Genomic DNA, 57,188 nt, shown 5'->3' on the forward strand with positions numbered 1-57,188 from the left:
GAGACACATAAGACCCACAGAACTCTATCATCAAAACATCCAGGTCATGTTATGCAAAACAACCTGATACAGTCTTAGGGAGCACAGGAACAGGCATTAAAATTTGAAATCATTAACACCACTGCAGCATCTCATTAACACAATATAATGAGAACATAATAAGATTTTAAAGCGCTGGACCAATCTCACCTGATGATTATACAAACCTTTTGTTCCAGGTAGCAGCGTGAGGCAAACACCTCGGACACCATATGTTGCTTTTAAGGCTTTAATCATCCAGGAGCAGGTGGGCAGATTGTGGGCAACATTACCGTCTGCTGCGATGCCAGGAGGAGAGATGATGGCGGTGGGAGTGCCAGTTTCTAGTCAATACTAGTCAGCAGCAGCTTTATATCACAACATAGGAAGTTTGTGGCATTTGGTTTCTATGTAGCAGCCATCAGCACACAAAGCAGGTCTGACCCTGAGCATAATATAGATTTTAAACCACTCAATGCTTGTGCTTATTGAATACAGCATAGTTTATAACAGTTAAGCAAAATAACCGTTCCCCAACACTCAAGCGGATTGATTTTGCTTCACCTTCACACCTCATTCATTACAGAGATATTCACAAAGATACTGTAAAGGAAGCCAAACTCTCTCTTGCAGCTGATTAATGAGCATGAATGTTGAACTAAGGTCAAAAGGCTTCAAGATCACAAAGACTGGAATCCAAATTCTTCAAGGACTGTATGGCAAATCCAAACCAACCAGCATACTGCTAGTCCTCTAACAAAAAAAAAAAGCTTTTGGAAATCTCTGTAGGATGCAGACTATGAGGGTATTTTTCTATCTTTAATCAAGAGCGTAATTGTTTGCTTTGAGAGCAAGATTTCTGGTTTTCACGTTCAAATATCATCAGAGCAGAAGTTTTGAGAGCAGAGAAAGTGTCTGAGTGTGAGGAAAAGAGAACAAGTCTGAGCGCAGAGTTTTGAAAGGAAGAACGATATATTTGAAAGCATGAGGGGACTTTCTGAGTGTGAGAGCAGAGTTTTGAGAGAGAGCAAGATGATATTTGAGTGTGAAAACCAGAAATCTTGCTCTCAAAGCAAACAATTATGCTCTTGATTAAAGACAGAAAAATACCCCCATAGCAGACAAGTAAGACTCTTCATGGGTTAAAGGCTTTAAATTAAAATATTTCATCTACCAGTTTCAGGGATTTTGCTGCTCGCCCTGAGTCTGCTGTACTCAGTAAAGACAACTGTACATTACTTTCAAAATCATGTTTATTAAATTTAAAAAACACCATTTTGTTAACAGTTTCATACCAATAGCAGGAAAGAACTGAAACTTCAAGAGAGATGCAGATGGGGCCTGGGCCAACCCCTGAGTTAAAAACCATCTGTTTTGAAGCTCCCTATGCTTCTTCTCTCTGGGGTCACCTGCATTAAACCTGGCATAGACAGAAGAGTCGTATGGTAGTCAACATCTCAAGGTAAAACGCCAGAGGAAACGAGACATAAGAAAACTTTGTAGACATCAGGTAGAAAAGTTGATTTGCAAAGTCATGTTTCAAGTCAAGGTATTTCCTGCTAAAAGATACCAAGTATGCAACATTAACATGTAATTAGGTTGCCAACCATGTTGCTATGTAGTGTAATCACTCAGGGAGGGGTTTCTGCACAGCTTTAAGGGATGGAGACAGGGGGGTTTCTCAGGGATGCAGTACAGACGTCCAAAGAGGAAGTGCAAACAATGTCTATAAGGTGTGTCTGTTGAGGAGGTTGTAGGGGTTGGGGGTTAAGGGGGTATAAGCGAAATAGGGCCACCCCCTCTTTACTCATCAAGGTGCCGACAGGGGTGACTCTCTGGAAGGTGAGCCCGAGATATCCTCAGGGGGAAAAACTGTGAGGGTGCAGGCTCTGATTCCACCCAGCGACTCGGGCAAGTCAAATACTTTGTGCCATTCGTCCTTCTCAGGGTCATACTTCTGTACTATTTCCACCATGCAGCGATTGTTCCATGAGTAGCCCCCCACCACATAGATCTTATTCTCAAACACGGCCACACCAACGTCGCTCTGACCTCGCAACATGGCAGCGATAGGTGTCCACAAGTCAAGGGCGGGGGAGTAATATTCGCAGCTGAGCACGTCGTCGTAGTCGCTGGTGCCACGGAAATGATTTCCCCCAATCACATACAGACGGTCGCCCACTGTGCACATGCAGTGAAGGCCACGGACTGTAGTCATAGGTGCTTTCTGAGTCCATTTATCTGCATCCGGGTCAAAGCACATCAGTTCCTTCTGAAAAGTGTCATGAGTGATTCCTCCTGCAGCAAGAAGGAAAGAAGAGCAGGAAAATTAGCCTAAACATTGATCAGTTTGGGGGAGGAAAGCACTTTGTGGACTTATCAGATCATTAAGTCATTCATCCATGTGGACATTTTCCATTTATCTAGGCCATGCAGAGCAGCAGCCATAACACTGGAATGGTCTCATTTATTTTTGTAGCCGTATTAGGAACAAGAATGTACAGAAGGCTTGACATTTTTAAACAAATTTTCCATGATCCCCATATCTGAAACAAATTCAACCACCAATACGCAGATTAGACCCATTTTATACAAACCAGACTGACATCAGTAGATGTTCAGCCTCCGTCCCTACAGAGTGAAATAATGCTGATTATGAGCATGCGGTACAAAGCGGAACATCATTACAAAGCCTCTGTTAGCATATGCACAAACAGACTGTAGACGGCAGGACACAAAAAGGCTGAGGAAAGGTGGGGAGAGAGAAAATAAAAAAAATAAAAAAAATAAAAAAGAGAAATATATATATATATATATATATATATATATATATATATATATATATATATATATATATATATATATATACAGGACAGGTCTACAGGGAAGGCTTAAAATAAAGAGGAACACAATCCCAGCATGCATTTGGGTGGAAGCCAGCCCACCCCTCCCCCCGAGGCAAAGTGACTGGGAGCAAATGCAGTGAAGATTTGCAGAGCACGTCGTTTACAGGCAGAATCCCTCTTTTGCTGCTGCCCAGTGATCGTGTGCTTGGTTCATTGTTGAGACCTAAGCTGTGTATTCAGCTGCCACCGCTCAGATCTGTGATGTTTGCTCCTCTTTAAGTAAGCACATGCAAAGATAGTCCAACAACTCATTTACTTTATCAAAAAATTACACGGAGCAAGTCTTTATTTAAACCATGACAAGAGAACAAGTGCTGGAGTCAAAGTGGGGTCCCTGTGATTCTTCCCAAGGGGCCCTGCTGCTCCGATTTAGTTCAAGAGCTTTGCCCTTTTCCTGAGACAATGATGTCTGATCAGCAACCCAGTGTCTCAATGTCTAATCAGTGCCATTAGTGGGGCACGATGAGCACACAGGTTTTAACCAAACTGGTCTTTGAGAAAGGCAGAAAGTCTCTGCCCTTCAGCTGACAGCACAGGACATACTGTTACTGTTTGTATTTTATTCCACAAGTACCCATATGTTTCCATTTCAAAACATTTCCCTGTGTAGCCATGTGGATACAAAAGAAATGCAGTCGCTCTGTACGACCAGTGACCTGGTTGAATCAGTGCAGTCACACATAGGATTGAAAGAGATGATGACGAATAGACACGGAGGTCAGACATAACAAGGAAGCTCAGCACTCTTTACAAATATCCAATAATGATCTAAAGTGTTTGGAGTTGAGGATTCTGTGTAAATATCACTCACTAATGATCAGTGTTCATCTCTGGTGTTAAATCCCACAAGGACACACAACCAAGCTACAGAATTGATCAGTTTTACTATAGGGAACATATGGATCGACATTAACATACGGGAAGCTGTGCATGGATGATGAAAGCAACTGTAAAGACTTGGATTTGATTTTCACACATGCACCACCACAGCAGCAGAATCTGGGTGTAAGATGAGTCCTTTCTACTGGAAGTACTACACTGTGACGCCTCAGGAGATGGCACAGGAGGCAGGCCATGACAGGAAAACCATGGTGGAGAAATCACAAAGCTCTGTTTACATCACCGCACAGATAAGGATTTTTGCTTATCTGTGATGACGGCCATTTTTGTTTCAGTATCTATACGTACATACATGGACAGTATCTATGTGAGTAAATAATACCAGTAAGCACACTCGTCACACTCCTACAGATCATTTTTAAACAACAGATAATTGATTTAAAAAAGTGATTACAAATAACATTAGATATTCAAACTTTTTGCTATGACACTTGAATTTATCTCAGATGAAATTTTTCTTGATTTTCTCTGTGATGCTTCTACAACCTGATCAGTCTGCCTGTGCAAAATTATTTAAATATGTGGACATGATTTGGCATAAGCTCTAAAACACCAAAATCAAACACACAAACTGAAAAGGCAGAAGTAGTTCTATAAGTTTCACACACCACAATTTCAAAACAAAACCATAATGCTCAAGAACATACCAACAGTAAAGCATAACAGTGGCATCATCATGCTGTGGGCTGTCCTTCAATGGTAGTGCTGACAGTAGTATAGAGATATACATAATTAAATCTGCCTCAGAAGACTCAGGACCTGAGATGGTTCACTTTCCAGCAGAACAGTGTCTTCATGAGAGCCAAGCAGAACGCCACCTTGAAGCCAGCTGAACATGAATTAGAAACCTGAAAATTACTGTTAACTAACGGCCCCAATCCAATCCCAACTAACAAAGCTCAAGTGGAACTGCAGCGAACAAGGGCAGAAGGTTCCCCAAATCCAGGTGTGCTAAGCTTATGTGGCGTCATGCCTAGGAAGGCCAGAAGCTGTAATTGTTGCCAGCTCAGTAAAGGTCTGAATTCTTATGTCAATTACAGATTCTATGGATTAATTTCAACGTTGAAGAAATGATCAGAACTGTCAAGTGCTCAGAAGTTCAGTATAAGTAGTTATAATAATAAGGCTGCTTAAGTGGTCTTTATTTCTTGGATAAGGCTACTGGCCAGAGGCAGTGTGGCTCTCCACTGGTCCAGTACTTGTGTCTGAACTCTGCCACCTCACTTCAGCTGTGATGGTCTGTGGGCTGAGTGCATTAGTCAGGTTCATCCAGCTGACAGAATACCTTCAGACAGCACAGCAGCGCAACCAGAGAAACTGACCTGATGTGCTGTGACAGACAGACACAGAACTGCACTCTAGCATGGGTCACCTTGCACAGCAAGACTGTAACCCCTGAGACTGTGAGCAGTACAGTGAGGTCTCACAGCAACAAAACTCCTTTAATGGGTAATGCTTGTTTGACTGTGCCATCTCTAAGCTGGGTTTTTATACAAGCTGTATGATTCTTATAGGATAGTTTTCTGTGCTCAAGAAACTGCTTGTCCAGCGCTACTCTGCAAAAACAACAGTTTATTTTCCCTCATAGATATTTTTAGATGGTACAGGTGCAAAACCATCTGTAAAAAAGCTCCATTATACCAGGCGATTGCGCTGCATGACTGAAACTCATAACCCTATTTCCAGCAGGACGGAAATTCAAATATCAAAAATGAGCAATGAATAGAAGAAACTGCAAAGTGCAGCTGCAGGCAAAAATATCCAGACAGAGGATTCCTGGCAGCTTAGGTCAGTCTGTCACTAAAATGTTATTCATCATTTCAGCTTAGTTAATAAGTGAAAATATATTTTTATCTCCGCTTTGATAAATGTCAGTCTGTGTGGTCCCAAATATCCCTACATTCTTGTAATGCAAAGTACAATTTAATTAAAACTGTTTACATAAACAATAATGACAAAGATGTGTTAAGATAGCTTTTGGCCTTTTTCCAGCAAGTCAGAGTTAGTTAATATAAAAGCAAATTAAGTGCTATGTGGACTGCTAATTCAGCTTTTGTGGCAAAGACCTAAATAATAATTAAAAAAAAAGAAAATCTGATAGCTGAAACACTAATATCCTGTTAGTTCCAGACATCATTAATGTAACCTTACAGTGCAAAAAGAAGTAATAGTACGCTTCAGCAAAGGAAACACTGGAACATCTTTAATGAAAGGAAAGGAGATAATGTCTATAAGAAGACACAAAGGTGAGTGTGAGCGGCCGTTCTCAGTAAATATATCATTTCTTGTGAGACTTTTGTTTCCCTTTATTTTAACCTAAATTACACACCTTAGCAATACATTAATATTGGTTAAATCATCTCATCGTTGAGAGTAAAACAAGTCAGATTATCAAAACAATTCCCTTTTTTTAAACTAACTCCCATCTTTCTTTGCTCTTAAGACATTTTGAGCCATTATATATTTATTTACAGCTTGACTGCATCTCACATGTACCCACTTTTTCAGAGCAAGTTGGTACAGTGGTGTAGAAATGAGAAATAATAGGACAGAATGTACGATAGCCAGTGCTACAAAGCTTGCATTTCTTAGTTATTTGACAGTTTATAAAAGGAAACATACACAACTATATTATTTTGTTGTTATTACTCCTCTGCGTCCTCGCTGTATCTGTGGGATGTAGCTGGGATTAACCGTTCTTATTGGCTTCTTCGGCTGCGCCTGATGTGGTGTACAGACAGATCTCCTCTCATGCTGTTGGCTGCTTTTCATTTCGATAGTTACCATAGATTAGTTTGTTTTAAATAAGAAACCATATTATATTTGTAAAGCTTTGTGTTCAGCCTTTATTTTCTGTCGTAACTTACAACAATCTGGGTTGTAAGTGAATGTGATGAGTATGACCTCTTTATTCATTTCTAAACTGGATCAATTTCACAGTGTGATTTAAAATGCGATCTGTATACAAAAAGTGCACCATTGTTTTGTTATTAAAGATCCTTCATGTGTTTAGAGATAACCCAGTTGTATAAAAAAAAACTGTCACACAGTTCTGACATTCAGAGTTACAAGTGACAATAAGCTATCTTTCTTGCTTCCTCTCTCCTCTGACGGAGAATCTTATTTTTTAGTGTTTTTGAGCAACACTGTTTATTGTCCATGTGCTGCAGAAGGATGATTGTGCCCATGGCCAGAAGGGATTAAAAGTGTCTGTTCTGCGCTACACCTCCTACACAGGCTTCAGCCCTCTACTTTGCTCAATCCTTCCAAATTCCCCCCCCCCCCACCACCAACCTTCCCCTCTTTTGTAGCATCGCTCTGGATTAGTCACAGTGAGAAACTAGAGCTCATCTCCATACCGCAGGATTTGTTTTCAATCGTAGGAAGTGAACAAGTGCTGATGCGACGCCTCAAGAACAAGTAGTGACTGCCCAAAGGTACAAGCTGGTGTCTTACTGCATGTCCCAAAGCATTGGACCCTCAAATACTTCAAAAGCATATTCAGTACAGAAGAATGAGGAGTGTGAGGAGTGATTTGCCAAAGTGTAAGAGTAAAGGGCACTCTTTCTATATATTGTAGCAAATTCAGCAGATATAAACACCTACTGCTAGCAGGATGTAAGGACCCTAGCCTTACTGAAAACTGGAATGTACTCCGCATATCCAGTCATAACACATGCAATACAAAAATGTCTTCGTATGAATTTTATGTTATAGTTTAACCCTAACTGCTGCTCTCCAGGAGGATAATTAATTCTATTTCAACTTCAAGTTATGCCATCAACTTTAAAACCTGCTATGTATTCACAAAACATAAAACATCCCTTTTACTTCAGTGTATTAAAAACCCATTAAGACTCCCTCGAGCCACTTACCTGAAATATACATATAACCACCGTACACCGTCCCAGCATGCCCATAATGTGGCTCATTCATTTTGGCGACATATGTCCATTCATTTGTCCTTGGGTTGTAACACTCCACAGTAGCTTGAAGAAAAAGATAAAGAAAAAAAAAGACTGTATTAGTAGAAAGTAGGTCAAGACAACTAAGGAGGACAAACAGCAGCAAATGAGGCCTTGGAGGGTCTCAGCGTGGGAGCTAAAACAGAGATTTAAATACAGAGTACACATCCACAAAACCCCACCAGTGCTGGATACAGTGACTGCACAGGAAAAGGGAGATTGTTAGATCCTTTATCTCTTTAGGTGCCCAAGGACGGTTTCGCAAAAATCTGAAATAACCAAGAACAGGGACCCTGTGATTCATGAGGGATGATCACAGATGGGTGATTGGTGACTAAGAGACCCCCATAATGAGCTGTCAGGGTACACAAGCTCATTGTAGGCTTTGAATAAAGATGTGATTGGGCTCAAAACAAGCTGGACAGAGACATCAGTAGCTCTTCATCTCAAAGAAAAGACTTCAAACACAGTGGTTCGATGGAAGGAGAGGCACAATTGTGCATTTTAACTGGAACATTGTGGTGCATGCAACCGATAATTAACAGGATTAAAAGCACTTTACTTTCAGATAACACAAGCAGGTTATGAGCTAATGCACGAAATATCTTGTTTTCATACAAAGCAGACAGTTGTAAAAGGAAACAATTAAGATCGCTCAAAGACAATGAGGCATGCCAGGTGATCTAAATGAATGAGATAGAGCATTTTGAAACTGTGGTTAAAGTTATGATTTGAGAAATAAAAGATGATAGAGGATTCTACTGCATATTACATATTGTTTACCAGTGATAAACGACTAAAGCTAAAGAAAAAAAAATTAAGCTTTTTAATCAACAGTTTTTTTTTCTCCTGTGCATCTTTGTTTTATCATTTTGAACAGCTTAATGAGCCAAAAGGGGAACAGAGATTACGTAGCTGAAAAGATGCAATGTGAGCTCGTAAAGACGCTTTCCATTATAAATATGCGTCTTGATGTAGTTAAGCTTTTCTTCTCAAATCTGGGGATTTCAGGCGCAACAATAAAACCACACCCGTATGACCCATCTAGAGTAAACAAACATGATGGAGGGGCAGGGCACATCCAGAAATACACGAGAACTGAACCACATTCAGTGAAAAGGCAGTGGAACGTAACGCTGAAGAAGGCAGTTGTGTAGACAGGCGAAGAACTGGGGCTGTGTCCTTTAGAGTAATTATAACCCAGAAGAGAAGACAGCTTCTTTTTTCCTGTCTGTTCAAGTTTTATGGTTGAATTTAAGTACTGGGTGGCACCTCTCTGTGGTCTACAGTTATGGGTGCAGAAATTCCACACTGGTAACTGGGCATCACTAGTCTAACTACAAAGTATACATATAAATATATAAATACATCTGTGTTTTACTAAAGGGATAAATTATGAATTCAGAAGTAGATGAACAAGATTTTAGCTATAAAAAGTATGAGATCACTGAATCTGGGTGACATGATCTGACACCTTTATAAAAACTTAAAACTGAAAACAAGCTTTCACTTGCAGTGCTTCAGTCTGTCCGTGCACTCTCCCGATCCAGCTCCAGGTGTGTACTAGGACCTACAACTCAATGTTATTTGCTCTAGCACAGCCAGCAATGTCAAATTACACTCCTGAGACAGTCACGGCTGAAATTAATTTTGCATGTGTTGAAATGTTTCTGTAATAGATTACACCAAATTGGAAGCATGTTTGTGATAATGTGGTTATCCTCTAAATTTAATTCAATAACAGATTGTGCATGCAGCACATTGAAGCAGTAAATGATGTGTAGGCTATCAGCATGCACACTCCCTTATTAAACTGCTCACAGTCCCGTTTACTCCTTGATTTTAAATGGGTAAAATATGAATATTAAAGGCTTCTGTTGTTGATTTTAAGCAAAGAAAACAAAGTGGAGGACATAAACCTACCAAGCTCTCCAGCAGCATTCCTTCCACCGACAGCATAGAGATGTCCCTTTAGTGCGCTGAGGTGGAAGAAGGTGCGCTTCTCATTAAGGCATGCCACCTGCATCCATTTGTTGTAGCGAGGGTCGTACCGGAACACTGTGTCCACTGCTGTTTTGCCTTTGGTGTCATAGTTGCTTTGGCCACCCACAACATAAAGGAAGTTGCCGATGACTGCGATGCCGTGTTGGTAGCGAGGTGCATCCATGGGCGCCAGCGCCTTCCACTCATGAGCCTTTTCATCAAAGAGACGCAGCTCTTTACTCACAACTAGCTGCTGACGCAGAACACCACCCAGAGTGACCAGGTGGGCACTATCTGAGCGGATGGCTGTCCGTTCTGACTGCATAACTGGCTGCATGTAGGGCATCATTTGGTAATTGCTAGCTTCCAGGAGAAGGTTGACACAGGTGTTGTCCGTGCGCATAAAGTCCACTGTTTGCACGTGATTGATGAGTTCCTGCGGGTTCATGAGGGGAAAGCGGATATTCTTCATGAGCTTTGGGGCATAGTCCATACGACTGTCTTCATAACGTAGCCAGCGGCAAGCAGCCTTGAACAGGTCCAACTCAGTGCAGTGTTTCAAGCTGTTACTGGACAGTACAAAAGCCAACCGTTCGAATGGGAGCTTGACAAATTCTCCCGTGCCCAGCAAAGAGGGGAAATTCTTCAGGATAAAGTTGTTGACATATTTGTCGACCTCTGTGAGGTTGTATGTGTTAGCAATACGCCCCACTTCCACGCAGTTGTCGAGAGAAACCTGCAAAAGAAATATGTTTTTAAAAAAAATCCTGGTTCTTGGGCGAAAGCTGATAATGGGGTCTTTTCAATTTCTGTTAGAGTTTAGTTCAAACAGAAGCATATTCAATTACCATAGAGAGATGTTGCAGTTAGAGACATTTACATAAAGTTTAGAAGGTTGTGCACAAAAAAATCTTTTAATTTCCACAAATATGATAAGTTAGATTTTAAGGGATCAATGTGAGCTTAGAAAAAAAGCACATAAATAGTGTGTGAGAGAAAGCTAAACGTTTTATGTTTGCCTGCTTCCATTAAGTGCTCAATTTGGACTCAATTAGCCTCAGAATAAACGGTATTCCACTTGAAATCAACTTAAATAGACGATTAACTTTGAATTATCTGAGCTAACTAGATTTAGCCATTTATAAATTTCTACTGTCTGTTTTGTTGTTTTTTGTTTCTTTTCTTTCTAATTCCTATATCCAGTTATTTTTGACAATAACTGATTTATTTATTCTTTTAAGTCCTTGATAAATAATCCTGAACTGACATTAGTCTTTTGAAGAGTACAGTGGAGCTGTGCACTGCATTTTTATGTCCAGCTGAGTCTTGTGCATTTGCATGCTTACCCCTGAAATGAGAAAGACCTTGCAAAAGTCCAGCACAGGAAGGATTTGTAAGAAACTGGCTGCCTCAAGTGTGTCTTGCAGATTTTCCATGTTAAGTGACAACTTTGCTGTGTAGATAAAGTCAATTATCTTCTTCAGGCCTATTCGGTTTACTCCATGAAGCTTGATGCACATTAAATCTTGTTCTTTCATTCCACCTGCATATAAAAAAACAAATAAAAGGATAACAAAATGATGGTTACACAGGGTCATACATCACAAGTAATACATTGATAAATAACTGATAAACAGAGTGCATGATCAATTCATGCCAGTACCCTGACAATCCCCTTGATAAGCAGTTGCCCTGGCCAGAGAGAAGTTTTATAGACTCACCTGTGAACATGGCTTTAAAGTAGTCTGAGGAGGACGCCATCATTGCACGGTGCACTGGGAAAGCTTCATCACCATCCCCCGCTACCAGTGTGACGTCACATAGTAAACCTTCTATCCTCAGCTGGTCAAATCCCTGAATTAAAAAAAAATGGAAAAGAACAGTTGAAGTTATGAGTTTTGACTTTAGCTGTAGGGATGTGAACTATGTAGTGGGGCACCCTAGCTCAAACAAAACCAGACTTAGAGTGATTAAAAAAAGCTCTTGAGAAATGAAGTGAGGATAAACTGCCTGTGAGACATGGCCTCATGGAGCCTAACAGATATGTGACAGTGCTCTTAGGTACTCGAGCTGTCTGCCTGATTGGTACCTGTGTGTTTCTTGCATGCAACTGGTTTTCTATTGAAACAACAGTTACTTAAACTGCTATTTTGCCCCTCTGTAGGCATAAAAACATAGCTGGGTGTAACTCAGCTGGAGAACTGCACAGCATTTCTAATTGTGAGATCACAGACTAATACGGTTTTTAGTCTTGTTGGGGAGGCTGTTGATATTGCATCCACTTATGTACCCTGATTGTACTTCCTATCATATTTTATGAAATAATGGTTATGCAAGTAGTATAAATAGCCCACAAGCCAAAAACCCAACACAACACTACTAATAGCAACTCGAACTGACATAACAAAAGGGGCGTGTTTTCCTTGCAAATACACCACCTAGCTGAGCCTAACAGATTCTACTGTCATGATGTAAGATCAGCTAGGCTAGAAAAATCATTATCATTCCCTCACTGTGCTGTGGCAGCAAAAAGATTAATGAGCAGCAAATGCAGTCATCGGCTGCTCATTTTCAATGAGAGCTGGTGACCAAGGACAACCACTGCCGTTGCAGCAAACAGTGCAATGCCAAGACCCTCTGCTACATTTTTAGGAGGATCCTCACTTTCCACAAATCAGTGGTGTCAAGCTTAAGCAATGATTTTAAAGTTTTGTGCCTATTCCTGAGTGCAGAAGACTTAATGAATAAAAATAAAAATGTGCAAACAGCTAGAAAACCTCTTACTGAGAAAGAAGAAGTGGTAACTTTGAGTACTATTACATCAGTACATTATAGCATTCAGGCTGTGCTCATTCCTTAAGTCAAATTACACAGGCACCAAATCCCAAATGCTTTTACTTAACTAATAAAATATTAACCAACATATTAGAAATTGTACCCAATAATTCATGCTATAGGCTCTCTGATGCTGTTACGATTTTACTCCAAGTGTGTGTGTGTGTGTGTCAAACAGCAAAGAAATTCAATAAGGACAATATCTTGATTCTAAGGCAATGAGCATAGGGCTTGATTTGATTTCTGTTTTGATGCTTAGAATTCTTGGTCAATGTCATGGCAGCTTGCAAACAAAGATCTTAAATAAAGCTCTGTGGCTTCCTCAGAGGATTTCTAAAGACACTGGGGGGGATGTGAGCACTTACTTTGTCATAAGGCACTGCTGCCATTTATCTGGACTCTCACCTGAAGAACCACTGAGCTGTGTGTGTTGCTTGTGAAAAATCGAGTGTTTCCAGTCTTTGATGCCTGAAGATGAGCAGAGATGCCCATATCACCATAGCCCAGAGCGACTTTCATGTGAGCGTCGTCGTCCTCCACGAGGGATCTGTTAGAAGGGGGGGGAGAGAGAGAAAAAGGACATACGTTTTTACTTTAAAAAGGGTCACAAGCACTTGCGTTTCCTTCTAATTTTAGCTTACAGAAAGTAGGACAAATAAGTTTTCAAAGTGAAAGTACATGGGAACATTTCGGGGATGGTTACTGTCTGTTTCCTGAAAGTTGGAGGTCAAGACTAAAAATTGTGGCTAGGGAAGCAAAAATGATATTTTCCAACCTTCCCAAAACGCCTTTGGACATTCAACACAACCAAAGGTCACACATTTAAGAAATGCACATACAATTTGAGACAATGTCTGAGATAAAGATTAAGTAGCCAGTTGAAATATGAGTAAAGAGAATGACTCAGTTATATAATTACTTGGAAGTTGAGTTTCAATGTCACAAATCTTGATATACCCCACTTATACATACAAACTAAAGAGCAAGCAGCAGAAATACAAAGTGTCTGTTCAGAACACTTGTCCCCCCCCCTGTTAACATCATATCTGTGGCCTTTATGATCCAACTTAGTTGTATTGACAGAAATGACAGGCAGCACATGTGCTGGATGAATAATCTGAAAACACTTCAGTCACGACACCAGCAGGATCATTACATCTTGATCTGCAGGTCTGCAGATTCACAGTTTCGGCCAAAATGAGACACGATGGTGAGGTCAAGACAGTTCTGAAATTCAAAATTATTAGATCCAATTTTCAGGACTCCATATGAACTTATTAAAATGCCCCGTGGCGAGACACTGAACTCAAAATTCTTCCTAATAATTGATGAACAAATCCCCCCCTTACTACTCTGCTGCCATAGTTTGAATTTAAGTCCCCTCAGAGGGCAAGGTCCCTTCAAATCGATACAAAACTGTCCTGCCTGTTCACCTCTCTGTTCTAAAATATTTCTATCATGATGGTAGTGATTTCCTCTCGGATGACAATGTCTCTATCAATGGCACACAAGGGAACAATGAATGGTTTATGTGTGAGTGATCCAACTTATTTAATATAACCTTAGCAGCCAACAGATCACAACTGAACGAAACAGCCATGAAGCAGAACCCTTTAGCGTCATTGAAGAAACAAAAATGAAGAAAAGAGGGAATATCCTCTGGCGAAATGGAGCTTCAGAGATGTGTATTGATAAACACAAGGTGCTTTTTCACACCTCTGACCGAAGCAGGTCACTAATGAGTGTGGAGGCTTTGTGTTTGAAACGACAAAATAAAAAATCTATAAAATGAGCCTCAGAAAGAAATGAAAAGATCACTCATTTGTAGAATTTGCATGACTTAAACTAAATTACATGGACTGTAATGAGTAAGTTTTGAGATCTTGGGAGATGCAGAGAGATGGATAAGAGCTAATGATAAGTGAAGCTGACAAAAGATCTTCATCCAGAGTGAGTAATTACTTTGCAATCCAGACACTGTGCTTTGTAGCAAAACTGGAAAAGTTTTTTTTTTAAACCAGTTTTCAGTTATTAAAAAGGCACACTGAACCTTTATCATCTTCATCTAAATCATATATTCATATACTCTATGACAGTATAGCGAAAACTTGTAAATGGATAAAAACTGATACAACTAGGACCTCAACATATGATGTAATACACTGCAATCTCTTTAATTGCTCCACAGAGAATGAAGGTGCAGAGATGCCAAGTGTTACTCTGTGCCCCAAGAGAAATACAGTTTAAAAATGTACATTTTGTGCAGACAAAACTGACATTGCAAAAATGAAACTCGTTTAGAGTATAAGATAACTAAGCTGTGGGTCCACAAAAATCAGCTGAACCTTTATAATTTTGTATTTAACTATATCTACCAGTTTTAACAAGAAAGCCTTGTGGACTACTTTAAATTAGATGCACCTCCTTTAAAACAAAATTGTCTCATCTGTGAAACAGAAACAGCTGACCTTGGTGTAGAGAGTATAATTTGTTAAAAGAATCTGAAACGCCTCATCTCTTGCAGTAGTTTAAGTGGAGTGTGATTAGGATAGGAAAGCCATTTCTTTTAGTAAGATGAAACAAATGTAATACCAAAAGCAATGACTAGTGAGTGATCATGGTGGTGTTCTTCTGTGCAAAGTGTCTTAAACCACTTCTTCGGAAGAGGTGATCTGGGCAGAATGTCAATGAATACTGAATGAAAACTAGGCTTCAACTATTACAACTATTCCCTGTGGAACACATAGACGACCGCACACTCAATGAATGTGCCACTGGGGGCTTAAAAAGTGTTCATTTTCATGTGAAGACTGGCCTGGTTTTGATAAAATATTCTTTTACTAAAATGTCTGGCTCAGCACAGCAGTAAATTTGTGTCTTATGAGCAGGCAGTGCTCTTCAGATGTAGAGGACTAATGGTTTTTGGATGGACTGTTTATATAATGAAGTAATCTGAAGTTCTACCGTGGCTGAACATTTGATTTTAGAGTCGTTTTACAATTTGTATGAAACAGTTTTATGCCCTATCCTTTGAAGGGATATTATTCAACATATTTTTTTTAATAAAGCAGATTTTAGCTGCAAAGCATCAGGCAAGCTACAGTCAATGCAACAATTCCCTTCTTTAGTTTATTTATTAATGTAGCAGAATGTGATCCGTCTTTCTAATCTATTTCACTTTGACAGAAGAGCAATACAAACATGGTATGTGGTGTACATCTAACTTGTCTTTCAAGCGCCGCAGGTCATAACTAAATACATTGAAGTAAAGAATATTGCTAATATAAAGAAGCTTTAATAAATGTAGATTATTTTCAACTTGACACACTTCCAAACAAGTGCGTCGGTGCAACATCTTTTTGGTCTCAACTCTTTTCCAATTTAATACCCTCTAACAGCAAACTGTAGCAGTCACTCTGTTGTAATGATTTAATTTGACAAAAAAGGGGAAAGTTATGTCAGTTGGAAAGAAAACACAGAAACATCAACTACTTTTCTTGGTAAAAAAAAGAAAAAGAGAGAAGTTTATTCTATTTAAATGCAAGTACAATAAATGTTAGATAACCAGAAACTGTGGAAATGTTCCTCTTCATTAATTTTCCTTTAAACTTAGGAGCTCCAATACACTGAAGTTATCTCCAGCTAAGTAAGACTGAACCAAAAGTTTCTGCTTCTCATCTTTGTACTTGAACACAACACAAACTTGATGTTGACAGCAGTTATTCTTCAAGACTTCAAGCATTAGGTCAAAGACATTGAGGGTTTCTGATGGACAAACATTAGGAAAAGATCTAGTTCAGGGCTACTCAATTCGGTCCTATGAGGGCTGCAATCCAGCAGGTTTTCCACGTATCCCTGTACCAACACACCTGAGTCAAATTAATGAGTCATTGTGTAGAACCTGATTGGCTGTTAGAGCCACCTAATTTAACTCAGGTGTGTTGGTGCAGGGATACATGGAAAATCTGCTGGATTGCGGCCCTCATAGGACCGAATTGAGTAGCCATGATCTAGTTGAATCTACCTCTCATTCCATTTGCATGCTGGACTAAAGAACGGTTAGGAAGACCAAAGGATTTTGAGCAAAGACAAAATAAGCACAAAAGAGGAGATTCTACCACCACAAAAGGTAAAGAAAACCAGGTAGAGCTATAAGATTTGACAACAAGTGGTTAAGTTCTGTTACGAACAAACCTTCATAATCAACACTTATATAACATTTTTTTAAATGAGGACAGGATGGGATTACTAATAAAGTCACTTTCTTTCTTAAAAAAAAAAAAACAAACAAAAAAAAAACAAGGAGATGACAATGAACTATTTCTACTGGGAGTTTGTGAACACCATTAGCACTAAACACTGATGGCTTTAACAGCATTCACAATCACACTTACACAGAGCACAGGCAATGTACTTGTACATTTACCCTGTCAGGTGGTAAGTCGGACTGGCAGTCAGGAGAGAGTGGGTTGTCCAAACCATAAAGGAGTGTTGGTGGCTGCCGGAACGAAACAAAGAAGACAAAAGCTACAGCATCCAACGTAAATGTTTATCTTTTCTTGAAGAGAAAAGACACTGTACTTCCAGTTGCATTAGAAACCAAGGAGAGCCTGAAGTTAATTATCAAAAATAGCACAGCTTAATACTAACAAATACATAAATAGTTAGAAACTTTAACAGAATGTGTCAACCTTTAAGCCAGTATAAGCTACTTATTTATTTATACTTATTTTTCTTTACTATGCCTTCATGAGTTTAGTGACACATCATAACTCATAATCTTCACCATGTTCAAACTTAACAAAATAGGGATCAGAGTGATAGAGGTCTGGGCAGAGCTAATGAGCTGAACATGTTATTCAATAGGTTCACTTCTGAACAAGGTTTACCCCCTCTCCCCCACCCCACCTCCACACACCCCACATGACCTCATAGCTTTCCTGTCACACCTCCACTGTCACCCTGCAGCTCACTCATGGACTTTGACACACCCTCATCTCCCTCATCATCAGAACAACTATGCTGAATTCTTCAGCACCTTTTCAACACCAGCCTGAGTCAGGAGAGATTCCCTGTGCTGTGGAAAACATCCCGTCTTGTTCCAGTGCTGAAAAAATCCCAAATATCTGAACCAAATGGCGACAGCCCAGCTGCCCTAACATCTCACATCATTAAAGTCTTTGAGACTATTACTGGCTCACCTCAATACGCCTTTCAGGGCCCTTACAGTTTGCTTATCGTAATGAGCTTGTGGTTGAAGACGCCATCATCTACCTGTTTCATAAAGCCCACTCATCTGGACCAATCAGGCAGCACTTTGAGGATCAGGTTCTTTGATTTATCAAGTGCTTTTAAGACAATTCAGCTGCTCTGTTTTGTATAAAGTTCCATAAATTCCAAGTGCACAAACTGTGGTTTGTTAGGTAGTCAACTGAAAGCTTGTGTGTTTGAGATGGTGGTCAACAGCACTGGAGCACAGAGGGATGTTCTCTCACCATTTCTCTGTACACTTCAGACTTTCAATACAACTGAGTCTTCTGCAGAAATACTCTGATGACTCTGCAGTTGTGGAGCACATCAATGATGGTCAAGAAGCGAAGTACAGAGAGCTGATCAATCAATTTGTGAGATGATAACAACAACACTAACAATCACCTTATCTTGAATACAAACAAAACAAGAGATGATGGACTTCAGGAGGAACAGGAGTACCTTGAAGTTCAGCAAGACAACAGATGAGACTGGAAATGCAAAACAGAACAAGTAGAAGTAGATTGTACTTCTTAAGGAAACTGATATCATGCAATATCTGCACCAAGATGTTGCATTTCGTCTATAAGTCTGTTGTGGAAAGTGCAACGAGCTTTGCAGCCATCTGTTGGGGTAGTGTTCAGTGTGAGACTTTGTCAACTCCAATGCAATACAAAAAGATACCAGAGATCATCCCTGCCAGCAGCCATTGCTCTCCGGAACAAAGAAATTTCTTCTTCTCATTATTATAATTAATATTGTTGTTATTGTTATAATTATTATTATTATGATGATTATATTTTTTATAAAAAGAAAAAAACTTACAACACTGTAATTTCCATCTGGGATAAATAAAGTATGTTTTAATTTTATTAACTAGAAGTCTGACAAAAAAAAAAAAACTCACACTAAGCAATGCATCATGTTTACAATACCTGCCTTCTAGAGGACACGCCACTATGTCAGGAGCCATAAATTAGGTTAAATCAAATTGTTAAAGGACACCCATTTCAAGTCTTTCATATTAAAACTGCTCTAGTTCAAAACATGGAACCACACGCTGGGTCTGAAGTGATAAATTATAGATTAAGCCAAATCCCTTTAATTTTTGCTGCAATCACAAGAGACCTGTACTTGAGCATATGCTTAATTAAAATATGGCTGTTTCAATTAACCTAGCAGCCTGATGGCACATTGATACCATGTCAGCTAAAGAACAATCTCTATTACCTTGGCAGGTATGGCTATGGGGCAAAGGAAAGCTTTTGTTTTCAGATTTTGAGGCCAGCAATCACTCCAAGCCAACACAATGCTTGAGATCCACTATTGATATCAGTTACAATCTGAGCAGTTACTTTAAGCCTCAGTAGTGAAGGCTTTGGGGTGAGTCTGAGACAGAAAACATAAAGAAAGCAGTAAGTTAAGTCACTTCAAGTTAGTTAGTGGAAATATTGAAAACATCCTTACCCCAATGACAGTAAAAGGAGATACAGACTACGTGTCTTTTTTATTCAAGACTTTTTATCATTTATCATTTTTATCAAACTGCATTTTATAAAAAGAAGAAACTCATCACACCTTTCCAGATGCCTTTGAATTGGACAACTAATATAACATTCTGGCTAAAAGGAGGCTCATGTATGACAGTTAAAAAAAAAAAAAACACTAATTATAGACAACAATGTGAGGCAACATTGCAATTTCCAGAGTAAAATGTTCCACAAAGGTATCAGACCAATCCTTTGTTTACTTTGTTCCTCCCCTAAAAAAAGAAAAATCTGCCAAAATATCTGTTTATCCATAAATAAAACAAATGCATTTTTGTGCATGTCTATTAAAAGTAAAAACATTAACCTTTCACTTAGAAAAGCATTTAAACCGTCCGCTGAGGTCCTTGTCGGGTGCCTAGAACTTTTATTTAAGCTGAATTAACAGGGTACAACTCTAAAAGGAACACACCTATGTTTGTAAAGATCTCACAGTGCACTTAGCATGTTCAGACAAAATCCAAATATTAACTCTAAAACTCTGCAGACCTTCCACGTGATAAACAATGACAAGTTAAAGATTAGGGAAAGAATATAAATCTTTTCTAAAAACTAGAAGTATGGAAGACAAAAGTAACTAATAAATATGAAATTAAAAAAAAAAGCTTGGATACATCTGGAAACTTACAATCAAATTAACAGATTTCTAAATCCTCTGGAGTTACACATGATATTAATAGAGGCCACTCCTGCAGGCTTCAGCAAGAGGGAAAAGGTGTACCAGTGACGGTAGATGGTACTTAAAAGATAGACATTGCTTTTGGGGTTTGAAAAGTGAAGGTGATTTACTCCAACTCCACCTCCACTTTATTTATATAGCATTTTAATAACAACACAGTTGACCAAAGTGCTTTACACCAAAATAAAAGCAATAAAGACAGTAAAAAGCATAAAAACACATGGTCAGCCAATAAAACAGTTAAAATAAGTATAAAAAGAAAATCACACCAATATCTCAACAAGTGTTAAAAGCCAAAGAAAAAAAAGTGTTTTAAGCAATGATTTAAAAACACTAAGTGAAGAGACCTCCTAAATATGTGGTGACAACTGATTCCATACTATCGGTCCAGCTACAGAAAATGTTCTAAGTCACCTCTAAGTTTCCTCTTGGTTGAAGGGACGGTTAAAAATGACCAGTATGCTGATCTAAGGGAACGTGACGGTGTGTATGGTTGGAGAGGGTCTGACAGACTGTGGAGGCACATAAAAACAAATACAATTTAAAATCAACTCTAAAATGAACGGGTAGCCATTGAAGGGAAGCCAAGATTGGAGTAATGTGCTCTTGCTTTTTAGTTGCAGCCGATGGAGGGAGGTCTGACTGAGCCCAACGTAAAGTGCGCTGCAACAGTCTAAGCGATTAAAAATAAAAGCATGGATTTAAATCTCGAGATAATGCTGAGAAAGAAATGGTTTAACTTTAGACAGTTGTCTCAGCTGAAAGAAACTAGACTTGACATCTAGAAGTGTTTAAAAACCTGGGATTAGAGCTGGGTAATAAAATGAGCTTAAAATGAATTATATCTCAATGGGATTTATGCCGATCTCAGACCATAAGCCTGCAAAATATTATTGTGATAATATTTTTTGCCATATTGTCCAGTCATACTGAGAATCTTTTTAATATCCTATGAGGCGTCTCCAGCTGTACTACTTAATATAAAAGCATTGAAATTAAAGTCCACAAACCAGTGGGTTACATTACAGGGGACAAGATCTGCTATTTCATTTTATTTGTTTTAAATTAACTCTGTTGTAGAGTTTAATTTAAATGTTTAGCAAACATCTGATTATTGTAAAGCACATGACCATAACCATCCCTCATCCCTATTTGGAAGTAAGGCTGCAACGATTAGTCGACAATAAAAATAGTCTACAACAAATTTACCCGTCGACTATTATATATATATAAAAAAAAAAACCTACAGAGTGAGACATTGTCTTCTTCCCTATCTCTGCTGAGAGTTGCACATGTGCAATAAAGCCCGCCAGAGGACAAATATGGCGGCCGACCAGGTAATAAAACAGCGGCAGAGCACGCCAAAAGTCTGAAATTAAATTCTATTCTATTTTACAGTCATTTAGCAGACGCTTTTATCCAAAGTGACTGCTATGCGATTTGAGAATAAGAACAACAGAAACAAAAATTCAAACAAGATGGGACATCATAATTAAGTGGTAGTCAGACTGCTTTGAGTCCAGTTGGACCCAGGTGCTGTCATGTAGTGCTAGAGGCAGTGCATATAATTTTTTGTTTTGTTTTGTTTTTTGTAAGTCATTTTGTTTAAATACAACATCACGATTTCATCAATATGAAATATCATCTTGGGCATACGTGCACCCAGCTTATTCAGTACTTGGTTGAGCCAAAGAGCTGGACAAATCTTTCTAACTCATTCTGTTGAGTAGAAGAGTGAAGCTAAGTGCGGAAATGCTCCTTAAACAACTGAGTCTTTAGCTTGCTTTTAAAAGTGGATAAGGACTCTGCGGATCGGACACGCCTTGAGAGCCAGTTTGTCCTTGTCATTGCTAAGACTTAAATTTAATATCTGTGAAGAGAAGGGAAGATGACAAAGAGATGCTTCCCTTCTAACGTGACAAAGCTTGAAACATCTGCCAAGAAAGATGGAAATTACTCATTAATATGTTTGCCAGCCAAACAAGACTTTCTACTAAAAGGATAAAAACTATTAAATAAACAGCATGAACGTTTTTAAAAATGTGACACTTAAAAACTTTTTTCTAAAGAGTTACTGAGTAATAATTAATCTATCCATTTAAAATGACAGCATAAATGTTGTGAAAACTAAAGGCAGAAAAATACTTTGTGAATTCACTTTGTTGGGTGAGAGTTTGTATGTGTAAAGCCAAATAAAAAGATCATAAAGCTCCTACAGTCTAACTAATGAATATAAACCCCAGCAGCTGAATGGAATGAAAAAAAAGATGCAATTAGAGGCTCTGAAGTAAGTGAGGTGAGGCATGTGGAGTCAAGGGGGCACTCTATTTGTCTTTGTAATCAAAGCAGTGACAGACGCCTTTACTGAAGAGCCATCTCAATCACTGAGCAGAGAGAAGTAATAAAGCTACGTGCTGCCCAGCTCCCAGTCAGGGGAAACGCATCTATTGTTGCTGCAGTGCTCATGTACTGTATGATGCCGTTCAAAATAATACAATAACCCTGCAACTAATCTAACTTTCATAAGTGTAAAATTGATTGAAAAGGGAAAAAAAAATAAAATTATATATCTATATATATATCTATATATATATATATCTATATATATATCTATATATATATATATCTATATATATATATATATATATATATATATATATATTATAAAAGCAACTTTTAAACACTTTTGAATATACGGCAACACAATCTGTGACTACCACAAACTAGGATCCAGGGAAAGAAACCAAGAATTGCCACATATGAGACATAGAATTGTGTGCTATAGCAGTGGCATTCCTGCACAGATGCCCTATTTGGAAATGTGCAGTATTTTAGTATTTTAATCAGCTAAGTCTGAAATTTTGCATGTTTTCTTTGGATGTCTTTAAATAATTAGTTTTCTAAACCTGAGCAGACCATGGCATGACTCTGGCCAATTATCCAATGGCTTACTGCCCTGCTGTACACAAACATGCTTGCATATTCACCTGCAACATTCCAGCACGCTTCTCTATCATCCATGCAGCAACCATTTTTTCTATCAACTATAAATATTCTGAATAAAGAAAAACAAAATTCTCCACCAAAACAAAAAAAACAAAACAAACATTATTAGTGTAACACACCACTGGTAGACCAGATATTAACTAAAACTGACAAAATGTCAGTAAAATCACCAAGCCTTAAGTTTACTGATTATTCATTTGCTATTCACTATCAAACTATCCATGATCTTAAAATAATTATTCCACTCTCTTTTAATGATCTTAGCTGTCACTGCATTCGATATTAAGCCTTTAATAAAAATAACAAAAAGGTCTCTCAAAGGTGACTACATAAAAAAATGCTAGTGTCTTTGAAAAAAGAAAAAAAAAAATCAACCAATACAAGTAGTTAAAACAAATGGCTGTCATAAAATATTTGTTTGTGGGAGAAACTGAGGAACTGTTTTGCAGCGGTGGTTTTGTGAAACTATTGGACATATGTACATGTCTGACAAAAATGCCAGAGGTCTATAAAAGCTATAAAAGAATGAAAAGCATCAGCATTATATTGTCTTAATGAAATAAGTAAGAGGCATAGTTTTGCATACAAAGAGGTTTAATCTCCTACTATACAAACAGGAGTGCACGATGAATAGCAGATCCTGCCCCCAAACGCATAGGTCAGCAATAATAAAGTTTATTTCCATATTTAATTACCCTGACCGTTCCAGTGTGGTGCAGCTTCTCCATTGGATGAGGCATGTGTATGTAGAGAGCGTGCAGCTCAGTAGGAAGAGCAAAAAGGTACCAGAGACTGAGCTTTTAGAGCAAAGGTTAGAGGAAATTTTTCACCTCCATGAAAGAGCAAAGCAACTAAGTGTAAAAAGATGGAGCTGGCAAACATTAAGGTAGCTCTGACCTGACCCATTGATGGGGTTGAGGCTGAGAATTTTCTACCTCGATTGCCTTTTTGGGAACCACTGCTGTAAGCCTTTAAAAAAATAAATAAATAAACAAACAAACACCTTACTATTTGTTTTACAAATCACTTTTATGCTTTCTTTTGTCTTCCTTTTCAGATAGATCTGGCATCCAGATACAAGCATGGTGAAGCAGACATAATGCATTTACAAATGTGTTTTGCCCGGTTTCTGCAATGCAGCTTTTTTTCTTCTTCCGTTTTATTTCTATCAGCGAAGATAAATACTGACTGGTCAACCGTTATGTGACAGCAGACCGAACTTCATCAGGGTTGATCTATGATTAGGATCGGGTCTGTGTTTGTGTGTGAGATGAGGATAGATATGACAGTTTCACCTGAGTGAACTCGCTTGATGCTCTGCCAACCAGACAGTCTGTGCCTTCCCTCGGCCTTTCAATGAAAACAAAATGGTCCCTGGGTGGTTGTTGCCTTTTCTGCAAAGTGGCCACAAGTCAGCGGGAACTTAATGTCTGTTCCAAAGGGCAGGTAAATTAAAAGAACAAAAACTACTTTTCAGTAGAGTGCAAAGCTGTGTGCATGCAGCTCTGTTAAAGCTGCTCGATGTGCATGCACAGAGGGAGACTGACACATACAATATCAAAACTATCACTAATACTGGCCCTATCTAAACAAAAAATAAAGAAAAAAATGTTCAACATACATTTTTTAATATGATCATCATATAATATAATTCACATAATTACATATGAAGTCATATTACACCATATAATTTGTTCATCATAAAATAATGACATTATGTGCAACAGTGTCATTCTTATGACAGTGTCACAATTATTTAATTTTACAATTAATCATGGTATTAAACACTATGATTAATCCAATTGTAAAGATCCCTCAAAATCGTCACTTTACAGAAAATATATATGAATCATATCAGCGGATCAGCGCATCTTCCGCACGAAACGAAAACAACGTTCCACCACTTCCGCGTGTTTCCGCTTGTGGTACTTTGTTTTGGTTCTGTGAGGGCTGCAGAAGAGGCTGAGTGGGACACTACGGCAGAGGAAGAGTTTTCCCCTCCAAACAAACGGATTAAGACATGCTTGTCGGATTTTTTTTTTTTCCTTTTTGGCAGGGGGAAAGAAAGAAAAAAAGATGACCAAGGTGTCATTGTGGAGGACGGCTCACCAGCCTGTAAAACAGGACATCACCACCTGTAGGATAACCAGCACCTTTTTATGCTACAGTTGAGGTATATTCACAATCGTTTGGATAAATGACTAATATTTATCTAACGTAAAACTGAAATGAAATGTTTTCGTGTCATTTGCTTCTTTGTAATTATGCCCACTCTACTCAGGTTGAAAAGAAATGTTTAAAACCATTTTTATAACATGGTTTACAGAAAGACGCTTCCCACGCCCAGGTAGAGGACCTGTTGCATTTTCCATCTGAGAGAAATCCAAAGTTAATGTGTAGGATTTATTTATTCTTTATACAGGACATTTTACTTTAATGAGACTTCTTAGTTACTTTACTTTTTGTTATATTAATTAGTTATTTTGGCATGAAAAGATTAAATAAATAAAACTAAGACATAAGGAGCGTTAAGGTGATTTTACACATTATAATGCTGGGAAATTTCTTTAACCATAATAATTGTATTATCATGATTATTTCTTGGACAATAACCGTACAAAAAAAATTGTCATCGTGACATCCCCAAAGACATCTCTCTCTCTCTCTCTCAAAATGATGGATTCAACCTGGTTATTAAAATGTGATCCCTGATGCCAATTAATAACGCAATACATCTTGTGAGGCCCTTGAGGAAAAACTCTTGTTTTATGTATTTTTAACCATTAAAAATGTCTTTTGTCAATGGCAGATGATGTTCAAAGTCAAAGCAAATCAAAATCCTCCAGTGAACAACCCAGCTCCTATTTTAATCTGATGTCAGCTGCCAACACAAATAGGCCACAGTTATTTGCATAAGGATGAGTTCTTTAACTTATTAAACAACTTATTCTAGGATTCTAATACAACACGTTTTAATTAAATGTATAAATGTATAATGAGCCATTTATCACAGACTACAAAAATCATCTCACTGCAGTAGCACGAGAGAGTTCAGCAGCACCAGGATTTTACTCTCATATGAGACATGTGAAGCATTTTCATTCACAACAGTCTGTCTTTCTTTTTACATGTTTCTATACAGTCTCTCTGTGGAATTTAAACTTGTAACAAAGCCTTTAACTACACAGTCTCAACACTTGCTACCATAAATAGAATATTTCTGTAGAAAACGCCTTTGACTAAACCTTGTCTTTAAAATAACATTTTACTTGCAGCCAGCATAGAGCAATGACTGTTGCTAAAAATGGTGCATTGCTCAAATTGTTAAAAAAAAAAAACAAAAAAACAAAACATGCCTTTTCCTTTCTTTGGTTTTTAATTCAAATGTAGAGATTTAATATAGCAGTTTCAAATGAAGAAAATAGTTTGAATTTCTTTGACAGACCTGAATTCTTGCATTTTGCCTTCATTAAATTGTTGGCAAAGAATGAAGAAACAATGGGGAGAGAAAAAGGGATATGACATGTGCTAAAGGTCCCTGACAGGAATCAACGAAGCATTGCTGCAGCTAAGACTACTGGCTCACCATGAATCCTCTGAGAAGTGATCGCCAAAGACAGCAGTCACATATATTAACTGTTTGGTACTGAACCACTGCACAATGAGAAATGACATTCATTTCAATTACTTTTTGTGGAGTAAAAAAAAAAAAAAGAAAAAAAAAGGAGGATATTTTCATAAAGCTTATGAGTATTCCACAGCCCACACTATCTATGAATGCTAACCCCTCCTATCAGGTGAAAAGTCTGCACTGTAGGAAGCTCAATAGTCAATATATAGACTTGGGTGGTTTCAAAACATACAAGGCACCTTGAGCAAACAAATACATCATGTACAGACGTGGACAAAATTGTTGTTACCCTTTGGTCAATGAAAGAAAAACTCACAATGGTCACAGAAATAACTTGAATCTGACAAAAGTAATAATAAATATAAATTCTATGAAATTTAACCAGTGAAAGTCAGACATTGCTTTTCAACCATGCTTCAACAGAATTATTTAAAAAAAATAAACTCGTGAAACAGGCCTGCACAAAAATGATGGTACCCTTAACTTAATATTTCGTTGCACAACCTTTTGAGGCAATCACTGCAATCAAACAATTCCTGTAACTGTCAATGAGACTTCTGCACCTCTCAGCAGGTATTTTGGCCCACTCCTCATAAGCAAACTGCTCCAGTTGTCTCAGGTTTGAAGGGAGCCTTTTCCAGACGGCATGTTTCAGCTCCTTCCAAAGATGCATTTTGGTCAGGGCTCATAGAAGGCCACTTTAGAATAGTCCAGTGTTTTCCTCTTGGGTGTTTTTAGCTGTGTTTTTGGTCATTGTCCTGCTGCAAGACCCATGACCTGCGGCTGAGACCAAGCTTTCTGACACTGGCCAGCACATTTCTCTCTAGAATCCCTTGATAGTCTTGAGATTTCATTGTACCTGCACAGACTCAAGACACCCTGTGCCAGATGCCGCAAAGCAGCCCCAGAACATAAGAGGCTCCTCCATGTTTCACAGTTAGGACGGTGTTCTTTTCTTCATATGCTTCATTTTTCTGTCTGTAAACATAGAGCTGATGTACCTTGGCAAAAAGTTCCATTTTTGTCTCATCTGTCCATAGGACATTCTCCCAGACCCTTCGTGGCTTGTCAGCATGTAGTTTGGCTTTTTTATGATTTGTTTTCAGCAATGGTTTCCTCCTTGGTCGTCTCCTATTAAGTCCACTTTGGCTCAAACAGCGACGGATGGTGCGATATGACACTGATGTTCCTTGAGCTTTAAGTTCACCTTTAATCTCTTTAGAAGTTTTTCTGGGCTCTTTTGTTACCATTCGTATTATCCGTCTCTTTGATTTGTCATCAATTTTCCTCCTGCAGCCACGTCCAGGGAGGTTGGCTACAGTCCTATGGATCTTAAATTTCTGAATAATATGTGCAACTGTAGTCACAGAAACATCAAGCTGATGGAGAGGGTCTTACAGCCTTTACCTTTAACATGCTTGTCTATAATTTTCTATCTAATCGCCTGAGACAACTCTTTCCTTCCTTCCTCTGGTCCATGTTGAGTGTGGTACACACCATGTCACCAAACAGCACAGTGACTACCTGTAGCCTATTTATAGACCCACTGACTGATTACAAGATTGTAGACACCTGTGATGCTAATTGGTGTACACACCATGGATTAACATGTCCCTTTAGTCACATTATTTTCAGTCTTTTCTTGGAGTACCATCATTTTTGTCTAGGCCTGTTTCATGAGTTTATTTTTTTTAAATAATTCTGTTGAAGCATGGCTGACTTTCATTGGTTAAATTTCATAGAACTTTTATTTATTATTATTTTTGTCAGATTCAAGTTATTTCTTTGACCATTGTGAGTTTTTCTTTCATTAACCGAAGGGTACCAACAATTTTGTCCACGTCTGTACGTCACATATTTTAAAAACTCACTCTCCTGTTTCCTGCTGCTGAGAATACATGACATTACCCTCCCAGCACAGCAAGTTAAAAGTGTCTTAAGCCAAACGGACAGCAGGCCTATAAAGAGTGACTTCTCCCTGACCACAGACTAACCTATAATTGGGGGCCCAATATCAGCCTCCTGAAAAACACATCTTACTATTCAGGTTTTAAAATAGTAAGTGGTCTGTTGGGACAGAGAAACACTTAGACGAAAGGTGGAGTCTTGATGCATGAGAATACTTCACTTTCAAGAGTGTGTGGATGACTATGAAAGCATGTACCACACTCCACAGCCAGTTAAGTACACCTCATGTACTCGCAACCCTACAAAATCCTAGGTGGAGTTTTTGTAGTCCTCCAAAGGATGTGCCAGCAGGCTCGTGTAAGAATTCTTTCCTTGCATTTACTCAATGTCAGGTGATGAAAATGGTATGAACGCTGTATATACACAATCCTTACAGTTTCTGACAAGGTCTCCATTAATACATTGACATTAAGAGATACCAGAACTCACAGATGCTATTAAAATACGTCACTTCTAATATACTGAGCCCGCATGATTATTATTATTATTATTATTTTAAATGTATGAAAAGGGCTTACACTAAACCCCCACCAAGTCCCGAAAGATACTAGTGTAGATGACCCACAAAAATCAAAATTAACGATCCTCGGATGTTATTGAACTTCATTTTTGTTTGTTTTGCTGCATTGTTTTAAGGAGGATCTTTATTTTAGAACCCAAATCAATTATAAACAATGTGCCAGACACTGAGAAGATGCAGAGCCATCAAAATCACTACAAGGTTGCTAGTTCGAACTGTAGACATTAAGGAATGGGGAAATGAGACCTTGTCCTTGGACAAGGCCCTGAACACCAGTAGAGATGGACAGTTAAGACTGGCCATTGACTAATAACTTGTCAGTGTGAGTCAGGATGTTCAGGCTTAACTACTCTGGGAAAATAAAGATAAAATCTATTAATTACTGACTGAATAGAGTCAACAGTTCAGCTCATTGTGTGTTAAGCTTAAAGAATTAAAACATTTACTTGATATATCTCTACATTTCAAGATTCTGATGGTTTTTTTTTTTACTTATAACTGTGTATAAATATTGTCACTTTAATATAAAGATAGCTATATTTGGTAATAACTTGTTTTTACCACAAATATCTAAAAAAAATAATGCAAAAACAGCAGTGAGAGTTTTAATCAGTCTCACTGTGATACCATAATAGTAGAAACATTCGTACAAAATATTTTATAAAAATTGAGCTTAAAAAAACAAACAAAAAAAAATATCAAGATAACTGGAGATTGTATGAATATGGTTTAGTAAAAATCCATCCAGGTAAGCTGCTGCTAGCCTGTGAAATTTCTGGTAAGGTTGTTAGCTGTTAGCTTAGGTTTCATTGAGAAGTGTTTTTCTTTCTCCTTTTGGTTCTCACTCACTGTAAGCCACAGCCTCATTCAAAAGTCAAGCAGAGCCCTGGAAGAGACGTAAAGAGAGGATGTCGAAAAGCACACCCTTTCTACCCTCCCCCCTTCCTGAACAGTAGCAGATGACAATAGCTTCTAAACCAGGACACACCAGACATCCTGACAAAGGCAGGCTCCTCCCAAGCTTCTGAGTCCTTGCTCCCAAATAAACATAGTCACAGGGAAAGGGCAAGATTTGGGAACGAGGCTCTCGCTATGTCCGGACTAGATGCAACACAAATTCCTTAGCCTATGAAAAGGTATACTGCTATGGAACCTCAAAATTAATGCTGAACAAGGAAAACCTCTTGACACACTAAAGACTATATCACATCCTGCCCAATTAGAGCTACAACAAAATATGACAATTTATTGAAAATAAAAATAAAAAAAAAAAGAGAAAAATTCTGAAATTCAAATCTATCTCCAAATACACTGCTACAACTGTATAATGGGAATGTTTTTTAGCTCTTACTCACATGTAGGCAGGCGAAAGGGGTGAGGACCTGGATGTCTTAAGAACTGGCACTGGGAATTTCCAGCTGACAGGAGAACCGCTTTTCCATTTCAACGGCATGTTGTCACCAGAATGGTGTTACAGCAACACCAACAGCAAAGACCATTTCCATGAAGAGGTTCCCAATGCAGTCTTCCATCCCACTCTGCCCACACCATTTAAGGGGGAGGGAGAGCAGCAGTGGCACCAGCAGCTACAGAAATACACTGGTACAAGCAGCGCAGGCTACAGTCTGGGTTGTGACTTTAGCAGCAGCATTGAGAAACCAATAGATTGCATCCACCACGACTACTTGCCCTGCTGCATTCACAGTTGTCTGGTGGTAGGAGGGGGAAGAAGCCCTGCCTTCTCATCACTCTTTCAGGATCTGTGAATAACCCAAGACCTAAGCAACAGTGCCCCCTTGTGAGAGAAGACAGGATTACAGTGCTGGGATTTCTACAGGAAAAACAACAACAAAAAAAAAAACATAAAAAAAAAACTATTATAAAGTTAACACAGTTCACTGCTGTGTAAAGGTGCAAAGAGAATTTTAGCAGAATCAACACATATTTAATTAACTTTCTCCCTCATCAATTATTAAAAATATGTTTTCTTTAGTCTGGCAGGGGTTCTCAGTGTGACAGCTAAAATAAATAAGTAAAATAAATGTCTCATTACTACACGTGTGGAGATTCCTTTTTATGGCATATGCATGCGTGTTCTGGTGCACCTCACTTCTAGTAAAGTTGAGATGTTTCTACAACCTCTTTCTACAAGAGCAAGAAGCAAGGCATTAGACTGAGAATGTTGTTTTGTTTGTGGGACAGCTGTGATAAGGATGCAAAAAAATTTATGCTCCTACAGGACTATTATAATATCGCTCCACAGATTAATAAAATGTTTTCCTTGTGTGTGTCCCAATTTCATTTATTCATTTTCACTGGATTCCAGACACATTAGCTTGACTCACTCTAAAATGTAAGAAATTTTGAACCAAAACCAAACCTCCAAGACCTGACTGCCAAGAAAAACCTAGTAACTGATGGGTAAAGGTGTTTGGTCAGTTAAACAACAAACCAATGATCACTCTGGAGTTCTTTTTGTGGAGTTGTGAGAACTGTGCAGAAAGACAGCCATCAGTGCAGCACTCCACTAAGCTGGCCTTTATGGTGGAGTGGTTAGACTAAAGGCACGTGGCAGCCCCCTGGAGGTTTGCCAAATGACACATAAACCGCTCTTAGACCATGAGTAGCTAAATCCTCTGAGCTGGTAAAATAAAAGAAGATTTCACAAATGAAAGTCAGAGAATGTGTGAATTTTCCCTGTAGTTGCCTGTTCATATTTGCATTTGACAAAAGGACCTTCTCTACATAAAAAGCATTTTCACATCAGGAAAAACTTAAGTGGCACCTGGGTTAATTGCATAGGAGGCAGGTCATGACAGACAACACCATTAGTTCTCTGTTGATGGCTGAGAGGCATCACAAGGTGAACCATCATCATAACGCCCCCACCAGATAATAGGCACAGCCTTACACACAGACAGCAAGCAACAGTGACAAGTTAAAGAAAGCATTAACCAAACCAGCAGAAAAGAGACTGAAGAAGCAACAACAGCAAGCATCCAGAGGATCATTTGCTGTATTTATTGGGGGTGTTGCTAGAAAGGAAGGTGTACAGTCCCATTTTACTCCATAGGCTTCCCAAAATTATGAAAAAGCGTAAAATAAATTATGTGTACATGCACAAGAAAGAAAGAAAGAAAGAAAGCTATTGCTACCAAAAAATGCTACAACAAAGGATCAAGTGGAGGATCTGAATACTGACATAAGAGAATTTACACGATGCCTCAGTCTGACAACAGAGGTTGTCATGTCTCCATCATCTTGCATCACTTCTATCAAATTCTACTTATGGGACTGCAATGCAAAAGATGAGGAAAAAGCAGCCTATGATGCAACAACATTTTTTTAAAAGGTACAAAATGATCATAGGTTTATCTTTGAGAAAGAACGGTTGAAGCATTTCATATTTAAAGTCCTCTTTAGTCATTTTGCTCATCCCCAAGTTTAAATTTCCAAAAGGCTGTTGCAATTGCAAGTGAGCAGGATGGTTCAGATGATGACACAATTCTTAATGTCTGTCGTCTGCAGTTCATTTATACTTTAGTCAGATTTCAACTATATTTTTCTTGACATGAGAAACATACTGTCTGCTTCAGACCCTAACCCATGCAATCCAAATCCTGGCAACATCAGTGAAGTTCATGATTTTAACAACAACATTTTACAAAAAAGAAAAAAGAAAAAAGAAAAAAACATTTGTACTAATTGGTGGCTTTGTTAGAGCAAAGTGGTTGAAGACTGCAATACATTTGTAAATTTTATAAAAGAGCCGTTTGTTAAATAAAGCCTCTAACAAAGATGAATGACCTTTTATTTCCCATTTTCTTCTTGAAGAGCTATTTACATCATTTTGCTATCGCAACATCACCGTCCCGTCTTAAACTGTGGTCTAACAGGAACTTATGCCCACCGCAGAGAAGCTCTCATTCTGTTGCTTCTGTCAAAGCCTGGAGATTATTCTAGGATCTGCTGTTAATAGATGATGCTGTAGAGAGACTGTCTGCACACTTACCCAACACCTACATTTAACGCTCAAAATAGTGTTCCCTACCTGCCCATCCAGTTGGAGTACTATCCCAACTTCTGCATTTTTTGCTAAGCTGGTACACAACTGTTTTGTAAAATCTGCTGTCATATCTGAGGTTATTAATGATCAGGTTCAATTAAACTGCACACTGTAGTGTGGAAAGCTGGTAGTGAATGCATGAGAAGTAATGCTAGCTAAATAAATAAATGGCTATGTCTAACTTGCTAACATCTACTCAGGCTACGTAAATAATACTATAACTTTATTTTTAAATTTTCTACAGTTTTTCTTTTCTTTTGTTTTTCTTTTTGGAAAAATCATAGCTGATTCTGTTTCTCTCAAACATGAATGATAGAGTGGTCAGTTCATTTATGGCTTTGCATCTTTTAAACGCCTGTTTCGTTCTGCAGCTGGTCCAAGAACTTAAATACAAGAACAACTTTGTCCCATTTGTCAATATCTTTCATTCTAAACTGTAGACTGGCTAAATATACCAAGCTGGTAATTCACAAAACTCAGACATCATACATCTTTTTCAGATTATGAGGCATTGTGTTGGCTTCACAAAAGTACCACACAAAAACTCACAAAGGCAGCCAGTTAAGCTAACTGAAGATTTTAATCCTATAGCAAATGCATGTGTGGAATGCCAGTGTTATTTCCCCATATATTTACACTATTCAATTACTGTTTTTGCTAAAATTCAGTTAGAACTCTTCAGCAAAATGGACAGCTGACCCAAGTTATACATTAGAAGTATTCCCGCATTAGGTCATACTACATACAAGTCGAGCAATTCAGTTCTACTTGATAGAGACATTCTTCTAACAATGAAGAATTTTTTGTTTTGACATCATTAACAATGGGTCCAGCTGAATATTGCTTTCCAGTCTTTGTGTACCAAGGACTGTGGCAATAAATCAACTGCTATGACAACATTGTTCAAACAAAAGTGTCACTACTGGCAAATGGTGACAAATTAGCCAGCACAATTCAAGAATGGAACTCTCTCACGCGTGAATTACTGTAGCAGAAACACTTCTCTCTTTCCAAGTCACTGGGAAACACTCTAGTAAGACTCTTAGCACTAGCTCTCAATCCCAGTCTGTGTGTGGTATAACCTTACTGCTATTCTCCTTCACAGTGTAATCGGGGATTACCTGATTCAACTATTTCACGTGAAAGCCATTTCTGTACTGGGACATATAACAAGATTGGTGCATGCAGTATAGTTTAAAAATAGTTCACCATCAACCCAGTCAGAATTCCCTTTAAAAAAAAAAAAAAAAAAAAATCAAATTCTGCTTTATTCCATTTGTTAATACAATGAAGGATCACAGAATATTCTCAAAGACAGATGCTTTTACATTAAAAGTTTCTGATTTATTGCAAAATTTTATTTGATAAAACCTGAAGTGTGCTATATTTAGATCATTTACAAATGATTAAGTAAAGATGATTTAATATTACCTGTCATGTAATCCGATGGGCACTGCCTCCCCTCTGTGTGCAGGGTGCTCCATACCCTCACCAAAACCACACCTAAAAAAATAATTCAGTATTTGAGTTAAGACGATTTCCATTCATAAATATATAAATAAGACCCTCCCATGTCACTCTTGTAATGATAATTTAAAATTAAAACAACACTTTCTGGTGTTTGTAAGTGTTGTGTCATACATGGACCCTATCGTCATATGTCATTTTATCACATTAGGATGCATGTAAAATATTGATTTGTATACAATTGATCACAAGCAAAACAATCTCGTCAGTTTTTTAAGTAATTCATGTTTGAAGCATTCAAATGTTTCCTAAATAAACCAGATAGCAAAAAATACAAATAGGTTATTCACCCTTAAGTTTCTACGTCTGATATAACTTAGACTTCCATGTGTTATGAGTGGAGAAATATGATGAAACATGAGTATTCGTGCTAACTATGGATATAAACTACCTACAGGCGTTGACAGAGAGGAGTGAACAGTCTCATTCCTTGCTGATGTTTCAGTAGCATCATAAGTTTAATAACTTGTTGCTTTGCACGGAACTAGGCTAATTGAAGCTATAAATAGCAGCAGTCTACGTAACTACACAGAAACAGCTACAGTGTGTTTTGAATTCCAGTAAGCATTTTACAATGAATGGTAGACAATCAATTATCACAGAACTTTTTGGATGTTTTACAATTTGGTGTAGTTTTCTTAATCATTGCAGCCTTATTTCCTGTTGTTGAAATCTTTTAAAGCAACATTTTAGTTTAAAAAAAACAAGTGAAGATGAACGTCTGCATCCATAATGGGATGTCCGATGTGCTCTCACAAATAATCGGGCTTGAAGTCCTTTAAAAACTTCAAGTGTCGTATCGTTTTGTACAGGGAAAATTGTCCGCAGCGAAGATCTTTTGTTTTAGGCTAACCCTGTAAAAATATTTATCTTTATTTGACGGACTACTCTGTTAAAATAGGCACAGCTGTCAAACCGGAGTCTTGCCGACTTTCTGCCCATGTTGACTTCACATTGTCCTTACATTCTCCAGGGGATCAGGCTTTAGCTAACTAGCTAAGCTAACCTTAACGTTAACATTGGCTAGCTTAAAATAATGTTTAATGACTCGACTACATGGTTGTCAGGGTGGTTACTCTCAACCACAACCCGCTAGCAACGTTAGGGTAACTTACAATACCAAAAACAAGCGAGGTCTAAATATGAGTTAGTTGGTTTAGTTATTAGTTGGTGTGGTTGGTTGCTTTATATGCCACCACCAACAGATGCCTGTGACTATTTATCATCCTGGTATTTGTTTAGTCTAATATGCCATATGCGGAATTCCAGTCGATGTACGTGTCTTATATAAACTCTGTAAACTTTTTAATAACAGATTCCATACCTTTTAAAACCAGATAACGTTAACTAGCGTCCTTGTTTTCCTTCCAAGCCCTCAAATCCACTTACATTACTGAAGCCGCCTTCCCTAAAATCTTTTATCCAATGCTGTCGTCGCTTACTAGGACATAGGGAGCATCCGAACTTTCCATTGGTAAAAGAGTATGGCAATCTTCTATCATTGGCTCAAAACTTCCGTTACTAAATAAAGTGGTTTTTAAGAAGAGTCCGTTCTAAGCACTGAGACTGAACAGCCTGTACTCCTTTGTTTTTTTAACGATCGCATACAGCAATAAACCAACACCAGTCGAATCGAAAGATAGAAAAAAAAACAAAAAAACATTTTGTACTAAATTCAGACACACCCAAAATAAAGCAAGAAAGAAAGAAATAGTTTTTCCACAAAAATTAAAAAATAACAATAGAGAGTGAAATAACTTATCTTCAAATACTTATTACCGTATTAGACAACTGATTTAAGTTTTCATAACATGAGTATCAGTTGCATTAAATACGAACATTAAGAAAAACAGAGGCACTCCATTTACTAGGATAATTATTATAGGCTTGTTCCTCATACAAATATGCACTTACTGTAGGTTCACTTGTTAAATTACTCATTTAAACCGCTTTTGTGCATGTGGTTCACAAAAGCAGAAGTTCACTTCTTTTTACAGAAAATATTGGGTGACTGAACTAGAAACTGGAGGTAAAGTGGTTTTGGTTGATGCCTAAATTCACTTTCAGTCCATATGGCAATAAAAGAAAAAAGAAGAAAATGTATTTTCATTTTTGTATCATTTGAATTCTCAAATTTAATTTTTCTAATTGGCTGGACAGAATCTAAATACAACATCCCTGAAACAGGCTCTTGAACTCATCTTCTCCACCTAAAAAAAACATATGTACGAAAACAAAATTTTCATTTTGTTTGGGGAGACTGTTGACTTATCACTAAGATTATTAGTATTAGAAACAAAAATTTCCAAAACAAATCCATATTTTGACATGCTCCTCCGGCTCAGTGCTACCTCAATGAAGACAGTCAATTAGACCAGCAAAGATTTTATGCAACATCGCAAAATGGTCATGGTAGGGAAACCTGAGTACTGCTTGGATATATATACATGTACACACACAGCCACTTGCCACTGCACCCAAAACTTCTATTATAATATAAAAAATATATAATGTAGTGCACAATGTGGCATAAAGCAAGAGAATAATTTAGAGTTTCAGATTTGGGTGCCCCACTTTCTTTTTTAAGTAGTTTGTTCAGCAAAGGATAAATATATTGTGTTATAAACTATGACATGTAACACTACTCTGGCATATATAGCTAAACAAATGTTTGTCACGCAAGTACATAATCATGCATTTTGAGTGACACTGTCAGCATTGTTCGCAGATGTGTAACCTGCCCACACCATAGAGACAAATGCAATTAGAGATTCAGGCTTTTAAACCGTCCACTGATAACAGCTCAACATCCTCTTTGGTCTTCAGGACACAGGATCCATGGTTTGATTAATCTGACTACATTAATATAAATAATCATTCAATTTCCATTTCAGACCATTTCAAGAAGAAGACTGCTCCTGGATTTTGTTTTTGTATGGCTTCTTCTTTCCATGATAGGACTTTAACCTACCTTTGTGGATTGCATGGCAAACTGTATTTACAGAGAGTCATTTCTGGAAGAGAATCATGTCTGATTTAAGGTTGTACTGCCTAAGGGCCTGAAGATCACTGGCATCCAATTTTGACCTTTGGCCTTGTCTTCTTCCTACAGACTGCTCCTGATTCTAACATTAAGGAACGATTTTCTGAAACTGTTCCACAATTTTTAGGTGCAGCTTGTTGCAGACTGGTGAACTTCTGCCTAGCTTAACATCTGAGAGGCTCTGCTTCTCTGAAATGCTCTTTTTATATTCAAGTCATGTTACTGATCTGTTGCAATTTAATCTAATTAGTTATTAAACTCCTTCAGCTGTTTTTGTTTTGTGCCAGTTACTTGTCCAGTGTTTCCTAGCCCCTGTTTCAACTTTTTTGAGATGTGTTACTGCCATCAAATTTCAAACGATCGAATATTATCCATGAAGTGGTAAGATGTCTGAGCTTTAACATCTTATATGTTGTTCAACTGAGAATAAAATGTGGATGTATGAGATTTGCAAATAATTGCATTTTGTTTTTATTTACATTTTACATAGCAGCACACCTCTGCACAAGCCTGTTAATGACCCAGTGATTTGAGTTAGGTGTGTTGTATCAGGGTAGAATCCAAAACCTGCAGGACAGTAGCACACGAGGACTGGAATTGGAGATCCCTGTATTGAGCTTTCTTAATAAGACTTTGCAGAGCCTTCTAGTCCTTCTTGGTGCAGCTTGAAAATCACACTGGTACCCTTCCTCAAGAAAATGCAATGTCGTTAGTAGAACACAGTAGTCAGGTTTTGCACCTCATCCCTGTTTGATGACTCGTTATTTTTGGATATTACAGTGCTTGTAGTACTAAAGTTTAACTTCTGAATATCTCAAATCCACCATTTTCCAAACTTACAAGCCCTTACAACCCCCCACCCTATTTGCTTGTTGTTTTTCAATAAGTCCAGTAGTGGACAGTAATGTGTCCAAATCATACCCAGCATTCATAACAAGGAAGTAGAAGAAGAAGAAAGACAGTTGTGCCCCGCCCTTTGACTCACCCATATACAGTGGCTGAGATGTATTTTTTCAGTTTCTTTTTTGTTCATAAGGCGATTAATTGACTCCACTGTCTTTGCAGTTGTCTAAGAGCGTGCTGTTTGCAAAACGTACTTTTTGGGTTCGGAACTTTGCTGTAAACGAGACAGATTTTAAAGAGCTAGAAGGCTAGTTAGCATTCCTCAGACGTACGATCCGAATACATTCGTTAGCTTTGTAGTAGGCTAGCATATCATAACGTTATGGCTTGACGTTTTACGAGAAAGTGGTTGTTTCACGACAGCTGGGCAAAGCCTCTAAAAAATGCCACTTTATTTTCGATAAGGCAGTATATACCAAGACGATGGCATATGTATAACACTTAAATATTCGGAGGTTTGGCTTTTACACAGCTGTCTGGCGACTTAGTTAGACTAGCTAAATTGACATTAGCATGGCGTCAGATACGAGTGACACCGAAGAGTTCTACGATGCTGCAGAAGACGTTAATTTTTCTCCATCTCCAAAAGTGTAAGGAAACACGTTTTAGTAACACCATTCGCATTTCTTTATGTTTGTGTCTTATTATAATGTTGCACATATGTAAAGCTAAATTAGCTAAATTCCCTATTCCACAATGCAACGTCAGCTCAGTTATTTCTCACACAGTACTGCACACTAAGCACTTTGTTTGGATATCATACATTGTATTGTCATTTGTCATACAATACTTATGTTTAAGAGCTACTTGTTGTGAAAACAGGAAGAGCCTACTTCCAACACTAGTCACGTGATGTTATTCCCGAAATTTAGGGGCAGTAGAATGACTTGTAGGAGCAGGTTTTCCTTAGCAGATCTCCACTTTCTGGAGAAATTTTAGTTGGTTGTAACTGGGGTGTGGTGTACTACCTGCTGTTATTGTGGGAGCTGGAAGCCTAAATCAATCAGAAGAACACTGCAATCAACCAAAAAAGAAGAAATTAGATAAAAAATCTAAAGAAGAAACATTTAATCGTTTTTAAGATGGTATATTTTGAGAATTGGTTGAATGAATTTGAAATATTTATCTGTGTTTCTTTGCAGGTCACCTGTAAAGTTTGTCATTCCTTCACCTCAGGTATGTTTGTTTAAACCCAAGTGCTGTTTAAACAATTTACTCCATGCATTGCCCCAGTTGCTGCTGTAATGATTATTCCAACTTCAGCTTAAAAACAGAGTTCATTAAAACAGAGCATTTTGGGGGGCTCAGGGAAAGAACTTTGATCACAGACCAGGTTTAAAAATCAAGTTTAAATGATCATGTTATGTTTGCAAGTTTTTCCAGATATATCATTTTTGCTGGGAAATTAAAATGCCTCTGTTTTGAATAAATAAAATTAATTTAATTAGTTATGTGGATTACTCCTATGAAGTCAGTCTGCATCAAACGTGAGAAGGCCACTTTAAAGGTTAGTGGGCTGATATAAAATTTAAATTATATGACTTTACGTTTCCTTGATTAGGTACAGACATTTTGTTAAAATTAGGTAGTCTAAATTGGTTGAGCCCACAAGTAAACCAATTCTTGTATTTATATCTGTATGTATGTATTTAATTATTTTTTATTTATTTAATCTGTAACAGATTGCAAGCAGTTCATTAAATGACGTGCACGATGTGACATGTGCTGCTTCTGAGACTCAGCAAGATGATTCCCTACAGGTGTGGTTCTCCTGTTATTCATATCCACCACATCATGACTCCATATTGATTACTCATATTTTATTTGTTTAAATCTTCATTTGTGGGATTCTATAGTCTATTGCAATAGCCAAATTTCCCTGTGGGATATATGAAGTATTTAATTTATGCTTGTGCAATATCCCATTGGAGATGTGTGATAGAATGAAGAGTAAAGATGAAAATATTTAGCTTTATCCTCATGTTTTTTGTTTTATTTTTGTAAAAGAAGAATTTAAGTGTGACTCTTAAACCGGCCAGGGATCAAATGAATTGTTTATACAAAAGACAATTTTTTGTGTGGCACTGCTTTTATTGTGTGAGTGCTGTAAGTGTTTTTGTGCTGTGTGGAAGACAGAAAAATAAAGTTATAGGATCAGATGTACCTCTTTAGGCTAAAGCTGGACATGGCAACTTGCAGAGTACAGTAGTTGCTGTTGCATTGACTTATTTTCTCTTGTTCATAGATCATTGATAGCATCATCGAGGAGAGTCAAAAGGAGAGTGTAGGTGAGGTGGCTCAGCTGTTAGATCAACTACATGTTGATGCAAGACCAGAGCCAGAGCCTAAGGAAGAGAGCAATGATGAGGAAGTTCCTGTGGAGCAAATGGCACCAGTTGTTGGACCTGGACTTGTTGCGAGGTCAGAGGAAGAACAGAGGAGTATAGCAACAAATGGAGAATGCACTTTACCTGCTCATGAACCCTCAGATCTCCCAGGGCCATCAGGTGGGTCTCAAGAATACATGCAGCCTCCGGACATCACCAGCACCATAGGACAAAGACCTCCTAATGGGGCTGGTGTGGCAGCAGAAGGTGATCAGGAACAGAAACCTGCAGATATCTTAGACCAGGTTCCTTTGACAGATAGGCCTGCTGTCTCGGACTCCCCTGGGCCTATGAAACCCCCACGGCAATTTACAGTGGAACCAGATATTGTAGCCAGCACAAAGAAGCCTCCCTCACGTCCGCCTCCTCCCAGTGGGGGTCCTCCACCAAGACCTCCTCCACCATCTTGGCATACCTTACCATCCAGGAAATCACAGGACTGTTTGAGGCCAAGTGGACTGGAAGGTAGAGAATTTATAATGGAATTAAAAAAATCTTAATGTTTTAATTCAGATTGATTTGAAAAATGTAACACAATCTTTTACACGTTATTGGAACACAGATTGTTTTTAAGTTTTTGACATTTCATTGAAGGAAAGTCTTTTAGACTAGCTACAGTCTTCTAAACATTAGCTTTTTCCCTTGGTTTGATCATACATAGCAAAGCATGAATAAATGACTGACTCATAGTCACCATGCCAATGTATCATTCACTGGGCTCAATCACTGGTTGAACATTCCCTATTGTCTGCTTTGATTTTTATAGCTGTTCTAACAAACAAATGTAGCAAGCATTTTGTTCACAAAACAAAAAATAAATAATATAATAATAATATCACCTGTTTAAATGTTGTCCAAAAATGTGTTTCTAAAAGCATTGATGAGCAGTAAATGGCATGTCCTCCATATTGTAGGTTATAGAGCAAAGCATATTGGCAAAATGTTGCTTGCTTCTTTCTTTATTTAAAAACACAACATGCTGTACACATGCATTAAATTTAAGGAAAAACCTAAACTCTCTACTCCAAATTGTCTTATAACTCTAATATATAGTGAGGCAATTTGGTGTTCATGGTTTTGGGACCACTCAGTATTGTCTGTTGAGAAAATGGAAAAAGATGAGCAGTTTTTCAGATCCCGTGTTGTGTTGTCGTGTGCAGTATCTGCAGTAGGTGCAGTCAGCTGTGATTCTCTGGAGCCTTCTGGCCTGGTGTCTCCTTGCAGCACTGTTAGAAATCTAACTAAAGAGCTACAGCATTCCCTGGACCTGGCCAGTGCCACCAGTGGGGACAAAGTGGTGACAGCACAGGTAAGTGAGGCTGCAGGTTTCACCACTTTTTTTTTTTTTTTTTGCAATCAGCCAAACAGGCTCAAAAATTATTTGTTTTCTAGCAATTTTTCTTAAAGGTTGCACTTTTTTTTTCTTGAACTTTCTTTTCTTTCATTTAGGAAAATGAAGATGAACAGGCCTGCCCTGAGAGTGGAGGACAAACTCCAGGTCCTCATCGTCCACGATCCAACTCTGGTAGAGAATTAACAGACGAAGTGAGAATCCTGTTTTTATTTGGCTTGAATCATAGCCAAGATCGAACCACTCTGCTTTGCAACAAAAACATACTTGTGTGTAATCTTTACACAGGAAATCTTGGCTAGTGTGATGATTAAGAATTTAGACACTGGGGAAGAGATTCCTCTCATTCAGGCAGAAGAGAAACTTCCTGCTGGAATCAACCCCCTCACTCTGCACATCATGAGGAGGACCAAGGAGTACATTACGTAAGCAGAAAGCAGATAATCTCTTTAAGCGTCCATATTATGCTGAACAATGCCCTCATAAGGGTCAATTCACTTGAGCATCAGGTTTCTGGAAAAAGGTGTTGCTGTGGTTGGGATTGAGCAGTTTATGCACTTTTATTTTCTCATGGAAAAAGATCTTTTCAAGCCTTGTTGTGTAAAAAAAAAACTGAGTGATTCATTGTGTAGAGGAAACTGATATGTTTAATTTTGCCCTCCTAGGAACGATGCAGCCCAGTCAGATGACGATGATAAGTCTCAGGCTCCACTGACAGACACAGATGGAGGAAAACTGAAGCAAAAAACGTAAAGTTGCTGGAATTGTTTTTTTTTTCCCCCTCCTGTTTTCATCACATGATCACATTTAGAGTATGAGAGTTTGTTTTTATTTATATTTCTAACCAGAACTCGGTTAAAAAAATTCCTGGACAAGTCTGTAAAGAAGGCCAAGCATCTTGCTGAGGAGTATGGTGAGAAGGCAGTCAATAAAGTGAAAAGCGTGCGTGATGAAGGTAAGAAATATTTAATATTTATGTGACTATAATTGCATGTATATAATTTCTTCTTAAAGAAAATGACTTGCGTTGAAATAGACTTATTTCTATTTTGGGACATTAATATGAAATTTTAATCTGCTGCAGCAGCAGTGTTCTGATAATCTTTTTTCTGCTTTTTGTTTTGATTGCACTCAGTGTTCCACACAGATCAGGATGATCCTTCATCAAGTGATGATGAGGGCATGCCTTACACCAGACCTGCCAAGTTCAAGGCAGCTCATAGCTTCAAGGGTCCCTTTGACTTTGATCAGATTAAGGTTGTGCAAGATCTGAGTGGAGAGCACATGGTAAAATGATCTTAATCCCACATGACTTATTTATTTGCTTATTCAGAATGATTGTTTTACAGCATCTTTGTCTTTTTCCTCAGGGTGCAGTTTGGACTATGAAGTTCTCTCATTGCGGGAGGCTGCTGGCAACTGCAGGCCAAGACAATATTGTTCGCATCTGGGTCCTAAAGACTGCCTTTGACTACTTCAATAATATGAGATTAAAGTACAACACTGAGGGTATGATTATTAGCAACTCAGATTCTTATGTTATATCATGACATACAACAAACTCTTGCTGGACTATCAGAATATCATAATATTTTGGCTCCTCCAGGTCGAGTTTCACCTTCACCATCTCAGGAAAGTTTATGTTCTTCGAAATCTGACACTGATCCTGGGGTGAGAGGACAAACAAGTCTTCATATTAATTACATCTCATTTGTGTTTTTTAGTGTCCTCAAGTGGAAAAAAGCTTACAAATACAAGATTTGCATAATTCTAATTGTATATTTTAGCTATTATCAGTGGAAGTATTGGAAGGTTCTATATCTCACTGTTATTTGACTTTCATTAAATAATTGCACTGGTATTTTTTAGACAAGTTGTGTTCCGGAGGACCCAGATACCGAAGACAGAAATGCCCCTTTCCGTCAAGTCCCCTTCTGCAAATACAAGGGTCACACAGCTGATCTGTTGGACTTGTCCTGGTCGAAGGTGTTTGTCTCTCTACTCTCTCCATACATTCCAGACCTTTTACAACCCTTGTCTCACTTTTTCTATTTTTGTACCCACTTAGAACTTTTTCCTGCTTTCATCTTCCATGGATAAAACAGTTAGATTATGGCACATATCCAGGAGAGAGTGCCTCTGCTGCTTTCAGCACATTGATTTTGTCACAGCCATTGCTTTCCACCCCAGAGTAAGTTGTCACCTTGCATCACTCGTCTAAAAACAAATCAGTTGTCTATTAATTCTGACACCTGTTTGTTTTTTTTTAAGTTCATTTATTTTTTTTATAAAAGCTGTATACATATTTTCTTGTTGTTGGCTAGGATGATAGATACTTTTTAAGTGGCTCTCTGGATGGGAAACTTCGTCTTTGGAACATTCCAGACAAGAAAGTGGCGCTGTGGAATGAGGTGGACGGTCAAACTCGACTCATCACTGCTGCCAACTTCTGCCAAAACGGGAAGTATGCAGTCATTGGCACCTATGATGGCCGTTGCATCTTCTATGACACAGAGGTATCTTTGCTCTACTTTATCCTGCTAAGACCCGGCTTTATCATGGGAATGTGAAAACTTACCGTTTGTTTTCTGTCATTCATCAGCGCCTGAAATACCACACTCAAATTCATGTGAGGTCTACCAGAGGAAGGAACAAAGTTGGACGCAAAATCACTGGTATTGAACCTCTGCCTGGGGAGAATAAGGTAACAACTTAACACTACTGCTATATCTAGAGAATATTTTTTTTTTTTTGCAATAAACCTTGTCAAATGTCAAACCTACCCTGCCTCTACAGATCTTGGTGACCTCAAATGATTCCCGCATTCGCCTTTACGACCTGAGGGACTTGTCTCTGTCCATGAAATACAAGGGTTATGTTAACAGCAGCAGCCAGATTAAGGCCAGCTTCAGGTGAAAAATGTTTCTTATCACAGTAAAAATTTCAAACTAAATAATAAATCTCTCTCTTTCTTGCTCCTCAGCTCTGGCAGAGAAAAATGAATTTGAGATTTCTTAAATTGAAGATAGTAAAGAGAATTTTTACTGTGAAAATTGTCCAGTAAGCAGTTTTTTACGTTGTTGTCCACTCATTTTGTGCAATTATTAATGTTTATGCTTGTTTTCCTACAGCCATGATTACTCCTTCATAGTTAGTGGCTCAGAGGATAAATACGTGTACATCTGGAGCACTTACCACGACCTGAGCAAATTCACATCTGTACGGCGTGACCGCAATGATTTCTGGGAAGGGATTAAAGGTAACTGTGCTGAGGGTTGAGTGGCAAACAGCATTTAATGCAGTAACCGGTCTGCTCCATTTGTTCCCAGGGAGTGCATGATTACTAAAGCATTATTTTTTCTGCAGCACATAATGCAGTGGTCACCTCAGCCATATTTGCGCCCCACCCAGGCCTTATTGTTCCACAAGAAACCGGAACAGAAAAACCAGAAGCAGACCGTAAGAGCCTAGACTCCACAGAGTCTGAGACGATACCATCAGGTATTTGCATCAGCTGCCAGTCAGATTTTGTGATAGGAAGACTCCTTTCGGTGGTGCGAAGTTGCATTGTTTGCTTTCTTTCTTTGCAGGAGCCCTAAAAACAGACCACACGGAGGTTCTCCTTTCTGCTGACTTTACTGGAGCCATCAAAGTTTTCATCAACGTCAAAAAGTACTGATCGACTCAGACGTCCCCAACTCTTCCCAGGCCTGTCAGAGATTAGTCATGAAGATGGATGACGACCTGTCAGGAGTCTTTGTTAGATTATCCCTAAACACCTAATGGTTATGTCTATGAGACAGACATAACCACATAAGGGAACAGATGTGAGAAAAAGGACTGTAAAATGGACAAGGTTCAGTTCCTCGTCCCATTTTTATTTTTTAAACTTTCATACCAGGTAACAGGTAACTGTGAATGGTTTGGCATTTAGAGATGCAGAGATGCCAAATAAGTGGTTTGAGCAGTTATTCTGTTCAGATGTGTGTAACTTCATAGCTGTATGGTCAAGATTGAACATACAGTTTGGGCACCTTACATGTTTCTTTGGTTCTCATTTCAGAAAAATCAGTTTTTCCCATTAGAAACAAGACACTGTGTATTAAGTTCTGATGTCTTTTAAAATATGTAACCATTTGTGTCTGTATCAGGGTGAGCTGAAATTTAATTTACAAATTACTTTAGCCTCAAATGTACTTTTTTTCCTCAATCCATCTTCTTTAGCCTTCTTCTAAATAATACCAAACATTTCAACAGCAAAACCACAATACAGATCAGTGTGTACTCACTTATTATGGCTGGGTGTCTTAATTTTGCCAGAAATAATACTGGCTTACAAGTACTTTTGATAAATTTTTGTTTAACTAAAGCACATTTCATTACAATAGTACTGTAAATCTGTGTAATGTTGCACACTTACTGCTTTTGTAAAATAAAGACAATGCTTTATTCCTTTCCTCAATAAAAGTGTTCTTAAGCCACACAAATGCTTAAATGTTTTTCAGCCTTGGAAAATTATGCTATTGCCAACAAGCCAGTAGATTAACTTATCATGTACTCACGTCTTGCACACAAGCATTTATCACCAAAAGTGATTTATTTAGTGTCAGAAACTTGCAGTAACATTTCTGGAAATCAATTTAAAAACAAACATGAAAACAAAAATATATAATTAGTTACAGCGTTTAAACTTCATAATAGAAAAGGGTGTTGAATCTTGCACGGATAGTTCACGTTCGAACCAAGAGAACAGACGACTGCCTGTTTTTAGAGCGTGCTGCAGGTTGCGTATCTGACACCAGCAGGCCAACGCAGCACAACGACAGATGACAAGGTTCAGAGTCCAGTTAGTGTTTGCTCTTCTTCGATTTCTTGTGTGAACGATGTGGCGACCGTGACCTGGATTTGCTGGTCTTCCGGTTTGGAGATGGTGATCGGGACCGCTTAGACCACTTGGGAGACCTTGTCCTCCTAAATGGACAGAAAATAGAATGACTACAAGAATATTGAGCACGATGAATAATTTTCTTACAAAAGCATTTCATAGCACTTGCTTTGAAGGAGAGATGCTCCTTGATTTTCGAGATTGGTCATCAGGATTACTGCTCCGTCTTCTGTCCCCTTCATTTCTTTTGCTTCTTTCTTTATTTTTCTTGTCATCTTTTGGTTTGTCTTTGGACTTTGATCTCTCATTCTTTTCTTCATCTTTTTGAAACTCCTATAAAAGATGGGGGAAATACATATTTCACAAGGACTAAATTAAACTGGGAGAAAAAAAGGAAAACTTTTTCTCTGTAGATGGTGCACAGTAAACTAATGTGATGATCTCACACAGACCTGTGGTTCTGTATCAGGGCTGTTAAATATATCTGGTGTAATTAACATATTAACCAGATCATTTGTAAAACTTTGTGTTCAGTAATAATAATTAAAAAAGAAGAAAATAAAAGACAGCTTCTAAATAGTTGCACACAAAAAAAGGTCCATCAGCCTACCTTCTGCAGCAGTTTGTTTCTGTAATGTTCCACTTGTTCTTGTATGCTCATGCCTGACTTCCTCTGCCTTTTGCCAGATTCCAGCTCATCTTGTATCTTCATAACCTTTACCTGTGTCATGCACATCAAATCAGTTCCAAACATTTTCTAATATGTTCAAGTTACTTGGGATGAATCAACAATGATAAATGAACATCAGTGTCCAACTAATTCTACCTTTAATGTCAAAATTCTATTTCCCCTTTAAGCAATAAACACTGCACATACATAATACCTCTGGTTAAAAAAAAAAAGAAGTGGAATCACCACTATTGGATTCTGTTTTTACTTTTTCCATTTTATGTTTATTTTTTATGTTTACATACATATACGAATATCTCTCTAAGAGAAAGAACTACTTAAAAAAATGTTAAAAAAAAAAAAAAAAAAAGAATGCATCTGCACACCTTAATGAGTTGTTGGACCTGGCTGCTTGACAAGAAATAAGTGGAAAAGGATGAAACTCCTTTTAGAAAGTTATTCAGCTTGGATTGTTTTTTTTTCCTTGTCTAAAATTTGGAGCAAGTACAGTAAAAAATGGGAAGGTTGGAAAAGGGAAACATACAGGCCGACCAAGGACAATGTCATAGTGTCAGGACAGAAAACTGAAACCAGTATGTCTGAAATACAAAAGGAAATGCACGACAGAAACGAAACAAAAATGAGAAACAGAAGCCAATCTGTGTGACTGATCTGAGATGAATCAACAGAAGGAAATATGATTTACATCCAGAAAAGCCAAACAAACCATTACTAACACATAAAAGCAGAGAACGAGGTTGTAGCGGGCTAAGGAGAAGCAGTCATGGGCTGTGGATGACTGGATGAAAGTGATACTCAGATGAAACAAAAATCTGCATTTGACAGAGATGATGCCAGAAGTGTTGTCTGATGCAGTTACAATTAAATATATAAAGATGACTACTTGGTAAAAAAAAAAGAAGCTAATTTTCATAAACATTCATGATATGAGCTGTCATTTACATAAAATACACAGGTGTACTCTGAAATTTTGCATTAACCAAAAGACATATTTGGTGACCAGGAAGTAATTTTTTTAGGATGTTAATGCATCCTGCTACAGAAAAGAGAGCCTAAAAGAATATTTAAGAAAAGTCACACACTATGTGAGATGACCAGAAAACTAGAATCACAATAGATGGTGAAAACTGGTGGTTTGTGATTCATTTTCCTCATGATTAATTGCACAATTTTCTGTTTGTTTAGAAAAATATATATATTTAATGTTTTAAGAATGCCTTACCAACTTAGCAAAGCTCTGCTGTTAAATAAAACATTTTGTGTCATTTATGTTAATTTTTTTTAAACAAAAAATACAGCTTATTGAACATCCTTCAAGGGAGGACTATATATTTTGCCTGTTGTTGTACTCTATAACCCAGGCTTAAAGTGGATATTGAAGTTTGACTTTAAAAGGAAGGACAAGTTGGCCAACAAGACAACTGCTGTGTTTCTGTCAAAACAAAAACTTTTACCTCGAGCTCCCTCAACTTTTTCCTTTTACTCTCGGACATTTGAAAACTTCTGAGTGAGCTCTGGAAAACTGCACTGTCGTAGTTTGGCGAGCTGCAGGAACCAGCGCTACTATCACTCTCTGAACCATCGTCTTCATCCTGTGAGTTGCAGCTGTTATTAGGAGGGAGAGATGTGAGGTTTACTACATCCTTTATTCTTGTCGCAAATAAAAATGCATGATGAATTAAAGCCAACTACTTGGGCCTTACCTAATATTAACTTCTTCACCGTCCTGCTTCCCTACAGTGCCCCACTTGGACTCAGTTTTGGCTGGGGGAAAAAGGAGAATAATCAGCAGGATCCTAAGGGGTCAGAGTAATGATTAACTGCATCTTCACAGTTCTTACCTTGAGAAAATGTCTCAGTAGCACTGGTCATCTCCCATTTAGACAAAGGCATTCTGGGTAGAGGTGCACTTTCATCTACTGATGTAACAAAAAGACTTTGGTTAGGACAAAAGCAAGTCATCTACTTAAATCTGGAGTTACACTAAGATCACTGTATGATGGCATCTGATTTATGTTGTGGATTATTTTCTCTATGAAAATTTGTGATTTTGCCATTTTCTCAGTGAGCACATTGAGGGAAAATGAAACTATGAACTCAGTTTAGAAAGAGAACTTTTAATACTGATGTGATATAGACTTACAGGGCATCCCATCGATGTCATCTGCAGCAACACTTAGGGGCACGCCATCTATGTCATCAACAGGGACACCATCCAGAGGGTCCCAGCCCATTGGGCAGCCATCTATGTCATCCACAGGAGTTCTGTCCAAGGGTAAACCATCTAGAAGTCTTATGACCATTGGCGCACCATCAAGCTCAGAGGATGTTTCCTACAAGGAGGAAGACAAATCCACATCTATTAAGGGACGTCCAAATCTATTACCTGGTTGTGTTCTCAGTCACAAACAGTTTATGTTGTTCAAATGGCATTACAAAAAGACAGTAATGCCTGATAAGCTCACCTCTGCGGTCTCTGTTACCTCCTCCCCTGCTTTGGCGAAGCCCAGGAAGATATTTTGAAGGTGGATTAGGTAAGGCTCTGGATATATGGCCCAGTCTTCCCATGCTCTAAAACAATTCATGACCTTTTGCTGTAGAGATGGGATGTAAAAAAAAAAAAAATATATATATATATATTTTTCTTTTTTCTATTTAGGTGAGTGTCCTTGTGTGAGGCAAAAGATTTACATGCTTACCTTAAACTGTTCAGCCTGCAGCCTGGCTTGTATGTTTTTATGTGCTGCATTAAGGTCACCAAATATCTGAGGTAACTTTGTTTCAAAACTGAAAAGAAGGAAATATTCAAAGACAGTCAGAAGCAGAAGAAATAAAAATCACAAGTGCTGTAGATGCTTTGAGAGGATGTTTCTTACTATTTACGATAATAGGATGCACCAGCTACTTTGGCAGATGAGTTGTGTAAGATATCCGACACAAGATACAATCTGGAAATCTGTCAGAGAGAAGACAAAAAAAGCTAACTATGATGATAGCATGTATTTAACTTGGTGCATTTCCATTCTAGTTAAACTGTCTCATACAGAAGTATAAATAAAGCAAACCAGCCTTAATCTGAAGTGGTGTTTGAAGCAAGGAAAAAGAGTCAGCAATGTGTCCCACGACTTCCTCCGCTGCATCTGCTCGGTCGAGACAGAACAGCATGGCGTTGGCAACGTTGTCTCTGCTTGGAGTGAGCTCTTTTAGAAGCGTCTCCAGCCTGTGTTTGTGCCTGAGTGGTGTTAAAAGAAGAATAAATTTAGATGAAATAACGAAACAAGCAAAAGCATTCCTGTATGAGCCAGACAGCCTTACTCAGCTCTGAGTTGTCCTTTTTTCACCTCCTCTTCTATGATAACTTCATCCTCTACCACTGTGCTCTCTTCAGGTCTCTCAGGGAAGCTGTTTAAAATGGGCGGTCGCCATAATGAGCCTCCTCGGAACATACGAAAATCAGTTGTTCTCCACTTGGTCGGAGTCTCTCCCTGTGGAGAAGGTAAGGATGGGGCACATAAATGTATTTTATTAATCCAGTTATTTTTAATACACTGACATCAACTAGTCAAAGATTTGTTTCATATCCCAGTTTTTAGGAACAAAGCTTTGCAGAACAAACATACTTGGAGGATAGTAAAGAGTTTCCAGCGATAGTACACGTGATCTTGACTTTTGTTTTCGAAAAGGAACCTGAGAAAATGAAGAATGTGTAAATTATGTGTATCCTTTCTGAGCTTACTTGTAAAACCAACATGTGACCATGTAAATCATACTCACCTATAATCTGGATTGTTTTTTTCTTTGTTCATTATGATGGCTTCAAACATAGGACCTTCACGCACCACAAACTCTACCATTCTGTGAATACGGAATAATAGATTCCTGTGAAGAAAAAGGGGCATGTCAGACTGGACTTTATGTTTTAACCCTCTGTGCACACTCATCTTCTGTTATTTATAATATGAGATCTCTAGTGCCTCTTCACCGTGAACTAGTGGCCCATGAAAATTGTTGGCTGACTGTCAGATTGTGTTTAGCCGACCATAACAAAGTCATTTCAAGTCAAAACATACAGTTTTAAAAAAGCTAAATACAATTACATGACAGGCCATGAAACATTTCTCTGTGCAACACTGACAAGTCAGTGGCCTCTACATGGTACAATTTGCTGACATATCTTAATATTTTTTAAAGAAATACAATATACCAAATTTTATGAGAATTTAGAGGTCATGTTTTGTTTTGGTCCTGCAAGACCTTTCCAATAAGAAGTCCAACTACACAATTTTGAAATAGCTGTTGACAAATCCAGATACTTCCTGCAAATCTAGTGTAAGGGTTTAAAAATCCTTACTTTTGAACAAAAACTAGAGCAAGACAAATTTGCCACATGATAAGTCGCCTTCATGACATTTTAGTGTGAGAATACCTTGAAACCAGTCTGAGCTTAAGCATCTACGTGCAGTAAGTTTGTGCAACACTTTAAATGTACATTTACAGCTAAATATTCACACAATTCACTACCCTGATCTGAGACAGTAACTGCTTTGAAGTCATTGCCGACATCTCCCGATTGGGGTTATTATTAAATCTATCTGCCTTCTAGCTGTATCTGTCTGCAGTGTCTCAGCCAAGAAGCCCAGAGCTCAAAGAAGTTGGGATGTATTAATGGCTCTGACAGTCCTTCACAAAACCTAATCATTCCTCATGATAACATTGCCTGGATGATAGAAACATGATCAATACTGAAAAACATTTCTAAATTTTCACTAACTTTTAAATATAATGTGTGTCAAGTGCATTAACAGCTCTTAAACCTGCCTCAAGGAATAATGTATGGATACAAGATGAGTGCACCTCAGCCTCTGTCCTATAACACTTGTGTTATGACAGCTGGTCAGTCATAGTAAGAAGAGTGTGTGTACCTTTCACTTGGGATAACCACTTTGACTACGGCTTCGGACAGAGTCTGTTTGTGAAGTCAAACCAAATAGTGAAAATATTAAAAAGTGAGAACTCGTACAAATGAAACACTGCAGGATACATACAGCATAGAAATGACGTAGTCGCTGAACTGGGGAGGGTAACACAGCTTACATTCGCCATTAGGAAAGAACAAAAGTGTCTACACAAGCTAAACTAATAAATTGAAAGATAAACCTTCAAGATGTAAAGATCTCTACAGAATATTTCTATAAAAACAGCATTATGATACACCTACAAAAACCCATATTGCACTGCAAGGACAGATGATCAAACAGGCATCATCAATATGATCCCCAATTTGCTATAATTGGGGATAAATTGGGTCTTATGCATTAATTAATTTTTAATCAGTTTCTTGCTAAAGTTTGAAATGAATCTAACATATGAGCCAAATGACACAAATTCCGTTTGTGTATTTCTGTAAGGCTCTTCTTGGAGCAAAATCTCTTTAAAAGCTAATTATCCGTTTATTTACACATTCTTGTTCACTAGCATCGCTATCTAAACGCAGTTTAACACCCATTACTTGGACATGTGACTTTACCTTGTCAAGCTCAGTTTTGGACATGCCCAGAGGCTTGGTGAAGTCATTGCGAAAGCGATCCCTCGGTTGGGCATTAAAAGGAAGACCAGATGGAGGTGGTGGTGCAGCTCTTACCCCAACCGGTGTGAAAAGAGGCTGTGGCGGAATGCGGGCTGGTTTGCCCCATCCCAGTTTCATTTCAAAGCCCATAACCACTTTACCTACAATATGAAACGTGTGTCTACACTCAGATGGAATATGATTTCACAGTCACAGCACTGACATAATGTTTACTAGATGAACTACAGTTATGTCCAAAAGTCATCTTTACCATCAAGAGCAGCCATGGCCTTCTCTGCATCCTTCCTTGTCATAAATGCCACAAAGGCTCTGTTTGAAGGCCTGCCGCGCTCCTCGCCTGTTCTCGGCCACATAATTTTAACACTGGCCAGGGGACCATATTTACTAAACTCCCTGCAGAGCATCTCCTCATTCATCTGCAGGAATAAAAAAATAAAACGTGAGAGATGTAAATCTGTACCACACCATGCTCAAGAGTCAGTGGACTCCTATACCTTTTGGCTGATGCAGTTAATGTAGAGGTTGGTGGTCACTGGCGCAGTCAGGTCGTCGTACAACACTGGATGATGAAACAGAATTCAGGTTAGCATGATTTGGAGCTTAACTAAATATTCTACAAAAAAAAAAAAAAAAAAAAAAAAAAAAAGTGCTGATGCTGAAGTTGAGCTCTAACTTGATCGTCCAGATAATGGTAAGTCCACATCTCCCCCTCCCCCTCCTCCTTCTCCACCAGGGTCACTTTTCTTCCTTTTATGTCTCTCCTCGCGCTCCTCTTGTATTCTACATTTATTAGTACATAAAAAACAGGCTAATGTGTGAAAAGAATAAACAAAAAGCATACTGACAGATTGCAATGAAACATATTAAACATATTTTACACAACAGACTTACAGCTTAAGTTCTTCTTTGAACAGTTCAAGATTACTCTTCTTCTTGTCATCTACTCTTTTTTTAAATGCCTGTTCAACAAGAGGGAGAAGTCATGACGAAAATCGAGATGCAGAGAACTGAAAACATATGACACAATATGAAGATCAGAGTAATAACTTACAGCTTTTTTGCTTTCAGCAGACGGTGCTGGTGAGACATGCTGAGACACAGTAGCAAACTTTGTAGCAGGTCGGTACAGCTTACTTTTCTTGACATCTGCGGCATCTTCCTCTGCAAATAGTAGAAAAACACTCCAATAACTGATTCTCCAATTCATCATTTATTCATTAAGGTACATTTAGGTAACAGGTAGTTGTATTTTACAAGCATATTTGAACAGCTTCCTGTAGAACAGGAAACAAAAACACAAGCCAGCTGGTTGAGTCTCAGTCTCTCTGATGCATTTGCTGTTAAGCCATATATTATCTGGATTTCTACATGTGGATTTTCTTTTATTACAGTGATACTGGATATTTTGTTGAACCATTCAGAAGATATGGGTCTTTAGTTCAACATTATTAGAACAGGTAACTTATAACTTGACATCACATACAGAAAAGGTAGGATAATACATCTTCATTACATCTCAATATATAATAATAATAATAATAAAAAGTCTGTTTTTCACCATGTATGTATTGTATAACATAAAGGTACAAGCTAATTTTCATCTAAAGTTCCTGTACAAAGATCCTTGACTCTTTGTTGCTTACCTTCAGTGGCATTCACAATTCCTCCATGGACAAAAGTCTTCACTTTGCCTTTTTCACTGGTCTCAAAGGATGCCAGAAATTCTTCAAAAATCTCAGCTGCTTTCTCTTCTTCCTACAGTGCCATGCAAACATAAAAGAGATCAGTACTTTACATCTATAAGAAAGCTGTTCTTAGGGTTCTTTAAATTCTTGACTTAAACACTGGTGATTACTGCATTTATTTTACACAAAATTGTATTTGAAGAAACATGTCCCATCATATTTGAAAGACATAAAACCACAACAGCAACATTCAAAAACCTCCATACCTTTTTCTTTCGCTTTTCTTGATCTTTTTTGGAAAGTGTTTTCAGTGGAGTAGCTGGTTTTCCCTTTCTATCTGCCATCCTGGAACTGTTAAGAATAAATAAGTAGATAAATAGAATGCCTTTCTATTGGTAGTTAGAAGTAAACATAAGATTGTGAGGGTATGTTGCGCAGTTAAGCAGAAAATTTAGAGGGCAGTTTTTGAGCAACAGGTTTCCTCTTGATTAAAATGACATAAACAAGCTATAGAAAAACATATTAAAACGTATTATTGTTATAATTAAAACGTCTTTTGCACGGTAAACCCTTCCCCCTATTTATTTATTTTAACTAAAAGTGCCATGTCCAAAATCATTCTCCCTCTTTCTCAAATCAAATCCAGTGATACCATTTACAGAGATCCTTCAAAAAAAGAGGCCATCACTCACATTTAGAGATAAAGTCAGTCAACCTGAGGAAAACCCTGGCTTATGGCAGCAATCGCCCCTCCTACAACACAATGTCCAAAAACATTCAGCCAAAGTCGTTAATAAACAGTTAGCATCATAAACATCCACATAATAAAGCAGCCATGTTAGCTTCTTTAATTTGAAATACTACGCGCACCCTTTCTAAATCGGATTTCAAATACATGTAGTAAATAAACGGGGGAAAAAAGAATTAAAATCACACACAAATAGATATATCTAAATGTCACTAAACAAAATCTAGTGGTACTCCATATTCACTGCTAACTGCTGAAGCCCTGCTAAGAGGATGCAATATCTCTCAGGAGAGCTGCTAAAAACAAACCATATCATAGCTATTTAAACCTAGCCACACCACTCCACAAATATTCCACAGGTCACCACAACACATATGCTGTTTTAGGCCATTTGTACCACAAACGTTTTTTAACAGGCCTACGCTGAAATGTTAGCCATCACTTTGCTAACGTTAGCTAGCATCAATGTTTAGCTTAGCTACCTTTCGCTAGAGTCCAGTATAAAAAGTGAGCTAACCTAGGCTTTTAGGCAAGTAATGTTTCATGCAGCAAGCATGTTTTCATCAACCGTGATCCTGATAGTGCATTAACCTAGCTTATACATGAGTATAATCATCGTTAACATTTGCTAACTCTAGATTTCCAACAAATCTTCTCTTAGCTAGCCAAAATAACTGTAACGCCACAATGCACCGACTACTGACAACGCAGGAAATTATTAAACCACTCTGCATGCACGCAGTTCCATACCTTAAGCAAAACTGTATGTGTTATGCTATTGCTTCACCATTTTGATTGCGACCGACAAATCTTTTTTCTGTCACAACGTACCAGGATGCGATAAGATTTCCGACTGGTGCACCTCATTGAAGACAGGACGCTTGCTCAGTCTGCACGTCATTTAACGAGTCTGTCTCCAGTTAATGTTCTTATTCATTAGAGAAAGTTATTCATTTTAAAGAATGGAAATAATGTTTTAATGTAAATTCAAACCAATCATTTGGCCACAAATGCCCTCCTTTGTCCTATGTTTTGTGTTGTTGACTTGTTGTATGGCAGGAGGGCTTTCTTTATTTCCGAAGTTTCCTAAAGTTTGTTAATTATCAA

The 57,188-nt window shown here is 38.1% G+C and overlaps 3 protein-coding genes across 8 annotated transcripts; 1 reads left to right on the forward strand and 2 right to left on the reverse strand.

Annotated features, from left to right (window-relative positions):
- Positions 1 to 1,253: 1,253 nt before the first annotated feature.
- klhl13 (kelch-like family member 13) lies at positions 1,254 to 36,266 on the reverse strand. 2 transcript variants are annotated; one of them, XM_042009383.1, is made up of 8 exons: positions 36,126 to 36,266; positions 34,706 to 34,777; positions 13,013 to 13,154; positions 11,494 to 11,626; positions 11,119 to 11,315; positions 9,713 to 10,508; positions 7,700 to 7,813; positions 1,254 to 2,316 (listed from the first exon to the last, which is right to left on the reverse strand). In XM_042009383.1, the coding sequence occupies exons 2-8, from the start codon at positions 34,756 to 34,758 to the stop codon at positions 1,829 to 1,831; spliced, it is 1,923 nt and encodes a 640-aa protein (XP_041865317.1). In that variant the 5' UTR covers positions 34,759 to 34,777; positions 36,126 to 36,266; the 3' UTR covers positions 1,254 to 1,828. The 2 variants fall into 2 exon arrangements, with proteins under 2 accessions (XP_041865317.1, XP_041865316.1); XM_042009382.1 differs by lacking the exons at positions 34,706 to 34,777; positions 36,126 to 36,266 and adding an exon at positions 30,564 to 31,028.
- A 2,531-nt stretch (positions 36,267 to 38,797) lies between these two features.
- Positions 38,798 to 46,968, forward strand: wdr44 (WD repeat domain 44). Its single transcript, XM_042009376.1, has 20 exons — positions 38,798 to 39,337; positions 39,890 to 39,923; positions 40,430 to 40,507; positions 40,993 to 41,599; positions 42,295 to 42,443; positions 42,584 to 42,679; positions 42,774 to 42,910; positions 43,151 to 43,234; positions 43,334 to 43,440; positions 43,621 to 43,772; positions 43,856 to 43,994; positions 44,092 to 44,156; positions 44,355 to 44,471; positions 44,554 to 44,676; positions 44,810 to 45,001; positions 45,088 to 45,189; positions 45,282 to 45,397; positions 45,617 to 45,744; positions 45,852 to 45,986; positions 46,076 to 46,968. The coding sequence occupies exons 1-20, from the start codon at positions 39,261 to 39,263 to the stop codon at positions 46,162 to 46,164; spliced, it is 2,727 nt and encodes a 908-aa protein (XP_041865310.1). The 5' UTR covers positions 38,798 to 39,260; the 3' UTR covers positions 46,165 to 46,968.
- Positions 46,969 to 47,063: 95 nt separating this feature from the next.
- zgc:163098 (uncharacterized protein LOC100037380 homolog) lies at positions 47,064 to 56,982 on the reverse strand. Of its 5 annotated transcripts, none has more exons than XM_042009381.1 (25): positions 56,832 to 56,982; positions 56,026 to 56,086; positions 55,600 to 55,684; positions 55,292 to 55,403; positions 54,700 to 54,809; positions 54,540 to 54,607; positions 54,322 to 54,428; positions 54,143 to 54,207; positions 53,899 to 54,064; positions 53,589 to 53,788; positions 52,984 to 53,027; positions 51,836 to 51,940; positions 51,682 to 51,748; positions 51,377 to 51,546; positions 51,131 to 51,293; positions 50,938 to 51,017; positions 50,761 to 50,848; positions 50,527 to 50,655; positions 50,205 to 50,394; positions 49,903 to 49,977; positions 49,765 to 49,825; positions 49,516 to 49,666; positions 47,981 to 48,091; positions 47,540 to 47,703; positions 47,064 to 47,456 (listed from the first exon to the last, which is right to left on the reverse strand). In XM_042009381.1, exons 3-25 carry the CDS (start codon positions 55,675 to 55,677, stop codon positions 47,333 to 47,335), a joined length of 2,628 nt encoding a protein of 875 aa, XP_041865315.1. In that variant the 5' UTR covers positions 55,678 to 55,684; positions 56,026 to 56,086; positions 56,832 to 56,982; the 3' UTR covers positions 47,064 to 47,332. The 5 variants fall into 5 exon arrangements, with proteins under 5 accessions (XP_041865315.1, XP_041865311.1, XP_041865313.1 ...); XM_042009377.1 differs by having other exon boundaries at positions 49,903 to 49,980; XM_042009379.1 differs by lacking the exon at positions 56,832 to 56,982 and adding an exon at positions 56,599 to 56,749 and having other exon boundaries at positions 49,903 to 49,980.
- Between the last annotated feature and the right edge of the window lie 206 nt (positions 56,983 to 57,188).

The sequence above is a fragment of the Melanotaenia boesemani genome, chromosome 15 (genome assembly GCF_017639745.1).
Source record: "Melanotaenia boesemani isolate fMelBoe1 chromosome 15, fMelBoe1.pri, whole genome shotgun sequence".
NCBI lineage: Eukaryota > Metazoa > Chordata > Actinopteri > Atheriniformes > Melanotaeniidae > Melanotaenia > Melanotaenia boesemani.

What these genes read in the sequence shown, in the direction of transcription:
- klhl13 (XM_042009382.1), bottom strand. Translation starts at nt 30,661, where the DNA reads ATGCCGTTGAAATGGAAAAGCGGTTCTCCTGTCAGCTGGAAATTCCCA. An exon ending in AGGTCTTTCTCATTTCAGGG is followed by an intron (nt 10,509 to 11,118) that starts GTAAGCATGCAA and finishes TTTCTTTTGCAG; the next exon opens with GTTTCTCTCGACAACTGCGT. An exon ending in TGGTTATATGTATATTTCAG is followed by an intron (nt 2,317 to 7,699) that starts GTAAGTGGCTCG and finishes TTCTTGCTGCAG; the next exon opens with GAGGAATCACTCATGACACT.
- wdr44 (XM_042009376.1), top strand. Translation starts at nt 39,261, where the DNA reads ATGGCGTCAGATACGAGTGACACCGAAGAGTTCTACGATGCTGCAGAA. An exon ending in TTTTCTCCATCTCCAAAAGT is followed by an intron (nt 39,338 to 39,889) that starts GTAAGGAAACAC and finishes GTTTCTTTGCAG; the next exon opens with GTCACCTGTAAAGTTTGTCA. An exon ending in CTCTGCCTGGGGAGAATAAG is followed by an intron (nt 45,190 to 45,281) that starts GTAACAACTTAA and finishes CTGCCTCTACAG; the next exon opens with ATCTTGGTGACCTCAAATGA.
- zgc:163098 (XM_042009378.1), bottom strand. Translation starts at nt 55,677, where the DNA reads ATGGCAGATAGAAAGGGAAAACCAGCTACTCCACTGAAAACACTTTCC. An exon ending in CTGCTGAAAGCAAAAAAGCT is followed by an intron (nt 54,608 to 54,699) that starts GTAAGTTATTAC and finishes CTTGTTGAACAG; the next exon opens with GCATTTAAAAAAAGAGTAGA. An exon ending in GGCCATGGCTGCTCTTGATG is followed by an intron (nt 53,789 to 53,898) that starts GTAAAGATGACT and finishes TTCATATTGTAG; the next exon opens with GTAAAGTGGTTATGGGCTTT.